Below are 70984 nucleotides of genomic sequence, written 5' to 3' on the forward strand. Positions count from 1 at the left end.
GACTGTGGGCCCAGGGTCACTGCGACGGGGAACTGCGGGAGGGCGTCCGGCAAGAAGAGGTCACGCTTGAGGCTCTGCGGCTCCACTCGACCTCGCCTGCAGACTCGTGAACCTGAGCCCTCGCCTCCCCTCTGCCTCGCCCAGGGGCCCACGCACCTTGCTCTCGCCGCACCCACACCGGTCACCTGAGCCTGGATGTGGGACAGCAGGGGCCAGGAAAGCGTGTGAGATGAGGGGGGGTTTTGTTTTCCCATTAATGAAACGAAATGTTCATTTCAAACCTGTATAGGCCTCCCAGTCCAACTGAAAATTATGCCCTCCCTCTCCCTTCAACCCATTACTGTCAAAAAAGAATACATACTTCCAAATCCTTGCTTAGTTTAGGAGCCCAAGAGCCACAGGATAGGTGGGCCACAAGGGCAAGTTCAAGGACATTCCCAGAGTCCCTGCCTCTGGGCAATCAGTGTAGGAGGAACAGCATTGTTTATTCATGCATTTGTTCTTCCAGCCATTATTTCTGACTGTCTACATATGCTCTGCCCTGGGGCCACAGGGTGAATGGTGAGCCGCTCTGGTGTTGCTCGCATTCTAGTGAGGGAGGTGACAGCAAACATGCAAATGAACTCTGGGCGGTGGTGCCCTGGAAGAAAAGTCCAGTATGGTGAATGGATGAAGAGGGAAGAAGTCGCTCCTTCAGAGACTCCTTAGGGAAGACCTCTAGTAGTGTGATGTCTAAACATAGACCTGAATGGGGTGAGAAGAAGATGAACAATGTCACCGGGAAGAATGTTGCAGGCAGAGGCCACAGCAATTGCGAAAGCTCTGAGAGGGGGCATATCTGTTGTGTGGTAACGGCAAGGAGGCCAGGGTGGCTTCAGTGGAGTGACAGTGCAGGGGCCAGTGCCAAGGGGGGGGTGGTGGCTTTAGGGCTGTCTTCTAGGACTTCCCTCATTTACCCCTTGGGCCTGACTCCAGAGTGGAGTTAAGGGGCAGGCCAGCTGGGCAGTGGCCCAAGTGTAGAATGGCACTGTTCTGCTTGGAGTAATCCAGACATTTGGTGCCAACGAACTCCAATTTCTGTCCATGTGTTTTTGTGAACTGTAAGTTGGCTCCATCCACAGACGGAATCCTTGACGACTGCTTACCTGGACTGTCTGTCTCTAGAATAATCTTGCAACACGCAGGTACAGGTATAAGTTGCAGGGGGTAGCCCTGAGACTGGCCAGCTGGTAGTCCAGCTGTATGTAGGCAGAAATCACAGCTGGAATTCTGAAAAAGCACCATGCACTGTGAAGTGCCATTCCCCAAGAGAGACTGATGCTATTGTCTGCAGTTGCAGTGGTTTCATATGGCCACCAAGAAACTACTTCGGAAAGTTGCACGTAAGGAATTCTTGGAATAAGCTCTAATTTCAAATAGAAACAATGAGGCTGATAGTTTTGATTCTGAGAAAATCCGTGTTCCTCCCCCACTGCTCAGTCGACATCCAACAGATACTTAAAAGATCCTGGTTTGAAGGGGTGCCAGCTGGTTAGCTTGCCCAGGGTGCCAGAGCTGGCTCTCACCTGGCTGCACACGCATCGCCGGAATCGACTGGGGACCCGAGCTGGCCGTGGGCTTGTGTTGGGGCATCTGGCTGTATCACTACAAGGGGTCTTCCTCAGTATGTGTTGCCTGACATGGGGGCTGAGTTCCAGGGCCCAAACGATGAATCCTATACCCTCTGCAGGACCAAGGTTAGTATGGGAGTGGGAGATGGGTAGATGGGATGAGGGGAACAGGCAAATGGTAAAGGGCGACAGGAGGGCACTGTCAGTCACTGGGACCGCTGGGACGTAGGGCAACAAGGAAGATCAGGGCTGAGGTGGGCAACGGGAGGAGCTGAGACTTGAGTAGAGTAGGTTCCTAGAGGCCGGCAGGCGACGAGGTCCTCTGGGTCTGACCAGGCAGTCCAGGCTCCAGCCCATCCCCTGGCCCCTCCCCGCTGCCGGCCAGAGTCACACATGTGTTTTCCTGTTTTCCATTTCGGTCCCCGTCACCCTCTGCCTTTTCTGCTCCTCGCAGTCGGCAGCTGCTGCAGCTCGAGCCTTAGCCGGCTTCCCTTCCTAGCACCTTCCCCTCCCCCGCCCCCCAGCGTAGCCCCTCCTCCTCGCACCTGCCCAAAGGTCACGGGACAGGTAAGGGGTGGGAGAGGCGGGAGTGAGGGCGAGAGGGGAAGTGCAGGAGGATGGAGTTGAGCGTCCTGAAAAGTGGCCGGTTGGACACCCAAGAGGCTGTAGTCTCCGGGTCCTGGCCCGGCCCTCCCGGGGCAGAGCCTTCTGCCCACAGACTTCAGCCCTACGCTGGTGGGAGCCCTGGCCACAGGAGTAAACAATTTCTTGTTTCACTTTTTTTTTTTTCTTTAAAGGGACTATCTAGCCACAGTGGGACATAGAAAAACAAATGGAGAGCTGGGGAGGGAGGAGCTGAGCTTCCAGCTTGGGGTGATGGGGGCATCCAGCTGCGGCTCACTGTACGTATTTTCTGTTCATGCTGTTAGGGGAGGCAGCACAGACCAGTTGGAGTTAGGAAGGCAGGACACCGGGTGCCTGGGGTAGAAAGTGTCTTCTCACTTGAGCTTGACGGAGCAGCCAAGACCCCGGACTGTGGGCTGGCTCCTGGAGGAAGCATGCCTTGGAGTTGCCATTCAGGGTGGGATTGGGGCCGGGGGAGGGGGTGGGCTCCACTGGCTGATGTGCTGGGCATGGGGGGGGGGGGGGAGGCCCTGTGCCTGTGTTCCCGGAACCCCCGAATCTGAAACTTCACCCATAGGCTGAGTGTTGCCCTGGGACCTCCACGAGGTCCTTAGAGATGATGAAGGTGCACCTCAGGCAGGAAGAGGATGCGGTGCTGTGTATCAGGAACGCTGATGCCCCCTAGGTTCCACACTCTACGAGGCTCTCCTGTAAATCCTAGGGCTGGGAGCGCCCTTTGGGAGAGGCGGGTCCCCGCTGGGGGAATGGTGGAATTACTTACTGCCTGAGAACCAGTCTCAGGGAGGGACGTGGGCTGCGGAAGACGGTGCCTCCGTGCCGTGGCCGCTGGGCTACGCAGTGGCTGAGGAAGGAGGGGGCATCTGTTCTCCAAGGATGGCCTCCCGGGTGCAGCCGGTGCGGTGCGGACGGCGGTGGGCGAGGCGCTGGCGCTGGCGGCACCTCCCGGGGCGGCCGCCAGGGTGCGCTGTGGGCGGGAGTGGGCCTCGGCCCCCGGTGATCCCCTTGGGCTCCGCCGGCTTCTCCCAGCCTGGGGCCGAGCCCCGCACCTCGCCTGCTCTCTCGGTTTCCCCTTGCCTCGTCCCCCCGCGTTCCTTTCCTTGGCGTTCCATTAGGACGCTGGGCCCACCCCTCGGTGCCACTAGGTTCGGTCTTAAAATGGCAGGCGGGGTGTGTGGGTGTGTTTCCGTGCGGTTTTGTTTGCTGAGCAGTGGGCAGCGCAGCGGTGGCCCGGCTGCCCGGAGGGCCGTGGTCGCCCCTCACCCCTGCGAAGGGATGGAAGGGGGGGCGGCAGGGAGGCGGCCGGCTCTGCGGGGGTCGTCAGCCTAGGCTGCAGGCCGGGGTGGCAGAGGCCCCCAGGTGATTCAAGAGGGAGCCACCTGCGCTGTTTCCCCTCTGAGGGGGCGGGCCGGGCCGGGCCGGGCCGGGGAGACGGTCCCTGCCTCCCGCGCCGGTCTGGCACCCCGGCTGGGACTTGGTGCCTGCTGAAGGGGCTGCGGGCAGGATTGGATGAGATAGGGCATTGGGAGCTGAGCGGTGTGTCTGGCCCCGGGTAACTGCTCCCAAAGGGCAGCTATCCTAGGAGCCTGGGGAGGGCAGCTGGAAGAAAACGAGTTTCCTCTGGAGGGATTTCCAGCTCTTTGTGAGGATGGCTTGGGAGAAGCATGGTCTCTGGGAAGGCTGACACCAGGATATTCCTCCCAGTTTAAAGTAATAATAATAAGGGGCTCGAATGCAAAGTCATAGGGTAGAGAGAAGCCACCCTCCCACCCCTTGGGGATCTTTAGATCTTCGTTCTCTGGTTGTAGAATAACCAGAGAGGGTTAGAAAGACTGTGGGAAGGAACCGACAGATTTCAGAATGGATAGGATGTATTTTTGTTGGTAAAAGAGACCCAGAATTATCAGAATGAAATAGACTATGAAGATAGAATATGTGATTTCAAAAAAATGCTTCACTTCTGTCTGTTCTGGGCCTATGTGTCCAGGAAAGCTCAATGAAATCTACTTTCCTCATATATATTTTTTTAAAGATTTATTTATTTATTCATTCAGAGAGAGCAAAGAGAGAGGCAGAGACACAGGCAGAGGGAGAAGCAGGCTCCATGCAGGAAGCCTGATGTGGGACTGGATCTCCAGGATCACACCCCAGGCTGCAGGCGGCGCTAAACCGCTGCGCCACTTTCCTCATATTTTTAGGAAACTGGAGTAATCTAGTATTGGGGGAAGGTGTTTATAGGAATATCTGGTTTCTCTTAAGGATGAAAGTGGGGAGGGGATACAGCCAGGGCTTTGAGTCTCATTTCTTGACCCTGTTTCCTTGGAAATAGCTTGAGGCTCCGCCCTGGGTCTGAAGGGAAGTGTGCAGAGTTCCTCTCTTAGGAGGCCCATCACAAGACCATGAGGCGAGGCGTGGGGACTGCACTTACATTTCCTTCACAGCAAGACACCTTTTATGGCGCACTTGCCACCTCCCTGCCTTTCTTCTTTCTTGTTAGGGGAGTTGGGGCGAGGGTGAGGCCTGCAGGACAGAGGGTTGTGCATTCCTTTTTAGCTACTTGCCTCCAGGCCAGCTTCCCTGGGGCTGCAGAAATTGCACCTGGCCACCGTCATTTCTTCTGAGTCCTGGAGCAGCGCTGACAAAGGAGATTCCTGAGAGTGCCTTCTTATCATGGAAAGTGCTGAGCCAAGAGCTCCTAGCTGCCCCTTTTGCAGATGTGAAAGGCCAGTGAACCTTGGACCCAGACAGTTGCTTAACACTCCTCTCCTCCTCCCTCACTCCCTCCACCCATCTTAACTTCTCGATTTGATTTAAATCCGTAAGCATTTGCCTGGCCTTTCCTTTTACTGCTGGTTGAAAAGGAGGAGTGGTCAGGCCACAGTTCCTAGGCGCTGCGTGCCTGTGACTGCCACAGCGGGAACCTGCTGAAACCCAGGGTGAGGGAGTGAGTGTGCTTCCCCCAACCCCTGCTCGCCCCCCATCCCGGCTCACCTTGCCCAGCCCTGTGCTGTCCAGTCACTTCCTCTCCCCAGTGCCTATGGCGCTGGTACCTCTCCCCTTGCTGGAGCAGCCTCTCCTCTCTTCCTCCCTACCTGTCTCCTGCTCTGCGCTGCCAGGCACCTGCGGATGCTTCAGCGACTTCCTTGCCTCCGCTCTGCGTCTTTGGGTGCGCTGCGTCTTTGGGTGCCGTCTCTCCAGCTGTAGTTCCTGGGTGGGGAGCCATCATCAGCTGCCTCCAATCATCTTGAGGTTGGGCAGTCCCTTTGGATCACCCTTCTCTCACTCATACTTTGGGTGATGCAACTACGCGGATGTGAGGAAGTTGACAGCAGGAGACCTGGATTACTAGGGGCTGGGAAAGATGTCTGGGAAGGAAAAGCAAGGAAAAGAGGAGAATAATCTGTCCTTTTGCTTCCAGGCGGGGCGGGGCTGCTTGGGCTTTGCTAGGCCAACCCACTTCACCTAAGGGCGGTTAAGAGAGGCTCCCTGATCGGGGGTGTGTGTGTGGGGTGGGGGTGTCTGTTCTAGGTTTCCAGCAAGAGATCCCTGAAGCCAGAGACACTGTCCTTGAGGGGGGAAGAGAAGTTTGTGAGGAGAACCCACAGATAGGCTGCTTGTAAGGCTGGTTCCTAACATTGCAGCTGAGCATAGATCATAGATGAGACTGAAATTAGAAGGTAGACAGACTCTTTTGGGGTGAGGCTGAAAAACGCAGACTTGAATCATGATGGTTATACCTGGGAACTGCCAACTTGCCTTCTATCGAAGCAGACTCAAGTAGAACCAGGATTTAGGTTTCTATTTTGTAAATCTGGTGGGCAGCACCATCCTAATGAGGAGAAACAGCCGCTTTCTCTCTAGGGAATGAGTGCTTTCCCTTAAAAATTTCACTTGGGGTTATTTTATTTTTATTAGAGTGAGTGAGAGAGAGCTTAGCTCCAGCTGAGGGATGGGCTGAGGGAGGGGGAGGAGCAGACTCCCTGCAGGGAGTGGTATGCGGGACCCCGGGATCTCCATTTGAGCCGCCGACCTCAACCACTCAACCCCTGAGCCACCCGGGTGCCCCCCGTTGGAGTTATTTTAATGAGCAGACTGGGGAAGAGGCGTTAATGGGAGGTGGGAGGCGAGCGAGGGCTCTGAGAGTTGGGGGGACAGGACGTTGCCCATGTTGACCACTATGGGCAAGAGTTCTATGTAATTGCCAACCATCTGATCTAGATCTTTCTCTCTCTTCCGTAGAGGCATGCCAAGAAGCTGGTGACGGCTTTCTCCTCTTCCGCCATGGCCGAGGGCATTAAGTATGAAGTGGCCTCCCAGCGAGAGGGGGATGCCTCCTCTTTGGCGGATGAAGCCAGCCCGGAGCGGGTAAAACTGAAGAAGGAGATCTCGCTGCTTAATGGCGTCTGCCTGATCGTGGGGAACATGATTGGTTCCGGCATCTTTGTCTCCCCCAAGGGGGTGCTCATGTACAGCGCCTCCTTTGGCCTCTCCCTGGTCATCTGGGCTGTTGGGGGCCTCTTCTCTGTCTTTGGAGCTCTTTGTTATGCGGAATTGGGCACCACCATTAAAAAATCTGGGGCCAGCTATGCCTACATCCTTGAGGCCTTCGGGGGATTCCTTGCCTTCATCCGGCTCTGGACCTCACTCCTCATCATTGAGCCCACCAGTCAGGCCATCATTGCTATCACCTTTGCCAACTACATGGTGCAGCCCCTCTTCCCGAGCTGCTTCGCCCCCTATGCTGCTGGGCGCCTGCTGGCTGCTGCCTGTGTCTGTAAGTGGGGCCAGGGCAGGAGGTGTGGGCTGGAGCACCAGGGCAGGCTGGGTGGGACGTGAGTCCAGTAAGCCAGGGAGGAGGAGCTGGAAGGGAATGCCTCAAACACCCTTAATGTTTTTATTATTATTTTAAAAATATTTTATTTTTAAGTAATCTCTATCCCCAATGTGGGGCTTGAATTTACAACCCGGAGATCAAGAGTTGTGTGTTCTACCTACTACTGAGCCATCCAGCCCCCTCCTGTTGTTTTTGCATTAGTGTATGCTTTCTGGGAAAATTCAAATGGTAGCAACGTGTAAAAACAGACAGAAATGAGCAACAAACAAAGAGAACAATTTACCTTTCACTCCATCTTCCCATGGTGAGCTCCATTAGCAGTTTGTATGCCCTTTATGACTTTTTCTAATTCCTTCAAGAAGTGTAGAAGTGTGTTTTATTAATTAATATGTTAATTAATTAGTGGGCTCCACACTGGGTGTGGAGCCCAATGTGGGGCTTGAACTCTTGAGCCTGAGATCAAGACCTGAGCTGAGACCCAAGAATCAGATGCTTAACCGACCAAGTCATCCAGGTGTCCCTCAAGCATAGTTTTGTTCTGTTTTTAAAAAATGGGATGTTGTACACATATAGTCCTGCAGATTTTGCCTTTTCCCCAGAAATTTACCAGTAGCGTTTTCTACTTAGAAATCTACTTCTTTTACTTCATGGTATCTTATGAACTTTTTTTCTATAATTTTAAGGGTGTATTGTTTAATTAACGAATCTGTTCTCTATTAGTGGCCATTTAAGTTGGTTCCAGTTTTTCGGTCATACAGGTAATGCTCCAGTGAATATCCTATTGCATTTCCATCAGTTTTTCTATGGGCTGGATTCTTAAAACTGTCATTTCAATCCACCTTGACTTCTGCTCTGTCTCATAAATAACGCATTTAAACCTGCACATTCAACAAAGACACATTGGTGGTACCAAGAAGCTGATCCTCCTCAGCCCTCTCGGTCAGGTGCCTCTTTTCTGGAAAAATGTCCTCCTACGCTGAAACCTTGGAGACCCTTTCCATGCCCCAATTGTGGAGAAGCTCAGAACTTTTGTCATTTTAAGGAGCGACTACCCAGGCGATGGTGGCAGCAGCTGTGGAATGCAGGCGTTTTGTAGCAGGAGCAATCGCTCCCTGGATAAATGCTGGCCAGTCTTTTTTTTTATTTTTTATTTTATTTTTTTTTATTTATGATAGTCACACAGAGAGAAAGAGAGAGACAGAGACATAGGCAGAGGGAGAAGCAGGCTCCATGCACCGGGAGCCCGACGTGGGACTTGATCCCAGGTCTCCAGGATCGCGCCCTGGGCCAAAGGCAGACGCCAAACCGCTGCGCCACCCAGGGATCCCGCCAGTCAGTCTTATATCTCCTTTTCTTGAGGTTTCTCCACTGCCCCATCTTACTCCTCAGCTTCCTCTCCAGCCTTTTTCGGTTGCAGAGACCTGGGTGTGGGGGCCCCCCTATGCTTTGTGCATCAGTGTGTGGCTTGGACTCATCTTTGTGTATGGGGATGGTTGTCCCGCAGGGCAGCAATCAAGGAGAGGTGGAAAGCATTGCTGTGAGTTACAAGAAGGAGGTTTTCCCTTGAGGTCTTAATGAGATCTGTAATTTCTCTTGTATCATTTACAGATGATCTGGTAGGTTGACTTACTGGTGAAACTAATTTTAGGATCTGTCTTGCGGTGCCCTCAAATGCGGGAATGCAATTACTTAGCTTGGGTGGCATAAGGATTATTCCATCTAAGTAAAATTTCCAAGATGGCTGCATCCCTTTAAGCCATAGGATTCTATTATTTTAATTATCTTTGTTGCGATCTCATTAAAACCAACGATATGTCTGCTTGCCTTCATGACTTGGCATTTCTTTTGGTGACTCAGTCACCATTGCGCATCTCAATTGTACAATTGTGCCTTTCCAGGCCGCTGGGGTGGCGATGAGTGTTTACTTCCTCGGTGCCTTCAGAGTGCTGACCCGAGTTCAGTGCATCAGGTTTCATTCTTGATGGTTTCAATTTATGTCATCTGACAGCTATTGTTACTTGATTCTGGCATCGTCCCTACCTCCATCAGTCACCCCTTTTAAATTTGCTGTGTCTACCTTGGGAACAGAGATGTCCTCAAACTTTTCTTTTTTAACTTTTAAAAACATTTTTTAAAATTTAAATTCAATTTGCCAACATATAGTGTAACTCCCAGTGCTCATCCCATCAGGTGCCCTCCTTAGTGCCCATCACCCAGTTACCCCATCCCTAGCCGCCTCCCCTTACAACCCTTTGTTTCCCAGAGTTAGGAGTCTCTCATGGTTTGTCTTCCTCTCTAATTTTTCCCCACTCAGTAATTCCCTCCTTTCCCTTGTAATGTCCTCAAACTTTTGTACATGCAGGTACACCCTTGTAAGAACACATTCGAAGTAGCCACAGTTATGATTAGGCTGCAGAATCCCCCAGTTAATAAAAGACACAGTTTTGTGCATGGATTTATGGCATATATTTGATGCAACTCTGGTAGAGTGACAAATGCACCAGACTTGTGTTTGAGGCTGGGCTCAAGAGTTGTGTTACCCTAGGCAAGATGCAACTTCTGTTTTACTTGCAGGCTACTGCACAGATGAAGTGAGATTCGGTGAAAACCATAAATCATGACCCAAGTGGAAGGTATTGATGATCGTATTTAAATTACTTTCTCTCTTGGCTGCTTCTAGGACTTTGTTCTGTCTCTAATAACTTCCGAGGGACCTAGAGATCTGGAAGAGGTTCAGAGGGCAACCAAGATTGTAAGTAAGAATTTAGGGACATATGATTCATGAGTTTCTTCCTTTAATCTTCTCTAATGAGCGCATTAGATACAGAGATGTGGGAAGACGTTCTGTCCATATACCACCTATGCAGTAATATCTCATTTATCTAACCATAGCCATTCAGGAGAAAGTCAGAAGGTAAGCCTAGAAGCAGACAAGAAAGAGAGTGATTTTATTTTTTAAAAGATTTTATTTATTTATTCATGAGAGACATAGAGAGGGGGCAGTGGGCAGAGACACAGGCTGAGGGAGAAGCAGGCTCTTTGCAGGGAGCCTGACACGGGACTTGATCCAGGGTCTCCAGGATCACGCCCTGGGCCGATAGTGGCGCTAGACTGCTGAGCCACCAGGGCTGCCCAGAGAGTGATTTTAAATGTAATAATCATCAATATGTTACACTTGAGTCATGACTTATGGTTTTCACCAAATCTCACTTCATCTGCACAGTAGCCTGGAAATAAACCATCCCTGCGCTTGCCTAGCGTCATGCAGCTAGTGAGCCCTCCCTCAAACACAGGTCTGGTGCACTTGTCACTCTACCAGAGCTGTCAAAGATTTAAAAAAAATTTATTTATTCACGAGAGACATACAGAGAGAGGCAGAGACATAGGCAGAGGGAGAAGCACACTCCCTGCAGAGAGCTGGTTGAGGGACTTGATCCCAGAACCCTGGGATCATGACTTGAGCCAAAGGCATAGTATACTCAACCACTGGTTGAGGTACCCCTCTACCAGAGTTGTCAAATATAGGCCAACAACTTATACACAAAGTGAGGACTGAGGCTAAATCTTTGAATGTAGCAAGAGAAGGGATTTAATACAGAACATTCATTCAAACAGAGAACACTTAGGGCACACTGTGCTAGGTATACCACGTAGTGCTTGGAAGCAAGAAATATATGACCCTTGCCATCCATAGTTGAGGAGGGAGACAGATAGGTTGACAAATAATTGTCATGCAATATAATGAGTGTGGTGATAGTGGCACCATAGGAGCAGGACAACTTTCTTCCTGTGGGGAAAGAGAGCTTAGGAAGACATCACAGAGACCATGATGTCTAAACTGAATCTTGGAAAGGTATATAGCTGTCTCCTACAACACTTTTCACAGAAGGAACTGTATGTGAAAAGGTGTGGAGGTGCAAAAAGACATGGAATGTTCAGGGAATTCCAGGTAGTTGGAATGGCTGGAATGTGGGGTAGGAGAGGGTGAGAAGGTAGAGACTGGAAATTGTAGCCCAGGGCCAGCTCCAGGACAGATTTATACATTGTCTAAATAGGTTAGAGTTTATCTGGAAACTGTTGAATGTAACTGGGGAAGCAAAATCAGATTTGCTTGGAAGAAGGACTCTGGTGGCCACATGGAGTGTTTTTGGCAAGCGTGAGAGTCAGAAGGTAAGCAGGCTGGTTTAGGGAACTGAAACCTGAGTCCATATGAAGGATAGCGAAGCCTGCACTGTGGGCGAGGCCTTTGGACCAGAGATGAGGGAATAGATAAATCGTTATAAGGTGGAATTTCTAGAACTTCTGGATAGGACTGTGTGTGTTGGGAAGCACTCAGAGGGAATGCTAAGGGTTCAGGCTTGCACAGGTGGGCAGTGATGGGGCCTGAGTGATGAGCAGGGGGGCATCTGGGACTTCTGCTGGGCTGCTTACATGGCCCTTCCAAGAGCATTTCCTGCCTTGGATCATCATGACCCAGAGTCAGTCATTTTCCCATCAACTGAGTCCTACTTATCTGAAAAAGAAACTGATGAAGGAAAAAAAAAAAAAAAAAAAAAGAAACTGATGTGTAAAAGAAGATTCCAGCCTATGAACGTTGATAGTGAGCATCCATGTGTAATTTCTTTTTTTTTTTTTTTTAAAGATTTTATTTATTTATTCATGATAGTCACACAGAGAGAGAGAGAGAGAGAGAGGCAGAGACAGGCAGAGGGAGAAGCAGGCTCCATGCACCGGGAGCCCGACATGGGATTCGATCCCGGGTCTCCAGGATCGCGCCCCGGGCCAAAGGCAGGCGCCAAACCGCTGCGCCACCCAGGGATCCCCCATGTGTAATTTCTAATGACCAGAAGGTATGTGTATTCACTGTCAAGACTTCCTAATACCATACTCCCTGGGAAACCCATCAAATCATCAGGGGATTGCTTGCAGGGCATAGAATCAGAAGAAAGGAAGAAAGTTTTTTTTTTTTTTTTTTTAAGATTTTATTTATTAGAGACACACACAGAGAGAGAGAGAGAGAGAGAGGCAGAGACACAGGCAGAGGGAGAAGCAGGCTCCATGCAGGGAGCCTGACGTGGGACTCGATCCTGGGACTCCAGGATCACACCCTGGGCTGCAGGCAGCGCTAAACTGCTGCGCTACCGGGGCTGCCCAGGAAGAAAGTTTTGACCACTGGAGAAGAACTTACTGAACGTGATGGGCTCTATAAAATATGGAGCTGAGAGGTAGAGTAGGGAACTCATGATGTGGTAGTGGAGACAGGCAAAAAGTAGTCAAACTTACTATATATATATATGGTCAGTGCTGGGAGCCGGTGGAGGTCGTCTTACTCAGGAGATGCCTGCACTCAGCACTGAAGGATGAGATGGAGTCAAGGCGTGATTGAAGTGCGCACTCACCGTGGCCTGCAAAGTCTGCTGCATCTGACTTCTCTCAGACCTCCCTCATCCTCACTCTGTTCCACCTCCACCAGCCCTCTTGCTTTTCCTCTGGATTGCCTGGCCTGTTTCTGCCTCAGGGGTTTTGTACTTTATCCTTCCTTCTGCTGGGAAGGCTCTTTCCCCGGACACCATCAGAGCGTATCCCCCTAGTCCATTCATGTCTGTATAGATATTATCTCACCAGAGACTTAGCCTATCTAAAGCAGTCACTTGTAGTTTCCCATCCTGTTTTGTTTTCCTTTATAGCACTTGTCACCACCTCACATTAATTATTTACTTGTTTGTTGTCTGTCTTTCCCTCTAGAGTATAATAAACAACACAAAGTAAGCACTTTGCTTTGCTCACTGCTGAATCTCCACCTAGAACAGTGCCTGGCATCTGCTAGGTACTCAATAAATATGTTGAATGAAGGAGGGGCAAGGACATTCTAGGCACAGGGAAAGGCAACGTAAAGCACAAAGGTGAGAAAAAGTATGGGCTGTGGGGTTTGTGGGGCGGTTGTGGGATGTGAGGGGACAAAGGGAGGCAGGGGGCTAGAGCCCGCGGCAAATGTTCCTAGGGAGTTTAGAGTTTACCCTAAAGCATAAGAGGAGCCACAGAAGGGTTTTAAGCAGGGAAACAACGTAGCTGGGGTGGGACATAGGAGCAAGGCTGGTGGCAGAGACGCAGATTAGGAAGCTCTTGTGGCAATCCAGGCAGGACACGACAGAAGCCTGAACGAGGGCAGTGGCAGTGGGGGAGTGTGGCTTACTTAGGAGATGATGTCTCCAGGAAAGGACAGATAGGAGAGCAATTTAGAAGGTATAATCAATATAACCAATAAGACTCATTGGAATGTCTGGTGTAAGAGAGAGGTAGGTGATGAGGAAAACATTCACCAGCCTGTAAATTCTGTGCCAGAAGGGCTAAGCCTGTCTTATGATCCACTGTATTCCCAGCATAGAAACAAAATGAGCAGCTTGCTAAAGATTGCTTGAATGAAAAGCTGAGGTTTCTGGTTTGGGCAGTTGGTAGGTGGGGGCATCATTTATGGGGTGGGGAGGATGGAATCATGTTGAATTTGAAATGTATTTGTAGGGGGACGCCCAGCTCAGTGGTTGAGCATCTGTCTTTTGCTAGGGGCATGGTCTGGGGTCCCGGGTTCAAGTCCCACATCAGGTTCCCTGCAAGGAGCCTGCTTCTCCCTCTGCCTATGTCTCTGGCTCTTTCTCTGTGTCTCTCATGAATAAATAAAAATCTTAAAAAAAAAAAAAAGTTTGTAGGATAGTAGATGGACTTGGAGCTCAGATGGGCAGGAGATTGGCAAGTGCATTGTGAATATCTGTCGAATGTTCATTTTCCCAGCACTACTCATCTTTATGGAGCTCTTGGGTGTGTGTGCGTGTGTGTGTGTGTATGCGCACGCGTGCATGAGCGTGTTGGGCGGGGGGCAGGATGGGCAGCCCACTACAAGATTACAATGGATTATGATGAGTGTTGTGATTTCTGAGGTGCAGGGAGCCACAAGGGGAAACCCATGTTAGCCTAGGAGTTTAGAGACTTTCCATAAGGAAGTTTGACACTTGAATGATGAATTAAACAAGTAGAGAGGGCAGAGGAGCATCTCGGGCAGCAAGAACAGAATGTATGAAAACTCAAAGACAAAGAAGGACATTTTTGAGACTCCTTTCAATAAAGGAGTTCAGGGTGGGCTGCAGTATTGAGTTTAAGGTAGGAAATGTTGAGAGCTGGCCTGTAGCGGTAGGTGGACTTGGTAGGATAGGTTGTTCAGGGCTTAATTAATTAATTAGTTAAAAAGATTTTATTTATTTATCCATGAGAGACCTACAGAGGCAGAGACACAGGCAGAGAGAGAAGCAGGCTCCGTGCAGGGAGCCCAATGTGGGACTCGATCCCAGAACTCCACGATCACACCCTGAGCCAAAAGTAGACACTCTACTGCTGATCCACCTAGATGTACCATGTTCAGGGCTTTTTAAACTGTTCTAATTATTATTGTTATATAACAAATCACTTAAAATTTAGTGGCGTAGACTAACAGCCATTTCATTCATTCATTTATTTTTAAAGATTTTATTTGAGAGAAAGAATAAGCAGCAGGATGGGGAGGGGCAGAGGGAGAAAGAGAAGCAGACTCCTTGCAAAGCAGGGAGCCCAACATTGGTCTTGATCCCAGGACCCCAAGATCATGACCTGAGCTGAAGGCAGATGCTTAACTGACTGAGCCACCCAAGTGCCCCTATTCATTCATTTTTAAAGTAATTTCCACATCCAATGTGGGGGTTGAACTCACAACCTCAAGATTAGTAGGAGTCTGTTCTACTGGCTGAGCCAGCCAGGTGCCTCACAGCCATTTTATTCTTTTATGGTTTCTGTAGCTCAGGAATTTGGAAAGGGCTATGTGGGGTAGTGCTGGCTGAGGGCCTCATGTGGTTGTAGTCAGATGGTGGCAGGAGCTAGAACAAGAGAGTGCTGAAGAAGATGGGGCCTACCTGGGCATCTTTTTCTCTTCAAGTTGTGCTAGATGGGTCTTTCCATGTAGTCTCTCCATATGGACCATGTTGAGTTTCCTCACATAATGGCAGCCCCATAGCAATCAAACTGTTTACTTGGCAGCTGAAGACTTTAAGAATGTAGGCAACCAACCAAAGGAAAAGCTGTGTTGCCTTTTATGACCTAGCCTCTGAAATCACAGGGCATCTTCCTGCTGTACTCTATAGGTAGAAACATTCATAGGAGACTCTCTATTCTTAAGAGAAGAGGCACAGACCCTACTTCTGGATGGTCAGAATGTTAAAGTCACATTGTATAAAAAGTATATGGGTTGGCAGATATTGTTGAGACATCTTTGGAAAATATAGTCTGTTGCACAAGCCAAATTAAGGAGTTTGGTGGGCTTTCTCCTAAGACAGTGAAAAACCTCTTAAGGTCATTTGTGATTTTTAGAAAGATTACTCGGACTTCAGTTTGCAGAACTGAAAGCAGGGAGACCAGTTAGGAAGCTCTTGCCATGATCTCAGTGAGCGATGATGGTGACTTGGACTAAAGTAATGGGCGGAGAGATGAGAAGATTGGTTTAAGACTTGGACACTGATTAGATATGAATAGAGGTTGAGGAGGATAGGATGGGCAGGTTTCTGGCTCAGGCACCTGGGTGGATGGTGATGCCAGTTACTTACAGGGAGTTAGACTAAGGGAGCAGTAGGTTCAGAGAAATTGATAGGATAGGTTTAGGATAGGTTGAGTGTGCACCTGCTGATGTCCAGTAGGTGGTTGGGTATCCATATGTATCTGAAATCACAACAGTTGGGCTGGTGATATACTTTTGGGAATAATCGGTATAGAGATGGTCATTGAAATCAGCAGATGAAATGATCTTGGGACAGGTTGTAGCAAGAGAGGAGGAAAGAACTTATTATTTTTTTTTTTTTTAAATTTTTTTTTTATTTATTTATGATAGTCACACAGAGAGAGAGAGAGAGAGAGAGGCAGAGACACAGGCAGAGGGAAAGGCAGGCTCCATGCACTGGGAGCCCGACGTGGGATTCGATCTCAGGTCTCCAGGATCGTGCCCTGGGCCAAAGGCAGGCGCTAAACCGCTGCGCCACCCAGGGATCCCGAGGAAAGAACTTAGGATAGCATTCTCAGGAATGCCAACATTGAGGGATAAATATTCTACAAAAAAGGAGAAGTATCTAGAGAGATAAGAGGGAAATGGGACATGGTGAATGGAAAGAGAGCAATCTGAGAAGGAGGTGGTGGCCAACAGTGTGCAATCTGCTAAGAAGACAAGCTAGATCAGGAGGGCAGTTGCTTGAATATATCAATAGGAGGTCACTGTGACTCTGGAGAGGGAAATTTCAGGGCAGTGAGGGTAGAGTCAATTTCAGAGAGACTGTTTATTCATCCAGTGAAATCTGAGTATCTACTATGTGTCTACCTCTGGGCCGGGCCCTAGGGATTCAAGGATGATTGTTACTCACTTTGCCCTCATGGAGCACCCAGTTGATGGTAGAGACAGATATATTAACCATTCTATGACAGTGTGGTTAGTGTGAGAATCCCAGGGCAGGGGCAGCACACCCAAGGGTGGTGGGTTTATGCTCAAAAGTAGCCTTTGTGGAGGAACTGTTAAGATAAGAAATGGAATGTCATTTGGAATTGGCAAGTAGGAGGTCAAGGAAAACTGTCTTCAGTGGAGTGGTGGAGTGGATATTAGTCAAATGGAAGGGAGAGAATGTGGATACATTTTCCAGAAGGCCGATTCTGAAGACAAGAAGGGCAGTTGTTAGAGGGAGGGATCAAGGTTGAGGGAGGAGTTTATGGGAAAGACTTAAGTCTGCCTTAGGTTGGTTTGGGGGTATATTCCTGGAAAGGTTGGATGAAATTATCCTTACCTGACAATAAGATCTTCTCCCTGGTTGGAATGCTTGGGTGCCCTGAGTCACTATTTCTCTCCCTTGAACAGTACAGAGATCCCCTCATCCCTTTGGGAGGCAGCAATGTTTGGTGGTTAAGAGCATGGTATCAGGTCAAGTTTATTAGTCTCAGGTTCCCCATCTGTAGAATGGGGTCTGTATCTTACAGAGGTGTGATCTATAGTTTTGCCATACTTTTCTCCTTTTCTGTTCACACAGTGACCATTTCTTTTCTATTTTATTTCATTTTATTTTTTATTTTTTATATTTAATTTAATTTAATTTAATTTTAATTTTAATTTTAATTTTAATTTTAATTTTATTAGAGATACCGAGAGAGGCAGAGACACAGGCAGAGGGAGAAGCAGGCTCCCTCTGGGGAACCCAATGTGGGACTTCATCCCAGGACCCCAGGATCACACCCTGAGCTGAAGGCAGACGCTCAACCGCTGAGCCACTCAGGGGCCCCACACAGTGACCATTTCAAGAGAGCAATAGTTCTGTTCCTGTCTTGGTGGCTCACTGTCCTTTTACAGGTATAATCCTCCTTTAGAACTGGTGATGGCTACAGCCCTAGACAGACCTTGAAGTCATTTACTGATTGCTTGAGTAAGTTTTTTCTATGCATGGATGACTTCAATGAATCATTGCTGATTTCACTGTCAGGGTAATCACGTGCTGCCCTCTCTGCCAGGAACTTGTCCTCCCCTCCCCCGATGCTAGCCCCTGCCTCCGTGTACTCAGTCCAGGTAACGATGGTCGATGGTCGCGGTGCCCACCTGCACCCCTCTGCACTGCCCCAGACTGGTTGCGGTGCCTCATGCTGACTTTCATGGTACCTAGTTTTTCGATTGTCCATGTTCATTTTCCCGTGAAGGCTGGCGACTGGATCTTTCCAGGGCCTGGAGCACAGCCGATGGCTCAGTACGTACTGGCTGGCTGGCTGGCTGAATGAACGAATTCGGAGTTCTGAAGGAATCTTGCTGTCCTGTTCAGGGTACTATAAATGGTTGCTTTTCCTAACCGGAGAGGTGTGCAGATGGCCCCTTCTGAGGCTGGTTATTCTGGCTTCTCAGGATTCTTTGAGGAATGCTCCAGTTTTCTGCAGCTGGAAGCCCCAACACCCCAGAAGGAGTTTCCCCCTGCATCCTTGCATACAGACAGGGAGGCACGTGGTGTGCTGGAGTGTATACAAGCTTTGGAGCTGGCCCTTGACTGAGCGGCCTCAGTTTTCTCAATTATGAGAGAAAGACAGTGGGCCTACTCTCAGACTAAATTAGATGATATATGTAAGAATGTTGGTGACCTAACACCTTATTGTCAGTCAAAAATGGTACCTCCTGCTGCAAATTCTATTCAGTCACAAGTGTCTTATTCACAGTCACATTCATCTTAATACTTTCTAAGAACTTTACTTTCTACATGCCGTCTTTGGATGACTTACGAGCAGTTGTAGTTTTACAGAGATCAGAAAGAAGGGCTGAGACCTTTCTTCCTCCTTGCTGGAGAGGTGGAACTTTTCTCCTGGCAGAGTCAGGGCTAGGTGTCCAGAAATCTGGCTCCACCCAAATGCTCTTTTCAGAGCCAGCCAGTGAGGGGCCTACTGTCAGCTGTGCTGGATGTTTCTGCTCCCAACTTGTCCTGCCTCCACTTGCCCGCCTTGTGATCTAGGTCCTCTGGTCTAGTTTTCCCCGCTCAGGAAAGCGGAACGGTTTTCTTCCTGTGTTTTCGCAGGAGGTCTGCCCATACTGTACGGGTCAGCCAGCGGCACGTGTTCAGGCTCCGCTGTGAACAGAGCGCTGGTCTTTAGGGATCACGCAGAATCTGTGTCCCTGAGGCTTGGCCCTACTGACTTGCGTGGAGCAGGTGCTTCAACAGGTGGCAGCTGGATGAATGAACAGAAGCCAGGCCTCTAGGTTCGGCGTGGCCGAGAAGGCCATTGCATGCTTGTGGCTCTTGGGGGCTTTCGGTGGGGGGCCGGGGCCAGGTGGGAGCAGGGCACGGCGGGGAGTGTGGGGGGCAGAGGGCTTATCCAGAGGCTCCCAGAGCCACTTGGGCTGTGGAGGACTTCGGATCTCAGCGTGTTTGTCCAAGAGCTCTGGCTGTGTTGCAGCTTCTTCTGATACCAGATGGCTGACTTCATGTACTTGTGGCTAATGAAGTGGAATAGCCAGATACTGGGCCCCCAGCTGGTTTTTGCACTTTGAACTTTCTACTTGGAAGCCAGTTACTTTCCCAGAGGAGTTTTCTCAAGAGCCATGTTAGGCTGGAGGTGAGGAAGCTTACATTTCTTTCATGTCCCATATTCACAGCAGCAAACGGGCTAGAGTTAGAGCCCTGAGTTCTTTCTGTTATGGGGTCAGTGTAGACTTTGGCACAACATTCACCAGCAGTGAGACAGTAGAGCTCTGGGTGGTTTGATCCTCAAGGCTCTTCAGAGGTTCACCCTTGGTCTCCTCTTGTTTCTGTTCTCTTTCTCTCTGCCTCAGAGGAGGCTAAGGGGATAGCCTAAAGGAGGCTGGGGAGGGACCTAGGGACAGTGGGTCCCCACCCTGGATGGAATCACCTAGGGCTTTGGAAAAATGCTAATGGCCCTTTCCTCTCCTACCTTGTTTCCCCAAACCAGATAAATCTCAACCACTGGTTAGAAGAATGGGAATTGGCTTGGAGAATGAGAATTGGGGAAGCAGAAAAGTTGCTACTGAGGAGAATCAATGGGGGCTTTGGGAAGAAAGGCTCTCAGTTGTCACTGTACTTTAGAATTACCTGGGGGTGGGGTGCCTTGGTGGCTCAGTTGGTAAGCAGCTGGCTTAGGCTCAGGTCATGATCCTGGAGTCCTGGGATCTAGGTGCTCGTTGGGCTCCCTGCTCAGCAGGGGGGCCTGCTTCTCCCTCTCCCTCTGCCCCTCCCCCTGCTCATGCTCTCTCCCCACTCTCTAAAATAAACAAACAACTACAGAATCTTTAAAAAAATTACCTGGGAAGCTTCAAGAACATGCTGATGCCTGGGTTCCACCCGAGTTGCTGACTTCATTGCCCTGGGTAGGGCCTGGGCCCTGGACTTTGTCAAGTGTGCAGCCAGGATAGAGGAGCACTGTGTAAGTGAAGGGTTTGGGCTTGCTCTGGTCACTGTGGTTCTGTATGTGATTATTTCGTTTAGTGAGTCCTGAAGTAGCACACCCAAAGCAGGCAGATCATCAGACTCCCCTGGGAAGCCCCTTTTCCGACCTCCTGCACCAGAACTACTGGGTCAGAGCCCTAAAGCAGTAGGTAACATTCCTCAAGTGATTCTGCTGCTCACTCAGGTTTGGGGTCCTGTTTCTGAGGACCTAGACTATACCTGGGCAAACCACTAAGGATCTGATTGACAAGGACTAGCTGGCTTTGAGAAGGGAGCAGATGGTGTGGCTTAATAGAAGAGGCTCCTGGTCCAGACTGTCTACTTGCTCCTTCAGAGTGGTGCAAAGCCACGGCAACATGATGACTGAGTCCAGGAGGCAGAGTAGGAGGCCTCTGATCTACTGGCAGGCTTTATGCTTGGTGTGTTGTCTTGCCGGATGCTCTCATCCATGATGTCTGAGTAAGCAAAATGGTTCTGTAGCCTGAAAGGTAAAAGAATTTGAGGCCCATCTGTTGTCTGAGACATCTAATAGCACCTAGGGAGGGTGGAAGAAACAATACATCAAGGGACCCAGGAATAAAAGTGATTTTTTTAAAAAAAGATTTTATTTATTTGACAGAGAATGAGAGAGAGAGAGAGAGAGAGAGAAAGAAAGAAAGAAAAAGAAAACACACAAGCACACAAGTGGGGAAGGGCAGAGAAAGAGGGAGAAGCAGGCTCCTGTGGAGCAGGAAGCCCTATGCAGGGCTGGGTCCCAGGACCCTGAGATCATGACCTGAGCTGAAGGCAGACACAACCAACTGAGCCATCCAGGCACCCCATAAAAATGATATTTAAGGTATAGAAAGTATACTACACCAACATTAGACAACACAGAGATACATGTGGCCCTTCTGAGGAAATGGCAGCGACAGAGTATTCTGGAGAGATCTGGGTATTAGCAGGCCTGAGCAAGCCAGTTAAGAGGCTCCCAGCCTGTATGACTCTTGGCTATATGGAGACCAGCCTAATGCAGGGACCTGCAGCTTTTCTGGAGCAACATATCACAAAGAGCTTGCTTGAGCCAGTTAAGACCACAGACGGCTACCATTTTGCCATCCTGTGGGATGAATGATGTCACCAGTCAGAAGATACCCGAGGTGCATCCCTGGTGACTTTGAAGTTCAGCATAGAGAACTGAGTGGAAGACAATATTTTCATCTCTGTCCATTGCAGGCTGTGAATGGGAAAGAAAAAAAACCTAGAACAGAGTATGTGAGTATAAATGCTAAGGTACCAGAAGACTAGACAGGGACAGAACAGGTTTCATGAGATTGGAAGAGATATGTTTAATATGGCTTTCACCTGAACTTTTATTTATTTTATTTTTTATTTTTTTAAAGATTTATTTATTTATTCATTCAGAGAGAGAGAGAGAGAAAGAGAGAGAGAGAGAGAGGGGCAGAGACACAGGCAGAGGGAGAAGCAGGCCCCATGCAGGGAGCCCGATGTGGGACTCGATCCCGGGTCTCCAGAATCACGCCCTGGGCTGCAGGCGGCGCTAAACCGCCGTGCCACTGGGGCTGCCCTCAGCTGAACTTTTAGAGAGGAGAAAAATGCACAGATAAAAGCATGAATCTCGGTATTTTAGAGGCTGTGAGGAATTATATAGAAGAATAAAGGTAGAGGGATGCCTGGATGGCTCAGTGGTTGAGTGTCTGCCTTCAGCTCAGGGTGTGATCCTGTGATCCTGGGGTCCTGGGATTGTATCCCTTATTAGGATCCCCGCAGGGAGCCTGCTTCTCCCTCTGCCTCTCATGAATAAATAAAAAGTTAAAAAAAAAAAAAAAGAATAAAGATGGAAAATTTGTTGAGTAATGCATTTGGAGAAATAGGGTAGCAGGTTGGGAATGATGCTTTTGGACTCCTATCTACAAACATTAAATAAGGCTAATAAACATTTGTTTTTTAGTCTTACTTGCAAGGAGGACAGAATTTCATATTTGATGAGAATATGACAGTGAAAGAATATACCTTGTTTAGAAGTGGTGGGTTTCCTAGAAGAGCTGAGATTGATGTAGTGTATCAGAGAGAGCCCCACTTGCATCTGCTCTATGTTCTAGTATGAGATGATGCTTGCTCCCTCTGGGCAAGGTCACATTTTGATTCTTTTGACTGCAGTGAGAGGGAAATTTCTGTACTCCAAGGTACAGAGACCTGTCAAAGGATTTTACTTCTTCCTTCTTTCATTCAGACAAATGCATTGAATAGTACCACCCTGTGCTGCCTCGAGCTCTCTGCCTGCCGATGGGTTTCTTCTTTTTCTTTTTCTTTTCTTTTCTTTTCTTTTCTTTTCTTTTCTTTTCTTTTCTTTTCTTTTCTTTTTTTTCTTTTCTTTTTTTTCTTTTCCTTTTTTCTTCTTTCTTTCTTTTTTTTTTCTTAGATTTTTATTTATTTATTTATGAGAGACACACAGAGGCACAGGCAGAGGGAGAAGCAGGCTCCATGCAGGGAGCCCGATGTGGGACTCGATCCTGGGACTCCAGGATCACACCCTGGGCCGAAGGCAGGTGCTCAACCTCTGAGCCACTCTGGTGTCCCCTGATGGGTTTCTTCTTACAGCTAACTAGCATCAGTCTCTTCTGCTCGGGGCCTCACAGATATGTGGCCCATCTCTTAGGGAACAGAGACACTGGCCTTTGTTAATCCTGTACCTTGGGAACAGTAACTACATGGTGCTGTCAGAGGCTCTCAAGTTCTCCTTGGGCAATTTTCCTGAAAGTCTCTCCTATAGTAATAATGCATCCTTTTTTTTTTTTTTAAAAAAAAAAAGGGTAAAAAAATAATAACCCATCCTTGAAAAATTTTTTAAGATTATTTTATTTTCTTTCTTTATTTTTTTATAATAAATTTATTTTTTATTGGTGTTCAATTTGCCAACATACAGAATAACACCCAGTGCTCATCCTGTCATATTTTTTAATTTTATTAATATTTTTAAGAATAATTCCTCATCTTGAGGGAAGAAACATGGTGAAGAAAACAAGAGGATAATAAAAGAAAAAAGAAGTAGGAATGATGTCATTGTGGGCATAGACTGCACACCATTGGATCAGAGGGAGGAGAAATATTTTGCTTTCCTAAAAAAACAACAAAATTTGTTCAAAAAGGAAAAATATGGTAGTGATAAAGTCTCAGCTCCCCAAGCATCTTTTGTTAAAATCAGTTTCATTCCATTAGATGCAGTACCTCTATAAATTTGTAAAAGTTTATTATAATACATTTCAAACATGCAAAAATTGGGTGAATAATATGATGAACTTCCAGGGTTCAAGCACCAGCATGAGTAATTAATCACCACTGTTTTATCTATACTCCAAACACCTCACTTCACCTCACTAGAGTATTGAAAGCAAAATCCCAGACAGCCTGGGTGGCTCAGTGGTTTAGCGCAGCCTTCAGTCCAGGGCCTGATCCTGGAGACTCAGGATTGGGTCCCATGTCGGGCTCCCTGCATGGAGCCTGCTTCTCCCTCTACCTGTGTCTCTGCCTCTCTCTCTCTCTGTCTCTCTCATGAATAAATAAATAAAATCTTAAAAAAAAAAAAAGAAAGAAAGCAAAATCCCCACTGGAGTATTGAAATCATACAATTTAACTCTAAAGGCTTCAGTATGGATTGCTAAAGGATAAGGATGTTGTTGTTTTATTATTAATTGAACATAACTGGGGGAAATGTGTGAAAGTGACTATGCCTACCCAGGTTTATACCTCCCAGAAAAAGAAATGATGCATTTACTCAGAAATGCAATCTAAATTTTGGCAAAGACATTACAGAAAAGTTCAGGGAAAAGAATTCATAATCTTGTAAGTAGGGATTTAAAAAAAAAACACCAGAAGCTTCTCTAAAATGAAATTTTCATCTATTTTTTCAGAATTATCTTATTTAGGATGAGAAGGAGAATTAGGTGAATAAACCAATGTGATTGAACACATTACTTTTTGATAAGCTTAGATTTTTAGAAACAAGACACACAAGAAATGATGATGTTACAGGATTTCCTTCTCCTTCAGTGCCTGCAGTTCATGGTTATAAGGCCTGGGAATGAAGAGGTAGACCAGACGAAGAGTGGTGGGCAGCAAAGCAAAGTTTATTGAGTGATAGCAAAGTGATAGTACAAAGCTCCTGAAGAGGGAGAGGACCTGAATGGGTCGCCATTGGAGTTTCCAAGCCTAGGGGGTTTTATAGGCTTGCTGGCAGGCTGTTTTAACCTAGTTAACCCTCTGTACACCTGTCATCCAATTAGACTTTTGTCATCGACTCATCACGTAGGAAAGGGTGGAGAGCTCCTTCCAGGGTGGGGTAAAATCCTTTTCAGTGTGGTTTCCTCTCAGGGCCTTTGTCCCTGCCTGCATTTCTCTCCTGACTATCCTTCATCAGTGAGAAGTAGTATAATGAAGACCAAATTCAGGAGTGGCCCAGAACTGCAGGAAGAATGTCCAAAGGCTGGTACTCAGCATCAACTAAGATCTGGGGAAGAGACTGTGGAGGATAAAAAGCTCTAAAGGCAACATACAGAGTGAGAACAGCGAGAGGGCAGTTAGTTCTATAATAACCGATGGTGGAGAGAAAGAAGGCCACAGTCCATTTTCCTTTTAACTTTATGTAGCAGAAGGATTGCTAACCTAGAAAAGGTTCAGTAAAAAACAGATCGAGGTCAACAAAAAACCAAGACGAGAATTGAGAAAGTAGAAATAAAGCATGCCATTGCTTTAAGTGTTTCCAACTAGTCACTTGTAGGCAAATGGAAAGAATTTAAAATTAGCCCAAAAGACAGAATTACTACCAGGCATCTCCCAGATCTAGGAGAACAGGAGGGTTGTGAAAAGGAAGCTGTTGAGTGATGTATTAGTTTTCTACTGCTGCTGTAACAAATCACGACCAACTGGGTAGCTTAAAACAACACAGTTTTGGGGTGCCTGGGTTAAGCATCTAACTCCTGGTTTTGGCTCCCGTCAGGATTTCATGGGTCTTGAGAGCAAGCCCTGCATCAGGCCCCATGCTCAGTGGGGAGTTTGCTTGAAGATTCTCTCCTTCTGCCCCTCCCCCTACTCCCATGCATGCATGAGCATTCTCTTTCTTTCTTTTTTTTTTTTTTAATTTTTATTTATTTATGATAGTCACACAGAGAGAGAGAGGCAGAGACACAAGCAGAGGGAGAAGCAGGCTCCATGCACCGGGAGCCCGACGTGGGATTCGATCCGGGGTCTCCAGGATCGCGCCCTGGGCCAAAGGCAGGCGCTAAACCGCTGTGCCACCCAGGGATCCTGAGCATTCTCTTTCTAAAATAAATCTTAAAACACATAGGGACACCTGGGTGGCTCAGTGGTTGAGCATCTGCCTTCAGCTCAGGGTGTGATCCTGGAATCTCAGGATCAAGTCCCACATCGGGCTCCCTGCATGGCGTCTGCTTCTCCCTCTGCCTGTGTCTCTCCCTCTCTCTGTGTGTCTCTCATGAATAAATAAAATCTTTAAAAAAAAAAAAAGGATTTTATTTATTCATCTGAGAGGGAGAGTGAGCATGAGCAGGGGGAGGGGCAGAGGGGCTGAGCAGGGAGCTGGACATGGAGCTTGATCCCGGGATCATGACCTGAGCCCAAGGCAGATGCTTAACTGACTAAGCCACCCAGGCGCCCCTTATCTAGTCAACATTTTTATCATTGACTTCAGGGAAAACCCAGAAGGTATGCTAATCAAATTTGCAGATTTCACAAAATTGAAGGCATTTCAAGTATCTGATAAAATTAAGGGGGAAATCCCATTTCTAGTAGATGAAAACAATGTCTAAAAATTTACAGAGGTAAGTTGCTAGGAATAAACGTTAACGTCTCATATTTAGGATTTAAACAAAATTCACTTTTATAGGCCTCAAAAGGGGGATAGAGAAAAGCTCATCAGCTTGAGGTTGAACTGTAGTTGACAATGAATTCAAACTGAGACCCCATAGTCTGTGAAAATGTCTGGAATGTTCTGAGTGGGTCTCATGTTTAAGGAACATCCTGACGAAGTGAAGTAAATGCAGAGGGGAGAACCATGGTGGTGAAAGGCCTGGAAGCCACATTTGTCACACAGGAGGCTGAAGAAAGAAACTGGGTTTTTAGCCTGAAAGGGGAAAGCCTCAAGCAAGACAGGATGTTAATCTTTAATGATAAGAAGGGCCAATATGTGGATGCAGGTTTAGCCGGATTCTGTGTAGTTCCAGAGGAGAGGTCTAGGACTACTGGGTAGAAGTTGTGAAGCATCAGTTTTTGGCCTTATGGAAGAAAGAGCTATCGATCTCTTAAAAAATGGAACGAGTTGTCTCATAAATAAAGTACTGAGGTTTTATAGTCCTTGGGAATTTGAAACAGAAAATAGACTGAAGAGTGGCCTAAGTTTTATGTGTTACATTCTATGTATTTAAAACTAACAGGGACCCCTGGGTGGCTCAGTGGTTGAGCGCCTGTCTTCGGTCCAGGGCGTGATCCAGGGGTCCTGGGATCGAGTCCTGCATCAGGCTCCCTGCAGGGAGCCTGCTTCTCCCTCTGCCTGTGTTTCTGCCTCTCTGTGTCTCTCATGAATAAATAAATAAAATATTTAAAAAACTAAAAACAATGCTGGGGGAAAAGAACAAAAAACAAAACCAATAACTAACAGTGCTGGGAGAATGGTGCGTCTAATGTTCTTCAGGGACTGTTTAGTGTGGGCATCTCAACCAAATCTGGGCATCTGATCCTGAGTGGGCCAGCAAGCTTTGTTCTGTTCTGGATCAACATATGTGGGTGCTTTCCTGGCTTTTAGTTCTGCAACTGATGCTGGGCCTTAGTGCTAGAACTAGCCGCCTGCTCCAGGAGAGCCCATGTAGGTTAGGTTTGATGACCATGCAGGAACATCTTTTTCTCTCTTTAGTTTTTTAAGATTTTATTTACTTGAGGGCAGCCCTGCTGGCTCAGTGGTTTAGGGCCGCCTGCAGCCCAGGGCATGATCCTGGAGACTTGGGATCGAGTCCCACGTCGGGCTCTCTGCATGGAGCCTGCTTCTCCCTCTGCCTGTGTCTCTGCCTCTCTCTCTAGCTGTGTCCCTACGAATAAATAAATACAATCTTAAAAAAACAAAAAAAGATTTTATTTACTTGAGAGGGAGAGAGAGAGAAAAGAGAGCGCATGAATGGCGGGGAGGGGCAGAGGGAGAGGAGAAGCAGGCTTTCTACTGAGCAGGGAGCCCGAAACACCTGGTCCCAGGTCCCCAGGATCATGATCTGAGCTGAAGGTAGACGGCCAACCGACTGAGCCACCCGGGTGCCCCTCAGGAGCATCTCTTTAGATGATCATAGAAGTGGCTTCTTCAAAGCTTCTTCCTCCAAAGCAGGAATGGAACTGTACCTGAGGCAAGGGTCCAAGGCCATGTTCTTGTGGACTTGGCCCAGTATTGGGTGGAGGTAGAATTACAGCCAGAGGTAGGAGGGTGTAGGACATTTCTGTCCTTGAGGTTGACTCACTATGGCCTCCATGTTACCCTAGCCCTGTGGTTTCCTCCTTTCCCTGCCCCTGAAGCAGGAGGTTGGGCTCTGCTTCAAGAACAGTGCACTAGGCCAGGCTCTGGGGTCTCCGGTCAGCTGTATCCGCTGGGTTGAGGACAAAGAGCCCAGTCAGCAGGGCTGCCTGCCATGCCCGTTTCCTGCTTCTGTGGCCAAGAGGCCCTGCAGGAAGCTGGGCTCTGGGGAAGGTGAGGGCCAGCTCTCTTTAGGCAGTGCCTCTGCTCCTGGTTTCTTTCCACAGGATTCCCTTCTTCCTTCAAACTGAGTCCCTGTGCTTAATACAGAGAGTAGATCAGGGCGAGATGGTGGGTCAGTGGCTGAGAGATAAGGCTCAGGTGTGGGGGAGGGAGAAGAACTGGGGTAAAAGGAGGGATACGTGCGGATGGATGTGGAATTCAAGTAGAGAAGCAGTAGGGATAAAATGCTTACCATCCATGTATTTTCATTTCAGAATTCGTTGTAGTAAAGGATGAGTAGTTGCCTTTTCACTGCCCATGTGCCCAGACAAAGCCAAGAACAGATCCTTGTGGCACAAGGGCTGTAGATGGACTCGGACCCAGAACTAGTTCTCTTTGGTGTTGTGGTTCTCTTGAGGGCTAACCAGTACTCCAAGGAGGTGATCCCATTCATTTGTGAATAGGGCAGCATCAGTTGTCCCTGCTGTCTCTTTTCATTTCCTTTCATTTTGTTAAGTAAGCTCTACACCCCGGTGTGGGCCTTGAACTCATGAGCCCGAGATCAAGAGTGACATGGTCTACTGACTGAGCCAGCCAGGTGGCCTCCCCCCATTTTTTGGTCTCTGGTGTTTTCTTTTCTTTTCTTTTTTCTTTTTTTTTTTTTTTAAGATTTTATTTGAGAGAGAGAGTGTGATCAGGAGGAGGGAGAGGGAGAAGCTGACTTCCTGATGAGCAGGAAGCCTGATGTGGGGCTCGATCTCAGGACCCTGGAATCATGACCCAAGCCAAAGGCAGATACTTAACCGACTGAGCCACCCAGACTCTCTATCCTTGGTGTTTCTACTCAGAAACCTGGCTTGGATCCTATTTGTAAGGGCAGCAGAGCCCGAGGGTAAGGCATACAGGTTACAGGATGGAGAGAAGGGGCATGAGGGCTATTAAATGGCTGGAAACCGAAGTCCAGTGGGGAGTAAAGGCTGAGTGGTTGAGGAGGATCAACAGATCTGAAAGATTTGTGGCGGGTGACATACAGATCACTTTGTGGGGTGCTTGTGGAGACTGTGTGCTTGTATCTTTAATTATTAACTTAGTACTGAGGAATTATGGGTCTATTTTTTGCCCAGCCCGATGATAAGGTTTGGTTGTTTATTGTCTTGTTTATTAGGCAGAAAGACAAGTGATTGTATAGGACAAGAATGCCGTTTCTAGAGAAGAGCAGAAAGGAACTTGGGCAGCGAGTAGAATAGGAGGGGTATAAAGGAGGGAGAGCGAGCGACAGAAGAGGAGCTAGCTGTTGTTCGAGTTGGTCTTTCCTGCATCTCAGGATAAAGATGCTTCTGGGCCAGTGTGTGGTGAGGCCAGGACACAAGAAAATAGGAGGATTAGGGCCAGTGAGTGACATTAGGGCCAGTTCTAGGGCCAGAACTGAGGCAGGGAGTGCCACTTCCTCTGTTGGTGGCATGAAGCAGGCAAGCCCAGTGCCAGACCTTCTCCACTGGGAAGGCAGGCTGATTCTGACCTTGCCCTTGGAGCTCTTGAAAGGATTAAGCCCTCCTCCTGGTGCTCTATTTGTTGAGCTGGGAAGGCAGGAGCAGTGAGGTGATTGACTGCCACTTCGTGTAGCTGCCTGCCTGCTTCAGATGCTGGTGTGCCATTGAGGAACATTTAGCTGGGGTTCAGAATCAAATTATATATATATATATATATATATATATATATATATATATATATATATACATATACATATATATATAATATATTTGTATTTATATATATTTATATATATTTAAAGATTTTATTTATTTTTGAGAGAGAGAGCACGCAGAGGGGTGGGGGGGGGAGGGGGGAGAAGCAGGCTCCCCACTGAGCAGGAAGTCTCAACCTGGGGCTCCATCCCAGGACCCTGAGGTCATGACCTGAGCCGAAGGCAGACACTAACTGATGGAGCCATTCAGGTGCCCCAGAATCCTTTCTTTTCACTTTCTCCCCTGCCACATCCTGAGGCTATTGGTCAACCTCAGCATGTATGGGTTTCCCTTCTTGAATTTCTTCTTCTGAAGTAGTACAATGGGACTTTTTTGGGGATAACGGATTTCTCCAAGATCCTGACAAAACCTATGGACTTTTTTCTTAGAAAAATGCATATACTTTAGACATTTGTAAATAACCACTTACAAGGGATTTCAGGCTTTGTGGAAGCCCTGGGTTAAGAACCCTGGCTCTCAGGGTGATCCATGAACTTTTCCAAAGCTTATCTAGGTAAAGGGATTGCCTCCACTCTAGAGTAGGACTGAAGGAATGTTTGTGGCTCATTCTTTTGCATTGTCTAGTCTGGAAAAATGCTGTCCCCACTCTATAGAAGCCTTGGCTCCAAGAATCTTTCCAAGTACAAAAACAAGCAGCTGAGCTGGCAGGCAGTAGCAGGAAGTCTGGCCCCCATTCCAATCCTTGGCCACATGTCCCGACCTGCTGGCCCAGGCATTGGATAAGCCACAACAGGATTTGTCAAGGTTAACAATACTACAGAGTGCTGGGTCCTGGAGTCCACATCAAGAGGTAAAGGGGTGCAAAGCTGGGAGAGAAGGTGACTTTTCAGAGCCAACCAGAACACATCACTAATCCTTTATAGCTACCAGTTGCCACCCGCCGTGGTGAGTGCTTTTGTATGTAAGCAAATCCAGTTACTTGGTTTTTTTCTTCCGGGTAAATGCTACAGGGTGTGTATGTGTAGTGCTGCCTACACAGATGCTCAGCGGGTACCTTTGAATGCTAATGGTGAGGACTTGCTGGGCAGAGGTTTCAAATACAAAGCAGGTCAAAGCCCAAACACATCTGTCTTTGGCCAAAGGCTGTGTTTCTCTGACTGTTACTGAAAATAATGCTTGGGAGTGTAAGGCTCTCTGGGTGGTAGGGTCAGTCACCAATCAGGGTTATTTTTCCAGGTCTCTTAACCTTCATTAACTGTGCCTATGTCAAGTGGGGAACGAGGGTACAAGATGTCTCCACCTATGCTAAAGTGTTGGCGCTCATCGCTGTCATCATCGCAGGCATCATTAGACTTGGCCAAGGTAAGATGGAATAGCAATGAACTCTTGTGCATTTTCTTGAGCCACATTTCTTTTTTTTTTTTTTTAATTTTTATTTATTTATGATAGAGAGAGAGAGAGAGAGAGGAAGAAGCAGGCTCCATGCACTGGGAACCCGACGTGGGATTCGATCCCGGGTCTCCAGGATCGCGCCCTGGGCCAAAGGCAGGCGCTAAACTGCTGCGCCACCCAGGGATCCCTTGAGCCACATTTCTTAAATGCCCTTTGTGCATTCTCATTTGCTAAGTGCCGTTATTTCCATTTTATAGAGGAAACTGAGGCTGCAGAATAAAGTATCTTGCCCTAGCTAGTACGTTAATGGGGATTTGTACTCAGACTGACCTCAAAGCCTGTCTTCTCTGCTCAGAGACACTGTTCTCGGAGGAGGGTGACTTGGCAAAAGGGCTGACAGTTGTCATATCCTGGGAGCCGGCTTAGGCAGACTGTCAAGCCCAATGCGGTGGCTGATTGTTCTGCCCTTGGAAGTTATCCTGCCCTTGTATCTATTCCTCTCCAGGTCTCAGGTAGGAACACCTACCCACTACTCCATTGCCCTGGGCATAGGGAGACCTACCCTTCCCCCATCCTGTACCAGCTCTTTGTGGTGTTGGAAAGGGGGTAGGAATTGGGCAGCTTACAGGGCAGGATAGAACATCACTTTTTTTTTTGTTAAGATTATTTATTTATTCATAGAGACACACAGAGAGAGGCAGAGACACAGGGAGAGGGAGAAGCAGGCTCCATGTAGGGAGCCTGATGTGGGACTCGATCCAGGGTCTCCAGGATCACACCCTGGGCTGCAGGCGGCGCCAAACCGCTGCACTTAGAACATCACTTCTGTCCCGGAGTGGTTTCTTACCCCAGAAAGCCACCATGGTCCTTCCTGTCAAGATCCCCATGCTGCTCTCTGCATTGCAGCCATCACTATAGTGGTCATTTTCCCTTTCCTTGTTCTTTCACCAGTGTCCTTGCTGCCAAAGGTGTTCTAAGCCACTCACTTGCTGTTACTGTCATGTTCCACTCCTGTTCTGGATCACTTTGAAGCTGGGGGGTAGGCTGTTAATCCTTCTGCCTTTTCCCTGTTCTGGATTCTAGGAGCGTCAAATCACTTTGAGAATTCTTTTGAGGGTTCGTCATTTGCAATGGGTGACATTGCCCTGGCATTGTACTCCGCTCTGTTCTCCTACTCGGGCTGGGATACCCTCAACTATGTCACTGAAGAGATCAAGAATCCTGAGAGGTAGGTATCTCACCATCTATTTTCCATGGCAATAAGGATAGCTATCATTTACTGAGATAGCACACCGCAACCTCTGAGACAGATTTTATCAGCTCCACTTGAATAGATGGGAGGCCTAAAGCCCAGAGAAGTAACTTGTCCATGAGAATAGCAGGCCTTTTCACATCTGGCTGTTCATGCCTGCATTAAAAAAATTTTTTTTAAAAAGATTTAAAAAATTTATCCACTAGAGACACAGACAGAAAGAGGCAGAGACACAGGCAGAGGGAGAAGCAGGCTCCTCACAGGAAGCCTGATGCAGGACTCATCCTCAGACCGGAATCATGCCCTGAGCCCAAGGCAGACCTCAACCACTGAGCCACCCACATGCCCCTCGTACCTGTATTAATTACAGCAGATTGTATCATGTGTTCACATGTGCTGTCTCACGGGTTTTCCTTGATGCTCACCCACCCTATTCCCACATAGGTAACTTTAGGTCACAGATGCCCCCAAACTTCCCTGTTTTTATTTTGAGCCCTTCCTGGTGTCTCCAGTTTGTACTGACATAGTGGTATTGTGCCAGCATTTAACAGCATTACTTCAACCTTGTTACTCTAAATTATTCTGTAGTCCTGCAGAGTGACAAGAGCACTGGACAGAGAGTCAAAGGGCCTGCAGCCTTTCTTTCTTTCTTTCTTTTTTTTAAAAAATATTTTATTTACTCAGAGACACACACACACACACACGGAGACACAGACGCACAGGCAGAGGGAGAAGCAGGCTCCATACAGGGAGCCTGACATGGGACTCAATTCTGGGTCTCCAGTATCAGGCCTTGGGCTGAAGGTGGCACTAAACCGTCAAGCCACTGGGGCTGCCCCATGGAGCCTGTCTTTCTACTGATTTGAGTCCCCAGCCAACTCTGCCTGCTTCCTTATCTGTAAATTGAGGTGGTTGAATTATATGATCTCCAGAGCCCTTCCTGGCTCTAAAATTCAATGTTTCTTGGAACTAAGATTACCAGAGAGTGGAGTTTCTGTAAATTTTTAAGTCAAAATATAAACTCCTCTTGGCACACATCCAGTGTTGCAGTCCTAGGAGTGGGACTGAGGCCTGGGTGGTGCTTCCACCTACTGGACAGAAGCTAAATAACTGGAGTGTGCCCTCCCCCCCCAGGATGTTTATGAAGGTCATAGCTTTATTGGTCTAGGGGACCTTGTCTTCATGTCTTCTTCTTGGCCATTGGTTAGGATGGTACCCAAGGTTCTCACATTGAGTAAGGGGGTAGAATAAACAGTTCCCAGATTGCTTATTTAGGTACACACATTGTTCTTGTCAATGAGGGCCTTATTCTCTGGATTTCACAATTTGCCTAATTTTCTCTTGTATTTCTCAACCTTAAGACAAATTTCCCAGTGCTATTGAGAGAAGGAATCCTATTGGATGTAAAACAACAACAACAAAACATTAAAAAGTACCCCCTTCCCCCTCCCAGTTTCCTGTGCTTTATGTGGGGACATAGTTCTTCACTAATCCTTTTTCTGCTTTTTGGTTAGCCTTTTCTCTAAATGTGATATTCCTTTCCCTTGATGCTCTTTCTGAACTCAAGAACGAAGTCACTATTGTACAGTTTCAAAGGCAAAAAGCACTGGTGAAATGCACAGGAGGCCCCATCCCTGGATTGCTGGCAGAGTCTAAGTATCAAAGATGGGGATGTGACAGAGACTAATGTATGCATTATTCTATTTGGCTGTAGGAATCTGCCCCTCTCCATTGGCATTTCCATGCCCATTGTCACCATCATCTACATCTTGACCAATGTGGCCTATTACACCGTGCTAGACATGAGGGACATCCTGGCCAGTGATGCTGTTGCTGTGGTAAAGGATTTTCACTAGCAGAAGGCTGAGGGTGTGTTTGTGGGCTTCTTGGAATACTGCAGCTCCTGCAAGTCTTGGAAAGGGGATAGTCCTTGTAAGGGGTATGCTTAGGGGCACCTAGCTGTCTTAGTTGGTCAAGTGTGTGATTCCTAATCTTGGGTTTATGAGTTTGAGCCCCGTTTGGTGTAGAGATTACTTAAAAAAATATATATATATATATTTATATATGCTTTGGATACTGGGCTTACAAGGTTGCCATCCCAGCTGTGGAAGAAGGGTTGGTTAGAGTAGGGGCCACTGGGGACATGCTTGCCCATGCCTTTCATCCTTTTTCGGTCCTGTTAATGACTTTTCTGTTCCTCTCCCTTAGACTTTTGCAGACCAGATTTTCGGAATTTTCAACTGGACAATTCCACTGGCAGTTGCATTATCCTGCTTTGGTGGCCTCAATGCCTCCATTGTGGCTGCTTCTAGGTATGAGTGGTGTCTTTTATGGGTGGAGTATTGTAAAGAGCTATGGCAGGGAAGGGTAGGACCCAGAGTTTAGTCACCATACTCCCCAGACTATATTAACCCCTTTGTTCGTTTCCATCAGCAGCTTTCAGTTCTCACTAATCTCAAAATTGGACTCCATTCCATATTATTCAAACTCTTTTGAAGGAGGGGAGGACAACAGGGCTATGAGGCATGTGAACCAGTCATACCCAGTGTCCCACATTTTTCTCAAGCCTCTCTCATCTTACGCAAAATAGGCTTTTCTTCGTGGGCTCAAGAGAAGGCCATCTCCCTGATGCCATCTGCATGATTCATGTTGAGCGGTTCACACCAGTACCTGCTCTGCTCTTCAATGTAAGTGACCTCAAGGATAAAAAGCCAGACTGTGGGAGAAATGTGGACAGTAGTAGTGGGGGTGCCTGGTTAAGCATCTGACTTGATTTTGGGTCAGGTCATGGTCTCAAGGTCAGGAGATCGAGCCCCAGGCTTAGCATGGAGTCTGCCTTGGGCTCTCTCTCCCTCTGCCCCTCCTCTCTCAAATAAATAAATCTTAAAAAAAAAAAAAAAAAAAAAAAGACAAAAAGGTAGAAGCAACTGTTCTAGCTTCCCAAAAGCTCTAAAGAATAATATGATAGAAAAACTATCTTCTCTAAAAAATGGTAACCCCCTCTCACCTAGGATAAAGCATAAAGTACACTGAATATATTGTAATGAAATGACTGCCATGATAGTAAATGATGTATAAGGGAAGAACTGATCTTCCATAGGAGTAGAAGGTAAAGGAGGAAAGATTTCTTAGACAAAGTGCATTTGTTTTGTTTCTAAAAAAGATTTGAGAGGGCAGGGATAGGAGGACAGTCTTTAAAGCAGGCTCTACGGAGTGTGGAGCAGGACATGGGAGCTTGAACTCATGACCCATGAGATCACAACCTGAGCTGAAATCAAGAGTCAGATACTTGACTGAGCCACCCAGGCACCTCTAGACAAAGTACATTTGAAGTGGATTTTTAAGGTTAGGTCGCAAAAAGTGGAGATGGGCTTTAGGTTAAGAGAAACAGTATGCAGAGAGGGGAGTGGGGCACCCTGGCTGGGTCACTCAGTGGAGCATGCCAGTTCTTGATCTTGGGGTCATGAGTTTGAGCCCTATGTCTGGTGTAGAGATTACTTAAAACACCCCAAAATGTATCAAAGTCCTGGGGTAAAGCAGTGTGGAGTTGGGTAGTAGGAGATAAAAGCTGGAAATGCAGGTTGGAGCAACTATGGAGGCTCTTCAGGGGGCTGAAGCTTGTGGGAACAGAAGAGGACAGATGTGAGGAGATGCTGAAGGGGTTGGATCTGTGGAAGATCAAGGGGAGGGAAGTGTGCCTTCAAGGAGCTGACCTGGGCTTGTGTCTGCAAGGGTATCATGGCACTGATCTACCTGTGTGTGGAGGACATCTTCCAGCTCATTAACTACTACAGCTTCAGCTACTGGTTCTTTGTGGGGCTCTCTATTGTGGGTCAGCTTTATCTACGCTGGAAGGAGCCTAATCGGCCTCGTCCCCTCAAGGTAATCAACCTCCATCCTATCTTCGCTCCAAGGGATTTTTACAAGGCCTTGTAAAAATCAAACCTTTGCCTGGAACTCAGTGGTCATAACATGTTGAGATGGGGGGCGGGGGGAATGGGGGATGGAAAGGCTCAGTGCTCCAATTTTCACAGGGGAAACTGTTGCTATAGCTGCCAATCATGAGCGGTCTGACCTCCAATTGTTTCCTCTGTACCCTCCAGCTCAGCCTTTTCTTCCCCATGGTCTTCTGCCTCTGCACCATCTTCCTGGTGGCTGTGCCACTTTACAGTGATACCATCAACTCCCTCATCGGCATTGGCATTGCCCTTTCAGGCTTGCCCTTTTACTTCCTCATCATCAGGGTGCCAGAACACAAACGACCTCATTGGCTCCGAAAGATTGTGGGTAAGCCTTTGGATCTTTAAGATGATTAGCTATTGTACCTCCCTCCCCCATTTAGACTCTCCAAATCGGTTTTGCCCTAATCCCTTACTAGGAATTGTTAACTCTAAGGCTTAACAGAATGGTTCCTTTGGCCAGCCTCATTCAGTGCCATTTGAATTGAGCTCAGTTGACCTGTTCTCAGTTTTGACTCACATTTCTCTTTGTAGCATCCACTACATGGTACCTCCAGGTCCTATGTATGTCAGTTGCTGCAGAGATGGATTTGGAAGATGGAGGAGAGATGCCCAAGCAACAAGATCCCAAGTCTAACTAAATACCATCTAGAATCATTTCTGAGATGTAGAAAGCAGGGAGCTTTCTGGCTGGAGCCAAGGAACATGAAAAGGAAAGTATACTTCTTCTTTGAAGCTGCTCAGACCAGGTTTCTGGACAGGTGCCTTCAATTTTTGAACTTGCTTTTTGAGATGGAAAAGTAATTTATTTGTTTTGCTACACATTGCTTTATTGTCTCTTTGTAAAAAAATCTGGAGCATGTCAGGTGTGGGCTTGGTTGTACTAGTAGCACATTCCCATGTGTTAAGATGTTCACTTACCTCTGGGTGTGCCTACCCACTCCTTTTCCTCTAAAAGGGCCAATAATGCTCTGAACCTCCTGTCTCCTTTAGAGAGACATGAAATTGTCACAGGTGCTAGATAAAAGGGTTATGTTCTAAACTTTGAGTGGCTTCATTTTAGACAGGTCTCTGGGACAGTTCTCATTAGGCTACGAAGAACACCAAAAACAGAGTATTTTCTTTCCTTTCAAGTCAGCTGCCAGTGCCTGATGCAACCAGTCACTATACAAGAAAACACACCCAAGCTGCTCTAGCAAAATGTTGTTTGTGAAAATATCAACCTCTGTTCTTAGCAATTAATTCTAAAAATTTGAGCACATGTACTTCTTGAATATTTTATAGGCTAAGATAAATAAATGTGGATGGAAAAATCCATGTACAGGGTAGGAGTTTAAGAGCAGGGGCAATCCTGAAGTACACATTCCATTTCCTTGTTTAATAAGTATCAGGAAGCAGCATGTAGTACAGAAGTTTACTAATTCTGTGGATGGCAAGATCACTTGGCTCTTTTAGATGTGAGAGCCTGTAATGGAATCCACTTTTAAAAATGAAGATCTCTATGCACCTCACCCCCGTTTCCAGGTCTGGGGCATGGACTCCGTATCAAATCTTGTTTTGAGGCGGAGTCTTTGAAGAGAGAGTTCCTACCAGTCGAGCATGAACAGAATTCAGCCAAGCGTGTCACGCCAGGGCTGCTTTGACTTTGGCTTGGCACTGCTGTTATCAGAGCTGCTGTGAGGCTGATTCTTTCCATGCTGTAGCAGAGGGTTGTGGGTAAAGGTCTGTCGTAAGGGACCTGGGGCAAGAGAAAACAAATCTCGATGAACACAGGAAAGGAAGAACCACATCACAGATATTTATCCTGACAGGGTTATTTACCCCTAGCTGCTAGTTCCAACTGATTCTGCATGCGCCGTTCACGCTCCTGTAGCTGATGTGCCAGTTCAGCATTCTTCCACCCTGTGTAAAGAGTAAGACACTTAGTCCTATACCCACCTTTAGACTATTTCCCCCCAGTCCTGTTTCACTGAGGACAGGCCCTTACCTCTTTTGAAGCTTTTTAAGAAACCTTCCCGTGGAAGTAATTTGTTGGAGTCATGCACAACACGCTGGGGGATTTTTAGTATAGTTCGTACGGCTGGAATCCGGAGGCAAGCCACCTGGCCCAGGGAAAACATATTGGAGGAGAGCCAGTACATGAACACTGCCTGGATAAGAAAGAGACCATACTCAGGAGCTGTCATCTGCTATCAGCTTGATGGGAGATGGCTAGGCCCAGTGGAAAGGCTTGGAGCCAGTTCCTAAGCCATTACCTACCGTGGGGAAATGGATAGTTATGGGCAAGACTGCCAGGGGCATCACTCTGATCAGATTTCTCATCCACTGAAGATCAGAACTTTGCATACCAGTCTCAGCACCTAACTGGAAAAAAAAAAAAAAAGTAGCAAATGCATGTCAATTTTAGAGAATATGGCTCAGATTTCAACCCATCAACTATTTTATCATGCGGCAAAGAATGACAATTTAGCATAACTACTTTACCTCCACTCCCCACCATGCAGGCCTGGCACTTAACCAACCTGGGCTTACCTCAAGGACACCCCACATTGTAGCAGTGACTACCAGTGGTAATACGTAGGTGGGGTCAGACAGTGTGAGATCCTGGAACCACAGGAGGCCACCTGTCTGTAGGCTGGGCACAGGAAGATTGGCCATTTCTCTCAAGGCAATGAAGAAGGAGATGAAGATCGGGGCCTATTACACAGGATAAACAGTGTCAGGATCCTTTAGCAAAAGGGACATTTTCATTACTCCATTACTGAAAACGCTGTTACCACTACCTGCTTTTTTGGGGTCTAGGGCATGGGAAACAGAGGAGTTTATCTGACTGGTATAGGATAAAATAAGAAAGAAAGAGTTTTTGCTTACCTGAGTCAGAGGTAGAATAAGAGGTCTAAAGAGTTTAACATCGTGCTTTTTCTGGTAAAATGTCATTTCCGAGGAGGCCTTGTAAACTGTGAATGAGGGGAAGTTAATGATTGGGCTAATTGTTACATCAGTAGAGGTGACCATCCTTATCACCTGGCCCATAAAATTTCTACCCGACCCTGGCCAGTCACTGGAAACATTAGGCCTTAGAAGCAAGTAGAGCTTTAGAACTTGCCCACCTCTAGCAACTCCTAATTTAGGCCATTCCCCTCCTTCAGCAGAATGTGAGGAAAGTGCAAATGTGGTCCTCTCCTATGCGCATTCTGTGTTTAACTCACACTCAGCATGGTCTCCTGCCAACTTGGCCTCTCTGATTCGAGTGGAAAACTTCTGGATCTCCGGTAAGTGGTTGTGGATCTTGGCTGCTTCTCGCTGGCCCTTCACGATGAGAGGAAACACCAAGCAGCGGGCAAGGACAGTACCTGGAAAACACATACTAGGACTGGAGTGAAATTAAAGCAGTTCTAAAGTCAGAAGGTTGAAGGTTTTTAGGTCCTCACTGAAAGAGTGTTTCTTATTCTAGTCTTTTCAACACTGACTCTTGCTAAACGTCACCCAAAACAAAAGGCAGGGGTGATTTAGTTCTTCCAAGGCTTAGTCCTCTGCTTTGATATCATAAAAATTTAGCATCAACGTCTGTAAACAAATGGCCAAGAATACTGTTTATTTCCTCTAACAAAAGGAGGTGAGAGAAGATACTTTTCCAGCTCAGTGGTTTCTGAACTTTTCTGTTCCCTCCAACAGAATCCCTCCACCCTCAACTCTTTTTTTTTTTTTTTTAAAGATTTTATTTATTTATTCATGAGAGACACAGAGCGGGAAAGAGAGAGGGAGAAGCAGGCTCCATGCAGGGAGCCCAATGGGGGACTTGATCCCAGGTCTCCCGGATCATACCCTGGGCTGAAGGTGGCACTAAACCGCTGAGCCACCCGGGCTGCCCTCTACCCTCAACTATTAGTGTAGTCCCAATATACATAACAGATAAAACCGAACTGCTCTGGGTGAGGGGGTAGTCTGGCTTTAGAACTGTTCAGGCTCTGGCCTTTGCTTTTCTCAGAGTTACCATTATAGAACTCTGGGGCTCCCAGGAATGAAGTTTGAAAGCCACTATCCTAGAAATCCCTAAGGTAGGTAGTAATCTGGTGGCTTACTGCTTTAGCTCTTCCCCGTTTCTTTTCTTACACTTCCTATTTCCTGATAATTCCAACAAATATTTACTTAGGTTATACATCTGTAGACAAGCAAGAGGGTCTGAGATGAGAAGAGAGGGTGATGGTGTGTGGGTGTGTGTGGAATATGGATTTAGGCTTTATCAACATTATGATGGCTGATGTGGGGTGGAAAGAGATGGGAAGCTATGGATGAAACAGAGGATGCTAGCCCTGAAGGAGTAAACTGAGAACTGGGCAATAGCAATAGAAGTGTTCAGAAAGACTGGAAGAAAATCAGGAAAGATGATCACAAAAGCCAAGGGATAGATTTCAAGGTTTAAAGTGTTTAACACAGGACTCTAGGCTCAAAGGGATTAAAATGGAGGAGTAGGAACGATCCTGAGCTTCTATCCTCTCAAGAATTTACAAAAATCTACAGCTACATACAGAACTATCTCTGCATAAAGGACTTTAGCAGAACAGATTTTATTTTTTTAGCAGAACAAATTTTATACATCTTTTTTTTTTTTAATTTGTTTTTTTTAGGGATCCCTGGGTGGCGCAGCGGTTTGGCGCCTGCCTTTGGCCCAGGGCGCGATCCTGGAGACCCGGGATCGAATCCCACGTCAGGCTCCCGGTGCATGGAGCCTGCTTCTCCCTCTGCCTGTGTCTCTGCCTCTCTCTCTCTCTCTGTGTGACTATCATAAATAAATAAAAATTAAAAAAAAATAAAAAAAATAAAAATCCAATGGGTAAAGGAAGAAATGAAAGAAAAAAAAATGAAGATAGAAACAATTAGTCCAAAACCTATGGGATGCAGCAAAACCAGCTCAATGAGGGCAGCTTATAGCAGTATAGACCTACTTCAGGAAGCAAGAAAAATCTCAAATAATCTAACCTTACAGCTAACTGAACTAGAAAAAGAACAAAGTCCAAAGTTAGTAGAAGGAAGTAACAAAGATTAAAGCAGAAATAAATGAAATAGACTAAGAATATAATGGAGAAGATCAACAAAACTAAGAGATGTTTTTTTTTTTAAAGATGAAGCTGATAAAGCTTTAGCCAGAATTGTCAAAATAAATAAGATCATACACAAAAGAATAACCAATACCACAGAAACACAAGGATTGTAAGGCACTACTGTAAACAATTATATGCCAACAAATGGGACAACCTAGAACAGATACATTCCTAGAAACATAAGATCTCCCAAGACAAATCAAGAGGAGACAGAAAATCTGAACAGACCAATTACTAGTAATGAAATTGAATGGATTATCAAACTCCCAACAAACAAAAGTCCCAATACCAGACAGCTTCATAGGTGAATTCTACCAAACATTTAAGAGTTAATACCAATCCTTTTCAAAGTTTTCAACAACAACAACAACAAAAAAAAAAGAGGAAGAAAAGCTTTCAATGTGTTATTGAAAAGACACATATATATAACAAAATATATATTTTGTTATATTGTTATACTATATTGTATATATATTGTTATACAATATAACAATATATAATATATTGTTATACAAAATATATATTTTGTTATATTTTGTATAACAAAAGAATGTGTTATTCTGTAAGGCCAGCACTACCCTAATACCAAAGACATCACAAAAAAAGGAAAATTACAGCCAATATCCCTGAACATACATGTAAAAATCCTCAACAATATATTAGCAAGAATGCATTGAAAGGATCATACATCACAATCAAGAGAGATTCTAGGAATGCAAGGATGGTTCAATATACACAACACTGATACACACTGACAAAAAGGGTAAAAATCATCTCAATAGACACAGAAAAACCATCTGATGATAAATTCAAAATCCATTTATGATAAAAAGTCATAGTAAAGAAGGTATAGAGGGAATATGCCTCAACATAATAAAGGCCATATATGACACACTCAGCTAAAATACTGGTGAAAAGCTGAAAGCTTTTGTTCTATGATCAGGGACATGGATGCCCATTCTCACTGTTTTTTTTTTTTTTTTTTTTTGTTTTTTTTAAAGATTTTTATTTTTTGGGCAGCCCAGGGCCTGATCCTGGAGACCTGGGATCGAGTCCCATGTCGGGCTCCCTGCATGGAGCCTGCTTCTCCCTCTCCGTCTGTCTCTTATGAATAAATAAATAAACTTTATTTATTCATGAGAGACACGCAGAGAGCAGAGACATAGGCAGAGGGAGAAGCAGGCTCCCTGCAAGGAGCCCAATGCAGGACTTGATCCCAGGACTCTGGGATCACGACCTGAGCCAAAGGCATATGCTCAACCACTAAGCCACCCAGGTGTCCCTCTCACTGCTTTTAATTCAACATAGTACAGGTGTACCTTGGGGATGTTGCAGTTTTGGTTCTAGACTACCACAGCAAAGCAAATACCACAATAAAGTGAGTCAAATGAATTTAATGGTGTCTCAGAACACATAAGTTGTGTTTACACTATATCATAGTTTATTAAGTGCAATAACATTATATCCAAAAACCCATGTATACCTTAATTAAAAAGTACTTTATTGCTAAAACATGCTAACCATCACTGAATTTTTAGCAACTTGTAATCTTTTTGCTAATGGAGGGTCTTGCCTTGATGTTGATGGCTGATCATGGATCAGGGTGGTGTTACTAAAGGCTGGGGTGGCTGTGATAATTTCTTGAAAAAGACAACAATGAAGTCAGCCAAATCAATTGACTCTTCCTTTTATGAATGATTTCTCTGTAGCATGCTATCTTTGATAGCATTTTACCCACAGTAAAACTTCTTTAAAACATTGGAGTCAATCCTCTCAAATTCTGCCACTGCTTTATCAACTAAGTTTGTGTAATATTCTAAATCCTTTGTTATCATTTCAACAGTCTTCATAGCATCTTCACCAGGAGTAAATCCATCTTAAGAAGGTACTTTCTGGGATGTCTGGGTGGCTCAGCGGTTGGGTGCCTCCCTTTGGCCCAGGGCATGATCCTGGAGTCCTAGGATCAAGTCCCACATCAGGCTCCCTGCGTGGAGCCTGCTTCTCGCTCTGCCTAGGTCTCTGTCTCTCAGGAATAAATAAATCTTAAAAAAAAAAGTCACTTTCTTTGTTCACCCATAAGCAATTCCTTATTCATTCAAGTTTTATGAGACTGCAGCAATTCAGTCACATCTTTAGGGCTCCACTTCTAGTTCTCTTGCTATTTCCACTACATCCCTAGTTACTTCCTCCGTGGTCATCCATTAAGATGGAATCAATTTCTTCCAATCCTATTAATGTTGATATTTTTTACCTCTTTCCATGAATCATGAATGTTTTTTATGGCATCTAGGATGGTGAAGCCTTTCCAAAAGCCGAGATATATCAGAGGGATCACTACAGCAGATTTAGCCTTACAAAATGTACTTCTTAAAAAATAAGACTTGAAATTACTTAAAATTACTCCATGACCCATGGCTGCAGAATAGATGTTGCATCAGTAGACATGAAAACATGAGTCTTTAAAAAAAAAAAAAAGAAAGAAAATATCAGTCTTCTACATCTCTTGTCTGAACTCTTAGGTGACCAGATGCATAGTCACCTTTTTTTCCCCTGAGGACTAGGTCTCAACAGTAGGCTTAAAATATTCAGTCCATGTTCTAAATAGATGTGTTTTTCAGACTTTGCTGTTCTATTTATAGAGCACAAGCAGAGTAGATACAGCAATTTTCAAAATAGGAAATGAGTACTGGCTTCACCTTAAAGTCACCAGTTACATTAACTCCTACCAAGAATCTTGCCTGTCATGACTTCTGTCAGTCCTAGAGGGCATCTTCTTCCAGTATAAAGCTGTTTTCATCTATGTTGAGAATCTGCTGTTTAGTGTGGTGACCTTCATTAATTCTCTTAGCTAGATCTTCCAGATAACTTGTTGCTTCACCTTGTATTTTGTTATGGAGATGGCTTCTTTTCTTGAGCCTCATGAACTAATCTCCTCTAGTTTTTTTTTTTTTTTTTTTTAACCTCCTCTAGTTTCTAACTTTTCTGCAGCATCCTTCTCTCTCTCAGCCTCTTACAGAATTAAAGAGGGTGTTGCTTTAGACTAGCCTTTTACTTAAGGGAATGTTGTGACTACTCTGATCCAGAAAACAGAAACTTTCTCCATGTCAGCAATAAGGCTGTTTCATTTTTTATCACTTGTGTTCAAAGAAATAACATTCAATTTCAAGAACTTTTCTTTTGCATTCACAACTTGGCTAACTAGCACAAGAGGCCCAGCTTTTGCCTAAGATTTCTACATGCCTTCCTCACTAAATTTAATCATTTTTAGTTTTTGATTTAAAGTGAAACATGTAGGGACTCCTGGGTGGCTCAGCAGTTGAGCGGCTGCCTTTGGCCCAGGGCATGATTCCAGGATCCGGGATCAAGTCCCACATCAGGCTCCTTGCAGGGAGCCTGTTTCTCCCTCTGCCTATGTCTCTGCCTCTCTCTCTGTGTCTCTCCTGAATAAATAAATAATTTTTTGGGATCCCTGGGTGGCGCAGCGGTTTGGCGCCTGCCTTTGGCCCAGGGCGCGATCCTGGAGACCCGGGATCGAATCCCACATCGGGCTCCCGGTGCATGGAGCCTGCTTCTCCCTCTGCCTATGTCTCTGCCTCTCTCTCTCTCTCTCTCTCTCTCTCTGTGACTATCATAAAAAAAATAAGTAAATAAATAAATAAATAATTTTTAAAAAATCTTAAAAAAAAAAAAGTGAAACGTGACTATTTCTTTCACTTGAACACTTAGAGGCCACTGTAGGGTTATTAACTGGCCTAATTTCAATACTGTTGTGTCTTGGGGAATAGGGAGTCCTCAGGGGGAATGGCCGGTTGGTGGAATGGTCAGCACACACACGCTGATTACATTTACTGTTATATATGGGTGCAGTTTATGACACTCCAAAACGACTGCAATGTAACATCACAAACACTAAGACAAATGTAATAATAAATATTGTGAGAATTCCCAAAATGTGACCCAAAGACAGGAAGTGAACAAATGCTGTTGTAAAAATGGCACTGATAGGGATCCCTGGGTGGCGCAGCGGTTTAGCGCCTGCCTTTGACCCAGGGCATGATCCTGGAGACCCAGGATCGAATCCCACGTTGGGCTCCCGGTGCATGGGGCCTGCTTCTCCCTCTGCCTATGTCTCTGCCTCTCTCTCTCTCACTGTGTGCCTATCATAAAAAAAAAAAAAAAAAAGAAAAAGAAAAATTATTTAAAAAAAATGGCACTGATAGACTTGCATGATGCAGGGTTGCCACAAATCCTCAATATGTAAAAAATGCAAAGCACAATAAAACAAGTTATGCCAGTGCTTGAAGTCCTACCACAGCAATCAGATGAGAAAAGGAAATAAAAAGCATAAAATTGGGAAAAAATAAACTGTTACTATTTGCATATGACACATTACTATATAGAGAAAACCCTAAGGACTTCACCTCAAAATGATTGGAATATATTAATTCAGTAAGTTTGCAGGATACAGTAGTATATATAGGGGCACCTGGGTTGCTCTGTGGTTGAGTGTCTGCCCTTCGCTCAGGTCGTGATCCTGGGGTCCTGGGATCGAGTCCCACATCAGGCTCCTGGCAGGGAGCCTGATTCTTCCCCTACCTGTGTCTCTGCCTCTCTCTCTCATGAATAAATAAATAAAATCTTCTTAAAAATATATATAGAAACTCATTGCATTTCTATAGTGAACTATCAGAAAGAGAAATTAAGAAAACAATCCCATCCACAATTGCATCAAAAAGAATAAATTACCTAGGAATAAATTTAACCAAAGAGGGGAAAGATTTGTATTCTGAAAACTGTTAAGACACTGACTGAAGAAACTAAAGGCAATACAAATAATGGAAAGATGAAACTGTGTTCATGGATTCAAAGAATATTATTAAAGTGTCCATACTACCTGGCTTCCTGTTCAAGATGGCAATGTAGAAGACCCTGAACTCACCTCCTCCATGGACACACCAAATCTACACCTATTTACAGAGCAATTCCTCCTGAAGAACTGAGGGCTAATTGATCAGCTTCAGCATAACAAAAGAGAGGCCACAAAGAGAATGGCAGGAGAGATGGACACATGCTAATTAAGGGAACCTCCACAAACAGTGACCTGCAATGGGGAGAGACAACACTGTTTTGCCCTGGGCACAAAAAAAAAAGCAGTTTAAAAGGACAACTAGCAGTGCCTGGCTGGCTCACTTGGTAGAGTATATGACTCTTGATCTCAGGGTCGTGACATCATTAATAAATAAGTAGGCCACTAAATCACAAAGGAACTGGCTCTAGAACCCTGCCAGGTAGTGGGAGAGCTGCTGGAACTCTTTCCAGCTCTTAGGGGCTAGAGGGCACCACAGTTTACATTCTCCTTCCACCCTGACTGTACATATGGGAGCAGGGCCCAAGGGCCCCAGGACCCTAGCCCATACCAACCCTGGATGCATTGGGGCACAGAAAGAAAAAAAAAAAAAAAGCTGCAACTTAAAAAAGGATCCAGTTGTAGAATTCCATCAAATGGTACGGTAGCTACTGAAACTCTCTTTGGGTCGGTGGGTGGGGCTGGTGAGTACCATAGTTTATATTCCCCCTCCACCTTAATAGCATAGATAAGAGCAGGGTATGTGTATCCTAGCCAGCCTACCTCCTCAGTGAGCCCCAGGATCTTAGCCTACCAAAGCCCAAGCCATCTAATCCAAGGCAGCCCCAGGGTGGCACATGCTAGGACACTCCTGGCCAGTGCTTATTATACCTCCAGCCATATGGTCAAAGTGACATAAGCATGAAGTAGCCTGAAACATCCCAGGCCTGCACCACTTCAGCTCCAGGTGACTTCCTAGGGTAACCCTGGTGCAGAGTGCTCTGGAACCGCTCAGCTCATGCCTGCTTTGTCTCCAGCTACCCTGCCAGAGTGCTCCCTGTATTGGAGTGCCCTAGAACACCCCCCAGCCCCAGCCTGTATCCACTTTAGCTTCAGCTGTCCTGCCAGGACAACCTCTATGTGGAGAACCCTGGCTTGTACTCACTTTAGCTCTGGTCATCCCATCAAGGCAACCCCAGTATGGGAGTGCCACACGACCTCCAGCTCATGCCAGCCACAGCTCTAGCCAGCCAGCCAGTCACCAGCTACACAGTGTACACAGGGGATGACCATACACATGACCATTTCTTCAAGTTTAGCTGTTCTGCCCATTTCATAGAAACAAACACAGAAAGTGAAGCAAAATGAGGTGGCAGAGGAATATCCAACAAATGAAAGAGTAAGACAAAATTTCAGAAAAAGAACTAAATGAAATGGGAGATAATCAGTCTACCTGATAAAGAGTTCAAAGTAATAGTCATAAAGATACTCACTGGTCTAGGAGTGGATAAACTTAGCAAGAACTTCAACAAAGAGGGCAGCCTGGGTGGCTCAGTGGTTTAGCGCCACCTTCAGCCCAGGGCCTGATCCTAGAGACCTGGGATCGAGTCCCACGTCAGGCTCCCTGCATGGAGCCTGCTTCTCCCTCTGCATGTGTATCTGCCCCCACCCCCCCACGCCGTCTCTCATGAATAAATAAATAAAAAATCTTAAAAAAAAAAAAAAAAAGAACTTCAATAAAGAGATAGAAAATATATACAGCAATCTCAGAAGGAAAGGGGGGCAGAAAAATTATTGGGGGGGGGGGGGGAAGCAAGCTAAAAACTTCCTTAACGTGGGGAAGGAAACACATCCAGATTTAGGAAGCAATGAGAATTCCAAACAAGATGAAGCCAAGGAGGTCCACCCTGTAACATGTAATAATTAAAATGTCAAAACTAGGGATCCCTGGGTGGCGCAGCGGTTTGGCGCCTGCCTTTGGCCTAGGGCGCGATCCTGGAGACCCGGGATCGAATCCCACATCGGGCTCCCGGTGCATGGAGCCTGCTTCTCCCTCTGCCTGTGTCTCTGCCTCTCTTTCTCTCTCTCTGTGACTATCATAAATAAAAATTAAAAAAAAAATTAAAATGTCAAAACTAAAGAATTCCAAAAGAAGCATAAAAGAAGCAACTTAGTAACATACAAGAGAAACCCCATGAGGCTATCAGTTGACTTTTCAGGAACATGATATATTCAATGTACTGAAACGAAAAAACTTACAGTCAAGAATATTTACCTAGCAAGGTTATCATTCAAAATTGAAGGCAGGATGAAGAATTTCCCAACCAAAAGTCACAGGAGGGGCAGCTTGGGTGGCTCAGCGGTTTATCACCACCTTCAACCCTGGAGACCCAGGACTGAGCCCCACATCAGGCTCCCTGCGAGGAGCCTGCAGATTCTCCCCCTGCCTGTGTCTCTGCCTCTCTTTCTGTGTCTCTCATGAATAAATAAATAAAATCTTTAAAAAAACAAAAACAACCAAAAGTCACAAGAATTCATCACCACTAAACTAGCCTTACAAGAAATGTTAGAGATTTCTTTAAGTGGAAAAAATTTAAAAGGCCATAATTAGAATTATGAAAGGAAAAAAAACCCCAGGAGTAAAAGCAAACACACAGAAATATATTTAAAATGTACATATAAAAACATTATGTATTTATAATCTAATAGCTAATATGTTAAAAAACAAAAATAGTAAAATTATGTCTAAAAATTAGTTCAGGGACACACAAAATTAAAAGATGTAAAATATGACAATATAAACACAAAACATGAGAGGGGAGTAGTGAAAAGGGAAGTTCTTTTAAAATGTGTTTGAACTTGAGTGACCATCAACTTCATGTAGATTGCTATATAATTAGAATGTTAAATATCAACTTCATGGTAACCACAAACCCAAAATCTGTATTACTCAAAAAATAAAAAGAAAACCAAGGGAACACTAAAGTCATCAATCACAAACAGAGCAAGAGGAGAAGAAAAGAACAGTGAAAAACTACAAAAACAAACAGAAAATAACAAAATGGTAGTAAGTACATACCTAACACTCATTACTTTATTTTTATTTATTTATTTATTTATTTTTAATACTCATTATTTTAGATGTAAGTGGTCTTGATGCTCCAGTCAAAAGACAGAGGGTGGGCAGCCCTGGTGGCTCAGCAGTTTAGCGCCACCTTCAGCCTAGGGCCTGATCCTGGAGACCCGGGATCGAGTCCCATATCAGGCTCCCGGTATGGAGCCTGCTTCTCCCTCTGCCTGTGTCTCTGCCTCTCTCTCTCTCTCATGAATAAATAAATAAAATATTTAAAACAAAACAACAACAACAAAAAACATAAAAGACAGAGGGTGGTAGAATGGATAAAAAAAAACCCCAAGACCCAACTATATCCTGCCTATAAGACTCACTTTAGACCTAAAGGTACATACAAGCTGAAAGTGAAGAGATGGAAAAAGATGTTTCATGCAAATGTAAATTAAAAAAGCCAGAGTAGCAATACTTAGATCACATAAAATACACTTTAAAACAAAGACTAACAGGAGACAAAGAAGGACATTACATAATGAACAGATTAGTTAAAAGAGAGGATGCAATAAGTGTAAATATCCATCTAATTATTGGAACACCTAAATACCTAAAGCAAATATTAACAGACATAAAGGAAGAAATAAACAGTAATACAATAGTAGGGGACTTTAACAACCCACTTATATCAACAGATAGATCATCCAGGCAGAAAGTCATTAGGGAAACAGTGTCTTTGAACACCACAGATGGGACTTAAAGGATATACACAAAACTTTCCATCAAAAAAACAACAGAATACATATTCTTTAAGTACACATGTAACATTCTTAAGGACAGATCACATTGGACCACAAAAAAAAATCTCAATAAATTGAAGAAGACTAGGGCACCTGGGTGGCTCAGTGGTTGAGTGTCTGCCTTTGGTTTAGGGCATGATCCTGGGGTCCTGGGATCGAGTTCCACATAGGGCTCCCTGTAGGGAGCTTGCTTCTCTCTCTGCCTATGTCTTTGCCTCTCTCTGTGTTTCTCATGAATACATAAATTAAATAAATAAATAAATAAATAAATAAAATATTAAAAAAATTAAATTTAAGACAGAGATCATATTATGTATCTTTTCTGACCACAACAGCATGAAACTAGACATCAACTGCCAGAGGAAAACTGGAAAAACAAAAACAAACACAAACATGTGGAGGTTAAACAACATGCTACTAAACAACAATGGGTCAATGAGGAAATCAGAGGAAATAAAAAAATGCTTTGAGACAAGTGAAAATAAAAAGTCTTTGGCACAACAAAAGTAGTTCTAAGAGGGAAATTTATAATACAAGAAACGAGAAAAATCTCAAATAATCTAACCTTACACTTAAATAAACCAGAAAAAGAACAAAGACCAAAATTAGTAGAAAAAAGGAAATAATAAAGATCAGAGCAGAAATAACTGAAATGGACACTGAATAAAAACAATAGAAAAGATCAATGAGGGACACCTGGTGGCTCAGTCAGTTGAGTGTCTGCCTTTGGCTCAGGTTGTGATCCCAGGGTCCTGGGATTGAGTCCTGCATCAGGCTCCCTGTGGAGAAGGGAGCCTTCTCATGAATGTCTTAAAAAGAAAAAAATCAATGAAACCAAGAGTTGGTTCTTTGAAAAGATAAGCCAAATTAATAAGCCTTTAGCCAGACTCACCAAGAAGAGGTTCCAAATACATTAAATCGAAAATGAAAGAGAAGTAACAATCATTACAGAAACACAAAGGAGTACAAGACATTACTATAAACAATTATATGCCAACAAATGGGACAACCTAGAAGTGGATAAATTCCTAGTAACATACAATCTTCCAAAACTGAATCTGGGAGAAACAGAAAATCCTAATAGACCAACTACTAGAATGAAATTGAATGGGCAAACTCCCAACAAACACAAGTCTAAGACCAGACAGCTTCACAAGTGAATTCTACCAAACATTTAAAGAATTAAGGGATGCCTGAGTGGCTCAGCGGTTGACTGCCTGCCTTCAGCTCAGGGCGTGATCCTGGGGCCCAAGATCAAGTCCTGCATTGGGCTCCTTGCAGGGAGCCTGCTTCTCTATGTCTCTCACGAATAAATAGAATCTTAAAAAAAAAAAAAAAAAAAAAAAAAAAGTTAATACCTATCCTTCTCAAACTATTCCAAAAAATAGGAGGAAGAAAAGCTTCCAAACTCATTCTACAAGGCTAGCATTATCCCGACACCAAAAACCAAAGACACTACAGAAAGAGAAAACTATACAGGCCAAAAATCTGTGATGAACACAGGTGCAAAAAACCCCGCAATTATTACCAAACCTCATTCAAGATTACATTTAAAGGCAGGATGCCTAGGTGGCTCAGCGGTTGAGTGCCACCTGTCTTTGGACCAGGGCATGATCCTGGGGTTCCAGGATAGAGTCCTGCATTGGGCTCCCTGCATGGGGCCTGCTTCTCTCTCTGTGTCTCTGCCTCTCTGTGTGTCTCTCATGAATAAATAAATAAAAAATCTTAAAAAAATACATTTAAAAGATTATTCATCCTGATCAAGTGAGATTTATTTTGGTAATGCAAGGATGGTTCAATAGTCACAAACCAATGTGATTTACTACATTAACAAACTGAAAGAAAAACTGTATGATCATCTTTTTTAAAAAGAGATATTATTTGACAGAGAGAGAGAAAGTGAGAGTGAGCTTGCAAAGCAGAGGGAGTGGGAGAAGCAGGTTCCCCGCTGAGCAGAGAGCCCAATGTGGGGCTCGATCCCAGGACCCTGGGATTTTGACCTATGCCAAAGGCAGATACTTAACAGACTGATCCACCCAGGTGCCCCCTAATCACCTTAACAGATGCAGAAAAAGCATTTGACAAAATTCCACATCTGTTCAAGATAAAAACTCTCAACAAACTGGATTTAGACAGAATATACCTTAACATAAGAAAGACCATATATGAAAAACCCACAGCTAAATTCACACTCAATGGTGAAATACTGAGATCAGTAACAAGCCATGTCTACTCATGCCACTTTTATTCAACACAGCACTGGCAGTCCAAACCACAGCAATCAAACAAGAGAAAGATATAAAATGCATTCAGACCAGTAAGAAAGAAGTAGAACTACTTGCAAAATACATGAAGATATACATAGAAAGCCCTAAGGACTCCACTAAAAAAAATGATTACAAGTAATAAATGAATTGAGTAAAGCCACAAGATACAAAATTAATATACAGAAATCTCTTGTGTTTCTATGCACTAATTATGAAGTATCAGAAAGATACTTTCTGATACTTGTAAACTCCATTTACAATTGCACCAAAAAGAATAAATATCTAGGGATAAATAACTAAGCAAGTGAAAGACCTGTATTCTGAAAACTAAAAATACTGATAAACTGAAAATGACACAAATAAATGAAAAGACATACCATGTTCATAGATTGGAAGAATACTGCTAAAAAATGTCATGTTCACTCTACCCAAAGCAATCTATACATTCAGTGCAATCCCTATCAAAATACCAATAGCATTTTTCAAAGAACTGGAACAAATAATCCTAAAATTTGTATGGAACCACACAAGACCTTGAATAGCCAAAATAATTTTAAGAACAAAATTGAAGTTATCACAATCCCAGATTTCAAAATATATTACAAAGCAATAAAGCAGTAATGTACAAAATAGATACATAAGCCAATGGAATGGAACAGAGTCCAGAATAAACCCATACTTATATGGTCAAATAATCTTCGACAATGGTGGCAAGAATGTACAATGGAGAAAAGATGAACCAAACTCTTGAATAAATGGTGTTAAAAGTGGACAGCCACATGCAAACGAATGAAACTTCATCATTTTTTTACACCATATACAAAAATAAAACCAAACTGGATTAAACGTTTCAATGTGAGACCTGAAACCATAAAACTCCTAGAAGAAAATATAGATAGCAAACTTTTGGACATCAGCCTTAGCAACATATTTGTGGATATGTCTCCCCAGGAAAGGGAAACAAAAGCATAATAAACTACTGAAACTATACCAAAACAAAAAGCTTTTTGCACAGTGGAGGAAACCATCAACCAAACAAAAAGGTAACGTACTGAATGGGAGAAGATACATGCAAATGATAATCAATAAGGGGTTATTATCCCAAAAATAATACAATTAAAAAATGGGCAGAGGACCTGAGTAGACATCTCTCCAAACACAAGTGGATGGCCAACAGACACATGAAAAGGTGCTAAACATTTTTTTATTTTTTATTTATTTATTTATTTTTTAAAAGGTGCTAAACATTACTAACCATCAGGGAAATGTAAGTCAAAACCAAAATGGGGTATCACCTCAACACTTATCAGAATGGCTAGACTCAAAAAAAAAAAAAAAAAAAAAAAAAGAATGGCTAGACTCAAAAGACAAGAAATAACAAGTGTTGACAGGGATGTGGAGAAAAGAGAACTCTGGTACACTGCTGGTGGGATTGCAAAGTAGTGTAGCCACTATGGAAAATAGTATGGAAGTTCCTTAAAAAATTAATAGAAGTACCATGATCCAACCATTCCACTGCTGGGTATTTACCCAAAGAAAATGAAAACACTACTTCAAATATATATATGCACTAGGGCACCTGAGAGGCTCAGTCTGCTGAGAGGCTGGCTCTTGGTTTTGACTCCGGTCATAATCTCATGGATCATGAGACAAAGCCCTGCATCCAGCCCTGCACTCATTGGGGAGTCTGGAAAGAGTTTCTACATCTGCCCAGCCCCCTCCCAAACTCATGCACATGCTTGCTTGCTCTCTCACATGCTCTAAAATAAATAAATCTTAAAAAAAGCCCAACCCCCCCAAACCAAAAATATATCCACCCCTAAGTTCACTGCAGCATTATTTATAATAGTAAAGATATGGAAGCAACCTAAGTGTCCAGTGATAGGTGACTGGATAAAGAAGGTGTGGTATACACCAACACAATAGATTATGCAGCCATAAAAAAGAATGAGATTTTGCCATCTGTGACATGAATGGAAAGAGAAAGACAAACACCGTATAGTTTCACTTATATGCAGAATCTAGAATAACAAAACAGACTCATAGATACAGAGAGAATATTCTGGTTAGAGATCCCTGGGTGGCGCAGAGGTTTAGCGCCTGCCTTTGGCCCAGGGCGCGATCCTGGGGACCCGGGACCGAATCCCCCGTCGGGCTCCCGGTGCATGGAGCCTGCTTCTCCCTCTGCCTGTGTCTCTGCCTCTCTCTCTCTCTCTGTGACTATCATAAATAAATAAAAATTAAAAAAAAAAAAAGAATATTCTGGTTGCTAGAGGGGAGAGGGTTGGAGAAGATGGGCAAAACAGGAGGAAATTAAAAGGTACAAACTTCCAGGGGTGCTAGGCTATTGATGGAACATATGGCTCTTGATCTTGGGGTCATGAGTTCAAGTCCCATACACCCATGTGTGGTCTGGGATCACAACCCTGAGATCAGGAGCTGCACACTCCATAAACTGAACCAGCCAGGTGCCCTGGGATTGCTTAAATAAATAAACTTTAAAAAGGGAAAAAAAAAAAGGGTACAAACTTTCAGTTACAGATAAAGAAGAACATAGGGATGCAATGTACAGCATAGAGAATACAGGTAATATATTATAACAACTCTATATGGTGACATGGTGATCACTTCCTACTATGTATGTTGAATCACTATGCTATATACCTGGAACATAATATAGACTACACTTCAATAAAACAAACTGGAAAAAAAGTTTAGAAAGGTCAAAAATGTGAAAAATAAGTTTAGCAATGATGTCACTAACCAAATGAGGTGGTATGAGATTTCCAAAAAAACAAAAGTCAGATTGCTGAGTGTCAAAGAGTGGAAAGAAGTCTACTGCGTGCAGAAGTCTTTTATTTTATTATTTTTAAAAGACTTTATTTATTTATTTATTTATTCAATCATTCATTCATTCATGAGACACACAGGGGAACACACAGGCAGAGGAGAAGCAGGCTCCCTGCAGGGAGCCCGATGTGAGACTCGATCCTGGGTCTCCAGGATCAGGCCCTGGGCTAAAGGTGGTGCTAAACCGCTGAGCCACCCGGGCTGCTCACAGAATAGTCTTTTAAATAACAGCTATGAAAGAAGAACTAAGGATGAAAAGAAGGGACTTTTCCTTAAGAAATCCATGTTATGCTTGGACGGGTTTATATTTTCAGAATAGGGCAGTAAAAACAGAGAAGCAGAACACAGGGGAAAGGATGATTGCTGGAGCAAGGTGTAGGAAAAACAGAATTTAAAGTATAGTCTTAGACCACAAGACTATAACGTGGGCATCTTCCAATTTGAGGGGTTTAAGCGCCTGGCCTAATCTTCTATTGTCCAGCTTCATCACTGTTAACAAGGTTCCTTACTCTAACCCCAGACTCACATTCAATATCTATGTTCGGGACACCTGGGTGGCTCAGTGGTTGAGTGGCTGCCTTTGGCTCTGCCTTTGGCTCAGGGCGTGATCCTGAAGTCCCAGGATAGAGTCCCACATCAGGCTCCCTGCGTGGAGCCTGCTTCTCCCTCTGCCTATGTCTCTGCCTCTCTCCTTCTCTCATGAATAAATAAAATCTTTAAATAAAAAAAAAAACAAACCTATGTTTGTTGAGTCCCAGATGATTGAGCGGTTTTATAATGACCTTTAGGAAACATAAGTAGAGCATATCTAAGCGTCAAGAGCCTCTATCCCTCATCTGAGGGCCTCATCATTTGCTTTTCTGACCCTAAACTTCTACACTACAGTTGACCCTTGAACTATATAGAGGTTTGAACTGTGGGGGCCCACTTATATGGGGATTTTTCTTTTACAGTACTGTACATGTATTTTCTCTTATAATTTTAACATTTTCTTTTCTCTAGCTTACTTTATTGTAACAATATAGAATACATGTAACATACAAAACATGTATTGACTGTTTATATAATCAGTAAGTCTTGTAACAGTAGGCTATTAAGTTACTGAAGAGTTAAAAGTTATAAATGGATTTTCAGTGTTGGTGCCCCTAACCCCCAGGTGGTTCAAGAGTCAACTGTATTCCCTCCATCCACTTACAGAACGGGCTAGCTTTAAAGTTCTACCCCTAGTTTTCCATTTCCTCTACCCTTGATCAGGATGTGTTCCCCTTACATGCAGCGATGGCCCCCCACCAAGGTAGGCCTAGATTAACATGCATAAATTCCAGTAAGTTCTGAATCAGTCCCACTGGGGTGTATGACCCCAGCCCCAGTTCAGCGAAGCTCTGTTCGGCAGCCGCTTGGACTACATCTGCGGTCTCTCCAGAAGCCACCTCTGTTACTGCTGTGGGTGAGGGAGTTGCAGGAATGACAGGAGGGGCCTGAACCTGTGCAAAAGGAAGTCATGTGTAATACTCAGTTGGGGGGACATAGAGAAATCACACATCCCCTAAGATAATAACTAGTATCAGGTTGTTCTACTGACTTTCTACTTCTTGTTCTCCCAGGTTAGCCTACAGTGTACAGAGAATTGAAAGCTTGAAAAGGACATTTTATTTTTTCCTCGAGGCAGGAAGATATGTTACTTAGAGTAAGATTTCATGACTTCCGTTCCTAATAGTAAGTTATTTCTTCTATCCGCGTTTTCCAAACTTCAGTCATTTGAGTATCACTGGCACGACTTTGCAGATACTGAAACTATCATAATTTTTATTTAAAACAATTCAGTTTTTAAAACCCAAATATTTACTTGGTCTCACCATCAGAAATATTAATATTCACGAAGTCACTGATATGCAAGTTACAACTTTTCTAATACACACGCACACCTGGAATCACCTCTCCTACACCGTCACTGGCTTGCCACCACGATGGCAACAATGCTTTGAATGTAACGTAAATCTCTCCTGCTGTAGTTTCAATCATTTTCCCACTGACTTGAAAATCTATCCGAAGCAGAGGTGCTACCATTCCGGGGAGCCGTATGAGGTGTGGCCAAGAACTCTGTGCCACATTCCCCCTAGTTACAGTTAACAGAAAATAAAATCAACAAACGCCATTCCTAACGTCGCAGGGGCGGTTCGCCTCTTACCTGGGCTTCTGCGAACAAGATCACAGAGGTACTGAGGCCCCGGAGGCCAGGAGCCGCGAGGACATTGTGCGGGCGATCGCAGCACCGGCCCGCCGCCAAGACGAGCCCCGCGGTCGGCGGTTTTCGCGGCCAGGGCAAGGGCCCTACGACGCTGTGGAACTGAGAGGATGAAAGAAGGATGGAGCCCTTTCATCGGGGACAGACGCCGCTCATCATGCTCATTCGCCGCCACGAAGCAGGCAGCCCGCTAGCACAGGTGAAGGGATTCTACTCTCCGCGCGCAGATGGCTGGCCCGGAGGCACGCAATTGGGAGTCTCGGCTCTCGGTTACCGCAGGCCCACCCGGAGCACAGAGGACGGAGGTCGACGCTCAAGTTTCCGTGGCAGGGGCGATACGCGACCCACCAACAGGCAACAATACGCGACCCCTGAACGCTCAGGGTCGGGGACGGAACCCTCCCGCGTCCTCAGGCAAGTCGAGGTCAAGAGAGGCAGGTCCCGGTGAGGTCAGCGCCTGCTCCTGCTGTTCGTGGCACGGGCTGTCTCGGGCTCGGGCCCGGGCCACGGGGATAGGGCCGCATCCTGGCGCTTAGCCCTGGGGGTTCCTTACCTGACGCCGTGGCTGTAACAGGCGCAGAAGCTCCCGCCGTCCGCACATCAAGCCCAGCGCCATCTTGCCGTGAAGGGGGCTTGCGCTCGCGCCTGCGCACTCATAACTTTAACCTCGCGGAAAGAGGCCCTTTTGGAAATGGGCCTGAAGCCAGAGCTGCTGCCGCGGTCAGGTGGTCAAGGAGACTGGAGCTTGGCGGCCATATTTGAAGTGGGTAAGAAGACTCTAAGGGCCCTATTAACAAAATCTCGCAGTGTTTTCTGGAGCTAGGAAGTTCCTCGTGTAGTAACTGCAAAAACCTGGGGAATTTTGCTGTCTTCTGTAAGTCCGTGATTCTCCTCTGACTTGTTGAGTTAAAGAATAAGTTCCGGACGGGCTTGACTGGGCTTGGCGTGAATTTTTCCTGTCTAGCGATGTTCTATTCTTACTGCTAGATAATATTGTAATTGTAAATTAAGTGAAATGTGAGGGTAGTCTGGCGTCTGATAGAAATTGAGGGAAGGCAGTTTATAGGAAATATTTTCCTCCCAGATAAGACGACACAGCTTGAAGAGGGGACCCCACCTTTCAGCTTTCCTTTCCTTAAGTGGGGTTGTGTGAGTATCTAACATGTTGAAGATGGCGGTATGGAAAAGACATCAATACTTGCTGATGTCCTTCAGGTATTGCACCAACCTTGGTACTACCTGTATCTAGACTGTTGTGTAAGATAATTAAAGATCTTTATTGTCCAGACTCCAGGTTTCTGTTGCTTTGTTGTTTGCTTCTTGAAGCTGAAAGCGTTTGCAAAGATAGAAGAGGTGAAATTCTCTCTTGACGAAAAAAAAGTTCTGCTTGGAAAGCTGGGAGTTGGTTATATTTGAACTCCTATAAAGCCTTTTAAATTAGGGTGCTTCCCTCCCCCCACCCCCGAGTCCTTTTTGAATAATGTGTAGTTTGGAAAGATACAATAGCCTGAAATTATTTCAGTCGCTATTTGGGTATGATTATGAATGTGATGTGGGAAACAAAAGCAGAAGAAAAGTAGAATTTCCTTAGGACTTGCAGCCCATGACAAGTCCTAAATAGAGTGATATTCGTCTAGTAACTCAGCTGCCTCAATGTTAATACTTGGGTAAGGGCAAAAAGGCAATCTTGCCCCTCAGGATCCTGTATGTCTACTTTAACAAAAAGTTCCTTTAGAAACTTCCTTTATCTCTATCCTCTAAGGTATGTTAGTAGTCGTCCCCCAAGCATATGGCCCACGGAGATACATCTAAAGGATCTCATGACTAAAGTTTTATTAGACAGTAATAAATAACCTCATCCCAACAATAGCTAGCTAGCTCTCTTGAGGTCCTGGAAATCTTGCTTCCAAAATTCCTCAGAGACTTAACACTATCCCTAATACCCTCCCAACTTGAAACTATATAATGAGCCACTCCTGATGACCCCAGGGCAGCTTTTTCTGCCCACAGGTCCCGTTGCTGTGCTTTAATAAAACCACGTTTTTGCACCAAAGACGGCTCAAGAATTCTTTCTTGGTGGTCAGCTTTGAACTCTAACATCTTTCCTACGTCAAATGTACCTGACAGAAGTGGTAAAGATGGGCAAAAAATATAACCCAGATTTAGTAATAACAGGGGTTATGACCAATCACATATATTGGGTACTATTGTAAATAAGATTTTAATGTTTGCTTTAAATAATTAATACAGTAAGAGGTAATGACAAATATATAATTATAGGACACTTGGCGGGGGGGGGGACCCGAACTTACTTTGGTGGCTCTAAATGAACTAGTATTTATATCCTGTATAGTCTTGTACAGCCACTATAGAAAACAGTATGGAAGTTTCTCAAAAAAATTAAAAATAAGCGGTTTGGCGCCTGCCTTTGGCCCAGGGCGCGATCCTGGAGACCCGGGATCGAATCCCACATCAGGCTCCCGGTGCATGGAGCCTGCTTCTCCCTCTGCCTGTGTCTCTGCCTCTCTCTCTCTCTCTGTGACTATCATAAATAAATTAAAAAAAAAAATTAAAAAAAAAATAAATAGGGATCCCTGGGTGGCGCAGTGGTTTGGCGCTTGCCTTTGGCCCAGGGCGCGATCCTGGAGACCCGGGATCGAATCCCACATCAGGCTCCCGGTGCATGGAGCCTGCTTCTCCCTCTGCCTATGTCTCTGCCTCTCTCTCTCTCTCTCTCTCTGTGACTATCATAAATAAATAAAAAATTAAAAAAAAAATTAAAAATAGAACTACCATATGATCTAGCAATTCCATGTCTGGGACTATATCCCAAAGAAACAAAAACACTACATCAAAGATAGCTCTGAACCTTTATGTTCACAGTAGCATTATGTATGATAGCCAAGACATGGAAACAATCCAAATATCTGTGGGAGGATGAGTGAACAAAGAAATTGTGGTATAAATATAAAATGGAAATTTATTCAGTCACAAAAAAGAAGGAAATACTGCCATTTGTGACAACACGGATGGACCTTGAGGGCATTATGTTAAATGAAAGAAGTCACACAGAGAAAGACAAATACTGTATCATTTCACTTTTATGTGGAATAAAACAAAACTCCTAGAAAGAGAGATAAGATTTGTGGTTACCAGAGGTGGGTGGGGGAGGTAGGGAATTGGATAAAGGTGGTTAAAAGGACCAACGTCTAGTTATAAATAAGTACTGGAGATGTAATGTACAACATGATGACTATAGCTAATGTGGTGTATTTGATACGGTATATTTGGAACTTGTTAAAAGAGTAAATCTTAGGAGTTCTTACAAGATAAAAACCATTTTTTTGTATATGAAATGATGGATATTAACTAAATTTGTTGTAATTATTTTATAATATCTGTAAGTCAAATCATTATACTGTACACCTTAAACTTATACAATGCTATATGTCAATTATGCCTCAAAGATGAAAACAAAATTCTCAACACACAAATGGTAACTATGCAAGGTGATGACTATGTTAACTAACCTTATTGTGGTAATTGTTTTGCAATATATATGTATATTAAATTATTACACTGTACATTTATATATGTCAATTATGTCTCAATAAATCTGGAAAAAAAGATTATGAGGGATATATAAAAAAATTCTAGGGGTACCTGGGCCTGGGTGGCTCAGTCGGTTGAGTCTGGCTTCAGCTCAGATCATGATCCCAGGTCCTGGGATTGAGCCCTACCTTGGGCTCCCTGCTCAGTGGGGACCCTGCTTCTTCCTTTTCCTCTGCCTGCAGCTCCTCCTGCTAGTGCTCTCTTTCTGCCAAATAAATAAATAAAATCTTTAAAAAGATTTGTGCATTTTTTTAGAATAATTCTAGAGACGTTTGGGTGGCTCAGTCAGTTAAGCATCCAACTCTTGGGTTTTGGTTCAGGTCATCATCTCAGGGTCTTGAGATCAAGCCCAGAGTCAGACTATGTGCTCAGCTCAGAGTCTGCCTGAGATTCTCTCCCTCTTCCTCCCTCCTCTGCCCCTGCCCCTGGAGGGGCCCTCTCTCTCTCTTCTATCTCTCTCTCAAATAAGTAAATAAAATCTTAAAATTCTACTGGAACTAACGTAAATTAAGTAAGGTTGCTGGATTTTTGCTATATGCAAAAATCAATTGCATTTCTATACACTAACAATGAACAATTGGAAAATAAAAAAAGCACCATTTATAAAAGCATCAAAACCAAGAAACATTTATGAATACATTTAACAAACAGTATAAACAAACAAATGAAACCAAAATATGTGTGTGACATATAGCGACAGCTACAAAACATCACTGAGAAAATTTAAAAGGTCTAATCAAGTGGAGAAATATACCATATTGATGGACTGTAAGACCCAATACTGTTGAAGGTTGATTCTTCTCAAAGTAATTTACAGCAATCTCAGTAAAAATTCTAACATTTTTGTAGAAATTCACAATACATTTATTTTTTTTTGAAGTATTTATTCTTGAGAGACACACAGAGAGATGAAGACATAGGCAGAGGGAGAAGTAGGCTCCTTGCAGGGAACCTAATGCAGGACTCCATCCAAGGACCCTGGGATCACGATTTGAGCCAAAGTCAGACAGTCAACCACTGAGCCACCCCGGGTGCCCCAACAATTAATACTTTTACATAAAAAACATAAAAGACCTAGAATAGACAAAAATCTTTTTTTAAAGATCTTATTTATTTATTCATGAGAGGCACTGAGAGAGAGGAAGAGAGGCAGAGACACAGGCAGAGGGAGAAGCAGGCTCCATACAAGGAACCTGACATGGGACTCAATCCCGGGTCTCCAAGATTACGCCCGGGGCTGAAGGTGGCGCTAAACCGCTGAGCCACCGGGCTGCCCGACAAAAAAAACTTTTTGAAATAGAAGAACAAAGTTGGAGGATTTATAGTACCAGATTTCATTACTTACTGTAAAACAACAATAATCAAGACAGTGTGATACTGGCATAAAAATAGACTTTTAGATCAAAGGAACAAATAGTGTCCAGCCGGGCAGCCCGGGTGGCTCAGCGGTTTAGCGCCGCCTTCAGCCCAGGGCGTGATCCTGCAGACCCAGGATAGAGTCCCATGTCGGGCTCCCTGCATGGAGCCTGCTTCTCCCTCTGCCTGTGTCTCTGCCTCTCTCTCTGTGTCTCTCATGAATAAATAAATAAATAAAATCTTTTAAAAAAATAGTGCCCAGAAAAAAATACACACATACATGATCAACTTACTTCAATAAAATTGCTAAGGGAATTCAAAGAGAAAAGGAAATTCTTTTAAACAAATGGTGGTGGAGTAACAGGATATCCCTGTAGAAAATATTTGATCCTCAATTCTTAGCTTGTACTATATATAAAAATTAACTTCGAATGGGTCATAGTCCAAGGCTTAAAAATTAAAACTATAATTTTCCTAGAAGAAGCACAAAAGAGAACCTTGGAGTAGGCAGAGATTTCCTAGACAGGACACAAAAACACTAGTCATAAAAGAAAAGTTTCATAAATAAGACTTCATCAAAATTTACTATGCTTACTCTTTGAAAGGCATTATTAGAAAAATTAAAAGGCAAGCATAGACTGGAAAAATAATCACAATACATATGTCCAATGAAAGATTTATATCTAAGATATGTAAACAACTCACTTTATAACTTAATAATTAAAAAAACAAAACAAACAAAAAATAATTAAAAAAACAATCCAATGAAAATGGGCAAATGTTTTGAACAGACATTTCACAAAAGAAAATACCAAAAAGAACAGCCAAAAATCAGGGTGCCTGGGTGGCTCAGTCGAGTGAGCATTCAACTCTTGATCTCAGGGTTGTGAGTTCAAGCCCTCAGTTGAGCTCCACACTGGGCATGGAGCCTACTTAAAAAAAAAAAAAAAAAAGAGAGAGAATAGCCAAAGTCACATAAAAAGAGACTCATAATCATTAGTTATTAAGAAAATGCAAAATAAAACCACAATGATATACTACCACGTACTACCAGAATTGCTGAAGTTAATTGATGGACAATTCCAGGTATTGGTTGGGTCTATGAACCAAGTAGAACTTTCATAAATTACTGCTAAGGAATGCAAAATGATACAATCACTTGGCAGATTCCTATAATATTAAATGTACACTTACTAAATTACCAAGCAATTCCATATCTAGCTATTTTTTTCAAGAGAAATGAAAATATATATTCACAAAAGGACTTATACAGGAATATTTATAGCAGTTTTATTCATAATAGCACCAAACTGGAAACAACTTAAATAGTCATTTGTGTGTGAATGGATGAATTTCAGTATATTCATACAATGGAATGCTACTCATCAATAAAAAGCAATGGACTAGTGAAACACGAAACAACATGGGGGAACCTCAGAAACACTATACTAACCAAAAGAAGCCAGATACATAATTCAGTTGCATTATCTGAAGTTCTAGAACTGTAACATGAATCTAATGTGACAGCAGATTGGTGATTGCCTGGAACTGTGGGTGGGTGGGTGAGGGTAGAACTGACAGCAGAGAGGCCAGAGGGAATGTTTTGTGGTGATAGAAATATTGTACATCTCTATTGTGTTGGTGGTTATCCAGGTGAATAACACTTATTAAAAATTCAATAAGCAATCCACTTAAATTTTATGTGTTATACATCAGTACATTTGACTTATAAGTGAAAAAAGTTTATAGAAGTCATTGCTCTGTCAAAATAGTGTATTTGCTTCAGTTTTCCATAAATTTCAAGTAAAAAAAAAAATTCTGTGGGGGGATGTCTGGGTGGCTCAGTGGTTGAGCGTCAACCTTTGGCTCAGGTCATGAGCCTTTGCCTTTGCCTTTGGCTCAGGTCATGATCCCATTGTCCTGAGGTGGACTCCTCAGGTTCCCCGCAGGGAGCCTACTTCTCCCTTTGCCTCTGTCTCTCTCTCTTTCATGAATAAATAAATAAAATAAATCTTTAAAAAAATTAATTCTCTAGATAATTATTTTACTTTTTCACCTAGCATGGGTATTCATTCTTTGGTATCTTTGAGATATTTGGTGACTTTGAGAGATATACATAAAGTGCTCTGGCAGTTCTGAGGAGAAACGTTATTTCTAACTAAGAGAACACCAGGGATGGCTTCATGGAGGAAACCATTTTTAATCTTGGCCTTAGTTAATAGAAACAGAGAAAGAGAAAGAAAATGATGTGACATTCCAGGCGGAATGGACAATACAGCGAAGCAATATTGTCTTATAAAAATACACTGTTCAGAGAGACTTCAAGTCTGCACTTCACTGTTTATTATATCATGTCTCTACATCAAACATCTATATGTAATTATCTGTCACCTTTAATTATATGTGGATGGTTTTTCCCTATGCAGAATGCTGTTTATGCTTAATCAGGAAATCTTTTAAAAGAGTCATCTATAGGAATACATTAACTTAAAAATTGGCACTAGCTATAACTAAATAATTCCTGCCATTACAAGAATTTATAGTACCATGTAAAATGCCATTCATTTATTCAACAAAGTGTTTGTTGAGTGCCTGTTATGTACCTGGTACTGTTCTAGGCAATAAAAACCACTCTGTAATGAATGAAAAACCATTTTTGGTGGAGTATGATATCAGTAGTCCTATTTGGTCTTCCTTTAAAAAAGATATGTATTTTTACCTAAATATTGGTCTTCCATAATTTTTCTTTTATTCATTTTCCAGCACTAAACGCTCTAGATTTGTAGTCTAGATATGGAGAAAATACAAATGTATTACATGATTAAAGTACTTTAACAACGAGTATACAGTGAAGTGTTCAGTAACAGAATACAGATTGTGGGGGCAAAATTAGCAACAACAGTCCAGGGAAATTCGTGGAAGAGGAAAATGGATGAGATTTTGGTTGGTGCTTCTAGGAAGGGGGAGCAACCTTGGACACAGCAGTGAGTATGGTATGTAGAAGACACTATGAAGACTGGTCTTCAATTGAGTTTAAACCTGTAAATCTCTTTTTTTTTCTTTTTAAAAGATTTATTTGTTTTCAAGAGAGATAGAGCATGAGCGTGCATGAGCAGAGGGAAAGGGCATAGGGAGAGGGAGAAGCAAGCTCTCTGATGAGCAAGGAGCTGGATGTGGGGCTGGATCCCAGGATCCTGGGATCATGAATTGAGCTGAAAGCAGATGCCTAACTGACTAAACCACCCAAACACCCTCCCCCCACCCCCCATTTTAAGTTAACGACCTCTTCAAAGATCTTATATTCAAATATAATTACGGGGTGAAATACTGGAGGACTAGAATTTCAACATATAAATTTTGGGGGGGGGACACAACTCAGGTTATAGCATTATTTTATTTTTATTTCTTTATTTTTTATAGCATTATTTTAAAAATAATTATTATATTATTGGTGAGATCAGAAACAAAAAATGAGGGGCACCTGGCTGGCTCAGGTGGAACAGCATGTGACTCTTGATCTTAGGGTTGTGATTTTGAGCCCCATGTTGGGTAGAGATTACTAAAATAAATAGATAAACCTTAAAAACTCTTTAAAAAAAGAAAAAATGGGGTGAATATGAGTAGAGCAGATGTAGATAACTGCAGAAAAATAGATTATTATTTTTTAAAAGATTTATTTATTTATGATAGACAGAGAGAGAGGGAGAGAGAGAGAGAGAGGCAGAGACACAGAGGAGGGAGAAGCAGGCTCCATGCCGGGAGCCCGACGTGGGACTCGATCCTGGGACTCCAGGATCATGCCCTGGGCCAAAGGCAGGCGCCAAACCGCTGAGCCACCCAGGGATCCCCAGAAAAATAGATTAAATAAAAGAATGGGACTTAAATTATTATGTGCTGGGTATCGTGCTACATTGTGTTTACTATCCCACTAAATCATTGTTTTTTTTTTTTAAAGATTTTGTTTGTTTATTTATTTGACAGAGAGAGAGAGCAGGGAGCCGGATGTGGGGCTTAATCCCAGGACCCTGGGACCATGACCTGAACTGAAGGTAGACACTCAACCGATTGAACCACCCAGGCGCCCTAAATCATTGATTTAAGCATTCATTTCAGGGACACTTGGGTGGCTCAGAGGTTGAGCGTCTGCTTTGGCTCAGGTGGTGATCCCGGGGTCTGGGGATCCAGTCCCGCATCAGGCTCCCTGTGAGGACCTGCTTCTCCCTCTGCCTGTGTCTCTGCTGCTCTCTCCTGTCTCTCATGAATAAATAAATAAAATCTTTTAAAAAACACATTAATTTAATATGGGGCCAATTTTGGGAAAATGTTGAATCTTGATAAGTTATGTGTTTTGGGTTTTATTGCACAGACATGAAGAATAGTTTGAAAGCAAGAAAATGACACAAGGAAGAGTAGTTTAGGAAGACTAGTAACAGAATGGAGCAGATTATTCCATTCCAAGGGTCAGTAAACTTAATCTATAAAGGGCTGGACAGTAAATATGCTAGTCTTTGTGGGCCATATGGTCTCTGTCATAAGTACTGAATTTTGTCATTACTGTGTGAAAGCAGTAAACAAATGAACACGGCAATGTTCCAATAAAACTACATACAAAAACATACAAAATAGGGGATCCCTGGGTGGCGCAGCGGTTTGGCGCCTGCCTTTGGCCCAGGGCGCGATCCTGGAGACCCGGGATCGAATCCCACGTCGGGCTCCCGGTGCATGGAGTCTGCTCCTCCCTCTGTCTGTGTCTCTGGCTCTGTCTCTCCTTCTATCTCTCAAGAATAAATAAATAAAATCTTAAAAAAAAAAAAACATACAAAATAGATATAGACCATTGGCTAATGTTTGCTGAACTGTGGAATAAGAAATAGTACTGGAAAGAAACCAGTACTAAGACCAGTTAGGAGGAGATTATTGCAATAATCATATCTGCAGTGAGGAAGGCCTGAATTAATTTAGGCCAATGTGATGGAAAGAGACAGATACTGGAGACATCACAAGGGAAAAACACCATAGATCAGGTTGGGTCAAACACTGATTGGATGTGTTTCTTGAATACTCGGGATACTGCACAGAAAAGCCAAGAAAACGGTGGTACTACTGACATGACTGGTTAAATTAGGGTGCTGGTCATTTGCGTGATTGCTTTCGGATCCTTCTCTGTTCTTAATCTCTTTGTCTTGTAGCACATGGCACTGCATTTCTTTGCCCTCTGGCTTCTGGATAGGTCTGCAATGGAAGTCATTGGTTGGAAGAGTGTAGAAAGAAAGGACAGAATCTGGTGTATTTCCTCCTCCCTTCTCTGCTTCCTGCATTATGTCTAGCAGCTGTATCTCCTTGGCCAGATAGCCTTTCTCTCCGTAATCCTGATTCTCTCCATGGAGACCTTGGCATGATTCTAGTGCCCTCTGGATGCCCTTGGATTCTGGGCTCTAGTAACACCACCAGCTCTCATTGTCCCTCCAGCCTATGGCAGGGCAGCTGGCTGCTGTTGTCAATTTCTGGATTGTTTTGCCGTTGGTCCCAGTCTGACTTCGTAGCCCTTCTATTGCCCATGTACCAATCAGTTCCTTGTGGTACGATTTCTCTGACGTCCTTCCAGTGGTTTCTGTTTCCTGGCTGCATCCTAGCTGATATAGCTCAGAAAATGTGTCACTTTTCAAGTAATTATCTCCTAGCCCCAGCCCTGACTGCTTTAGGATGCTGGGGCGGGCAATCTACAAACTTCATTCCGCTTCAGCAGCTGGCGCCCTGTTCAACTCTGCCGATAAAGGGCACTAGGGGTAGCCTGGAAGGCCAGAAGAGGGGGAAATGACTTGCTCCTAGTAGTTACACGCGGGCTTGCTCTCAATCGCATTTGTGGTGAGCAGCGTCCCAGCAGTGCTTCTTCATCCCAGCAGTTGTTCTGGCGGAAGTGGAATCCAACTTTCTTCTAACGCTTGCAGAACCAATCTTATCTTCCTGCTGAGACACTGGCACCAGTTGTCTGAGGCTCCCTCCTCAGATATCTGAGTTTCAGTTCTGAGGGGGGCTTCTCTAGGCTTCCAAGTTCTAATAACCTTGGCTTCTTCCCTTTGTTCCTCCAGGGTGGAGTGGCAGCTGCTTCTGCAGTTGCTACTTCTGTGAGACTTTAGAGCTCTCTTTCTACCCTTCGGGTTACATAGTTAACAACTTGAGATCTACTTAACGGTTCTTTATATTCCTCTCCAAGTAACTGGTGTGGTTTCTGGCTCTTGACTGGATCCTGACTTTTATGGAAGTTTTGGAAAGGTGTCAGCTTTGGTTTTGGACATATTGAATTTGCAGCGAAGCGACGGGGTGCTGCCAGTAGAGGTATCTTATTCTAGGATGGCAATATGGCTTTGGAGTTTCTTAAGCAGAGATGGGAGCTGAAAATGTTTTGTCACTGTCAGCACTGAGGTGATGACGGAAACTGTGAGACCTCTTGAATTCTCTGAGTGGTGTGGGGAGCCAAGAACAGATGGTTGACAGTGGTCTCATGTATACTCACTCACAAAAAGCAACACAATTTCCAAAAAAATTACAAACTTGAAGATACGATGGTGATGTAAAGCTAAAGCATTAATAAATGAAGCTCATACCTATATATATAGGTATTCAGCTGGCGCCCTGTTCAACTCTGCCGATAAAGGGCACTAGGGGTAGCCTGGAAGGCCAGAAGAGGGGGAAATGACTTGCTCCTAGTAGTTACACGCGGGCTTGCTCTCAATCGCATTTGTGGTGAGCAGCGTCCCAGCAGTGCTTCTTCATCCCAGCAGTTGTTCTGGCGGAAGTGGAATCCAACTTTCTGTTTTCCTCTAACGCTTGCAGAACCAATCTTATCTTCCTGCTGAGACACTGGCACCAGTTGTCTGAGGCTCCCTCCTCAGATATCTGAGTTTCAGTTCTGAGGGGGGCTTCTCTAGGCTTCCAAGTTCTAATAACCTTGGCTTCTTCCCTTTGTTCCTCCAGGGTGGAGTGGCAGCTGCTTCTGCAGTTGCTACTTCTGTGAGACTTTAGAGCTCTCTTTCTACCCTTCGGGTTACATAGTTAACAACTTGAGATCTACTTAACGGTTCTTTATATTCCTCTCCAAGTAACTGGTGTGGTTTCTGGCTCTTGACTGGATCCTGACTTTTATGGAAGTTTTGGAAAGGTGTCAGCTTTGGTTTTGGACATATTGAATTTGCAGCGACGGGGTGCTGCCAGTAGAGGTATCTTATTCTAGGATGGCAATATGGCTTTGGAGTTTCTTAAGCAGAGATGGGAGCTGAAAATGTTTTGTCACTGTCAGCACTGAGGTGATGACGGAAACTGTGAGACCTCTTGAATTCTCTGAGTGGTGTGGGGAGCCAAGAACAGATGGTTGACAGTGGTCTCATGTATACTCACTCACAAAAAGCAACACAATTTCCAAAAAAATTATATATATATTTTATTTATTTATTCATGAGAGATACAGAGAGAGGGAGAGGCAGAGACACAGGCAGAGGGAGAAGCAGGCTCCACACAGGGAGTCCGACGTGGGACTCGATCCGAGGTCTCCAGGATCCCACCCTGGACTGAAGGCAACGCTACACCGCTGAGACACTGGGGCTACCCTCATACCAATATATTTTTAGTGGGGAAGGTACTGTTGACTTCTTGCTCAGTCTGTGTTTCCAAGTCTATCCCAATACTGGGGCTGCACTTACAAATCCAAGCCTTGGTACTCTTGGAACTCTTCTTACTTTCCCTGCAAGATCTTTGGGAAAGCCCCCAGGTCACACTGGAGATAGTGACTTATCCTTCCATCTGTCTTTTGTTTTTTAAATTTTTATTTTTTTTCCATCTGTCTTTTGGTTCTGCAGAAAGTTTTTTTGTTTTGTTTTCTTTTTGTTTTTTAAGATTTTACTTAATTATTCATTAGAGACACAGAGAGAGGCGGAGACATAGGCAGAGGGAGAAGCAGGCTCCTGTGGAGAGCCTGATGGGGGACCTGAGCCAAAGGCAGACTCTCAATTACTGAGCCATCCTGGTGCCCCTGGTTCTGCAGAAGGTTATAAAAATTATGTGAAATTTTTATTATTCTCACGAACTGTGGCTTTTCCTATGACTTGATACTTTTTTCATGTCTTATCAATTTATTCAAACATCCAGTGAGTGCCTACCTTTTAGCTGTTCTGTGTTAGCTTTGGGTTCACAGTTGTTCCAAAACTTTTCTCTCCTCGGTCCCCTCTGAGTGTCCCTTAGTATCTGTACCTTCTTCTCCTTTGAAAGGGGCTCTTACCTCCTACTTTCCTGACAAAATAAATAAAAGATGTGAGATGAGCCTTTTTTTTATTTTATTTTTTTTTGTTTTAGTAAATTTTTTTTTTAATTTTTATTTATTTATGATCGTCACAGAGAGAAAGAGAGAGGCAGAGAGACACAGGCAGAGGGAGAAGCAGGCTCCATGCACCGGGAGCCCGATGTGGGATTCGATCCTGGGTCTCCAGGATCGCGCCCTGGGCCAAAGGCAGGTGCCAAACCGCTGCGCCACCCAGGGATCCCTGAGATGAGCCTTTTAATCCATTCTAAAATAAACTTGTGTCTGTTTCTTTCTCTTTCCTTATTTCAGATGAACTAAACTTCAGTTTAAATTATCCTTGTGCTCTCAATTCTCCAATTTTCCCTTTTCTCCCTTGTGGGTGATTAGAATCAAAGTTTTTCTCCCTTAATTATCTCCATTTTGTCTACCCTAAGCACCTTTAATT

The 70984-nt window shown here is 44.4% G+C and overlaps 2 protein-coding genes across 7 annotated transcripts; one reads left to right on the forward strand and one right to left on the reverse strand.

Moving 5' to 3' along the window:
• Positions 1-2034: 2034 nt before the first annotated feature.
• SLC7A7 (solute carrier family 7 member 7) lies at positions 2035-37146 on the forward strand. Of its 6 annotated transcripts, none has more exons than XM_041758557.1 (10): positions 2035-2177; positions 6492-7026; positions 30738-30863; positions 31977-32121; positions 33860-33983; positions 34354-34457; positions 34736-34832; positions 35878-36027; positions 36249-36432; positions 36639-37146. In XM_041758557.1, exons 2-10 carry the CDS (start codon positions 6534-6536, stop codon positions 36743-36745), a joined length of 1530 nt encoding a protein of 509 aa, XP_041614491.1. In that variant the 5' UTR covers positions 2035-2177; positions 6492-6533; the 3' UTR covers positions 36746-37146. The 6 variants fall into 6 exon arrangements, with proteins under 6 accessions (XP_041614491.1, XP_041614495.1, XP_041614497.1 ...); XM_041758561.1 differs by lacking the exon at positions 2035-2177 and adding an exon at positions 2277-2366; XM_041758563.1 differs by lacking the exon at positions 2035-2177 and adding an exon at positions 2491-2512.
• A 315-nt stretch (positions 37147-37461) lies between these two features.
• OXA1L (OXA1L mitochondrial inner membrane protein) lies at positions 37462-57984 on the reverse strand. Its single transcript, XM_041758564.1, has 10 exons — positions 57832-57984; positions 57222-57380; positions 56304-56517; positions 39314-39457; positions 38976-39061; positions 38637-38801; positions 38364-38468; positions 38092-38254; positions 37926-38006; positions 37462-37842 (listed from the first exon to the last, which is right to left on the reverse strand). The coding sequence occupies exons 1-10, from the start codon at positions 57892-57894 to the stop codon at positions 37715-37717; spliced, it is 1308 nt and encodes a 435-aa protein (XP_041614498.1). The 5' UTR covers positions 57895-57984; the 3' UTR covers positions 37462-37714.
• Positions 57985-70984: the final 13000 nt, after the last annotated feature.

The sequence above is a fragment of the Vulpes lagopus genome, chromosome 6 (assembly GCF_018345385.1).
Source record: "Vulpes lagopus strain Blue_001 chromosome 6, ASM1834538v1, whole genome shotgun sequence".
Classification (NCBI taxonomy): domain Eukaryota; kingdom Metazoa; phylum Chordata; class Mammalia; order Carnivora; family Canidae; genus Vulpes; species Vulpes lagopus.

Excerpts from the sequence above, each read along its gene's own strand:
- SLC7A7 (XM_041758557.1), top strand. The coding sequence starts at position 6,534 with ATGGCCGAGGGCATTAAGTATGAAGTGGCCTCCCAGCGAGAGGGGGAT. Across the intron at positions 7,027-30,737 it reads GCTGGCTGCTGCCTGTGTCT|GTCTCTTAACCTTCATTAAC; the intron begins GTAAGTGGGGCC and ends TTATTTTTCCAG. Across the intron at positions 30,864-31,976 it reads CATCATTAGACTTGGCCAAG|GAGCGTCAAATCACTTTGAG; the intron begins GTAAGATGGAAT and ends TCTGGATTCTAG.
- OXA1L (XM_041758564.1), bottom strand. The coding sequence starts at position 57,894 with ATGGCGCTGGGCTTGATGTGCGGACGGCGGGAGCTTCTGCGCCTGTTA. Across the intron at positions 39,458-56,303 it reads GTGGGGGGCCATCGCTGCAT|GTACTGTCCTTGCCCGCTGC; the intron begins GTAAGGGGAACA and ends TGTGTTTTCCAG. Across the intron at positions 38,469-38,636 it reads CAATGTGGGGTGTCCTTGAG|TTAGGTGCTGAGACTGGTAT; the intron begins GTAAGCCCAGGT and ends TTTTTTTTCCAG.